Source organism: Gymnoscopelus braueri (genome assembly GCF_963280865.1).
Source record: "Gymnoscopelus braueri genome assembly, chromosome: 17".
Classification (NCBI taxonomy): Eukaryota; Metazoa; Chordata; class Actinopteri; order Myctophiformes; family Myctophidae; genus Gymnoscopelus; species Gymnoscopelus braueri.
Window position 1 is genome coordinate 13145046 of NC_137617.1, and position 72089 is coordinate 13217134.

General features: G+C 40.8%; 4 protein-coding genes across 4 annotated transcripts in view; 3 read left to right on the forward strand and 1 right to left on the reverse strand.

The window, feature by feature from the left end:
• The first annotated feature begins 11430 nt into the window (after positions 1 to 11430).
• On the forward strand, positions 11431 to 24970 carry LOC308104966 (uncharacterized protein). The gene is given in 5 exon segments (XM_080455603.1): positions 11431 to 11531; positions 13767 to 15125; positions 15128 to 15431; positions 22125 to 22131; positions 22850 to 24970. Coding segments are annotated over 4 exon segments (3312 nt in total). The 5' UTR covers positions 11431 to 11531; positions 13767 to 13777; the 3' UTR covers positions 24503 to 24970.
• Positions 24971 to 30651: 5681 nt separating this feature from the next.
• LOC308105339 (E3 ubiquitin-protein ligase TRIM21-like) lies at positions 30652 to 33449 on the forward strand. The gene is made up of 2 exons (XM_080455998.1): positions 30652 to 30739; positions 31749 to 33449. The coding sequence occupies exon 2, from the start codon at positions 31758 to 31760 to the stop codon at positions 33429 to 33431; it is 1674 nt and encodes a 557-aa protein (XP_080312124.1). The 5' UTR covers positions 30652 to 30739; positions 31749 to 31757; the 3' UTR covers positions 33432 to 33449.
• A 3603-nt stretch (positions 33450 to 37052) lies between these two features.
• On the forward strand, positions 37053 to 40870 carry LOC308105340 (E3 ubiquitin-protein ligase TRIM21-like). Its single transcript, XM_080455999.1, has 2 exons — positions 37053 to 37158; positions 38863 to 40870. The coding sequence occupies exon 2, from the start codon at positions 38872 to 38874 to the stop codon at positions 40507 to 40509; it is 1638 nt and encodes a 545-aa protein (XP_080312125.1). The 5' UTR covers positions 37053 to 37158; positions 38863 to 38871; the 3' UTR covers positions 40510 to 40870.
• A 28522-nt stretch (positions 40871 to 69392) lies between these two features.
• Positions 69393 to 72089, reverse strand: part of med1 (mediator complex subunit 1) — an 18380-nt gene continuing 15683 nt past the window's right edge. Inside the window, exon 16 of the mRNA XM_080454417.1 lies at positions 69393 to 72089. This exon is cut by the window's right edge and continues 1950 nt beyond it. Coding sequence (XP_080310543.1) covers positions 70043 to 72089 — 2047 coding nt within the window. The 3' untranslated portion in view covers positions 69393 to 70042.

The window sequence follows — 72089 nt, forward strand, 5'->3', positions numbered from 1 at the left end:
GTATAGCCTTCACATACTGTACTTGTATACAGTCCATCAGAATAGACTTGTTCATAAGCGAGGATGATGATTTTGCACTCCGACCTTGGGGGGAGTGCGGTGGCTTTTTCCAAAGTGCTCGTCTTGGATCAGATTGCGCCGCGCTGATCCCTAAAAACGTTACCCATTAGTGACTAGAACCAAGACCGGCTCAGGATCAAGTAACCCACCCAGGTGTATTCCAGTCCACACCTTAAAAACGCACACGACTGCACTCTGTTTTCTGCATGGCTAACTGCCCTGGCTGTGACCCTCACTTCTTTCAATAAAACATGGATGAACTGAACTATCCGTCTGTGGTCTGCCCCTTTATTTGATGTAGGTTATAGCTCTCTGTTTTAGTTGAAGTTTAAAAGAACGCCAGAAATGTTTCTTTTAAAAGGAGCATGATTTTTTAGTTTGTTTTCTGGTTCAGGCCAGCTGCAGCTGCAGCTAAATTAATATTGGGTGTGTTAAGATTTAGTTGTGCCAATGTGCAGTGGGCACACATAAATCTAACACACCCATTAATTGTATTAGCTGCAGCATTGCTTTCTTACTTCCCGTGTTTTTATCCACATGCAGTTTTTATCATGTACAGGAAATGTACAAAATCAGCCTAGGGTTTCATGACCATTTAAAGGACACCTCTGCTGATTTTTCCCCCCTGAATCCTATCATTCTGTTCGTGAAAATCTGACCAAAGATTTCCCACTGCTGTCTTTGTCGAGGGCTTGCTCTAAATTGTGCTGGAAAATCTCGACCAGCCTACATTAAATGGCGCTTCTATGCGAATGTTTTTATGTCAGATTCTCACCGCCTCACAACAGAAGAGCAAGTGGGTTAAATAAATAAGAAAATAACAATTATCCTTCAAATGATTGCATGTCTTTTTCTGGAGTGGAGAGTGTTAGTCTACACAGTGTCTGATGTGCACTGATCCAAGGCCATCTAATGGCACATGTCGTTGACGCACACAGACGTTCCACTAGACAACACTGACAGGCACGTCTGCACCTTCTCATATCCACGACAGGTTTTAACCCATTAAGACCGGGGACGCATCTGTGTGTCATTTTTAGATTTCTTTGGCTATTCAAAAATAGCAGATATACAAGCTCATAGCGCGGCACCGAGTGCCGTGCTTGTAGATCTATTTTTGAAAATGTGTGCAAATCTTTGAATATATATATTTTTAAAGTGAACATTTCTAACTCAAATCTTTGCTTCTGGGGATTCTACAAATGTCTTCTAAATCCTAACAGTTTTCTTTTTGAAAGAATGTTGCTATAATATCAGTGGTTCTCAAACCTTTTCATGTCAAGGTCCACCCAAAATGATATGTATTTGGCTGCAGACCCCCATCTCAACATATTATGTTCCAGGGACCCCCCCAGAAGCAAAGGTTTGAGTTAAAAATGTTCGCTTTAATATATATTCAAAGATTTGCACAAATGTTCACGATTTTTCAAAAATAGCAGAATGTGACCTCCCTGATGACCATGTGTGAACATAGTTGACTTTCTGCCGAGCATAAGGCTTGGACAGCATCATAGAGTATGACGTTTGCCTGTGCTCCTCATGTGGCCATGCTAAGGTGCTCTATAATGTAAAAGACACCTATTGATTCCTAGTTCAGGACTGACTGGATGATGAATAAAGTGACAATTTGATTTTTAATTCACCCTGAGGTACATATCATTGTGTTCTATGGTAGAGAGGCTTTAAAAGTAGGATAAGCTTTTTGGAATTCGTTTTTTTGCTTATTTTACACAATATATGCTGTATTATGTCATGGGGACACAAATGGCACCGAATACTAAGAATGACCCCTATTTACCTATAGCTTTTGTATTGAATGTGAACAGGGTTAGAGAGAAATCGTGGTTCTGCAAGAGAGAAATTAATGAGTCATCAGGGCATGTATTTCATTTGGACATGAACATGCTAAAACCCGCAGTAATTAGTCCATAGTGCCTTTTGCACTGCATTAATTAGTAGAGTATTATGTAGTGTGTATGTATACTGGGTGCACTTTACTACATTAGCAAGAATTTCTATGCATGATGCCGCCACTGTTGCTACGTGGAGATACTACGATGCCCTACAATGTATTGCTGTTAATGAATGTTTCGACCCTTTTGGTCTTTTTCAAGTATACTGTGGCATACTTGAAAAAGACCAAAAGGGTCGAAACGTTATATCTGCTGTTTCTCAAGTATGCTATACTTGAAAAAGACTGAAAGGGTCGAAACATCGTATCTGCTGTTTTTCAAGTATGCTATACTTGAAAAAGACAGAACGGGTCGAAACATCGTATCTGCTGTTTATCGCAAATAAAAGCCTTGGAGCATTTAAAAGTGAGTTGCGTGCCCCTGCTTTGTTTTCATGATTCTGTTCTTACAGTTTGGCTCAGCACCAAGAAACGGAGGATGTGCGTTATTTTTTCTTTGAGAGTTTTGAGACCACCCACAACTGAAAAAACACAACGTGAGTATATAAATATGTAATTATGTTCCAATTCAGGGGTACGTGCAATACGAAGTCACCGTCCTAAAAAGGGTGCTGGAACAGAGCCTTGTGTCTTTGCACGTCACCGTGACGTAAACGGGATCCAAATGCAGCCTTTGAAGAACGTGGAGCCTGAATTGGGACACAGCTTATCCGGTCTAAAAGCCTTCTTAGGAGCCCCCGGAGGAAGTGCTGCTCCTTTACAACCAACCAACTGGAAATCTTGGGCTACAGGCGGTGTTAGAGAAAAATCCATGACGTTATCAAAATCTGTAGACTTTATCCTACAATCTGCAATTGGACTATGGTATACCTTGTGTGTGAAGTTGATATTTTAGCCAGAGGAAAATGTATGGACCACTCAAAAGTTTAGGATTCATCCTCCAGGCAGTGTTGCCAGATTCTGTGACAGAGACAAGCAACCAGGTCTGGGAAAACAAACAAGCCCAAAAGAACCGACTATGGGCCACATGAGCACTTTAAAAATACATCAGTTATTTGAAAATAGCAGATCTACAAGCTCACAACGAGTCGCATCGCGTTGTAAGCTTGTAGATCGGCTATTTTCACATCTTGGAGGAAAATTATAATAAGCAGACCTGGCAACACTGCCTCCAGGGAGCATGATTGTGCTCAGCAAGTGTCACGGTGATCTGCAAGATCGATCTTGAGGAGCAATTGGAAATTTGGCCTCCGGGTGGCACTACCCAAAAGGCCAGTGGAGGAGCGTCCGGGGAGGCCAGTGTGTGTGTGTGTGTGTGTGTGTGTGTGTGTGTGTGTGACCCTGGAGGGCCCGGGCCGTCAGATAATAAATCGGTAAAATCAGGCAAAAATAAGAATTAAACAACATAACCCTAACATAACCCTACCCTAACCCTAAAACCGAAATAAAGTGACAAAAATCCGCCCAAAACCCGCAAGATTTTGGGCGCGCACGGGATGTGCACGCACGCGCGCGCATGCGCAGGGGGGGCCTGATCACTGTGCTGTGCCTCCCGGCCTGGCTTTGAGTTGTTCCGCCTCTGCAAAAGGCCATGAGGGTCAATACAACAAAACAGTAGGGTTCACCGTCCAGGGAGCATGGAGTTTCCACAGTAAATGCCATGGCAATGTGGCCAGCGGTTTTCAAGATATACTCTATCATGTGGAACCAAAGTGGTGGAGCGGACGGCATCACCATCATTAGAGCCCCGCTGCAAGCAGAGCTAATAACGATGCAGAGCCAGTGATGAGAGATTTCTCTTTTTTTCTTTTTCCTCTCTCTCTCTCTCTCTCTCTCTCTCTCTCTCTCTCTGACGAGCCATCCGGCGGTGTTTCCAGTCATATCAGTCCTCCATACTATTAGAGATTTGCCTGCTCTTAATAACCCCAAATAACGCGATTACGTCCCAATTTAATTAATTGGCAACAGAAGGGCCTAGGCAGTAAGCTGGCAGAGGCAGCAGCGTGTGTGTGTGTGTGTGTGTGTGTGTGTGTGTGTGTGTGTGTGTGTGTGTGTGTGTGTGTGTGTGTGTGTGTGTGCTCCTCGTCGCTGTTTGGCCAGAAACCATGTATCTCCATATTACTTTCTATGTTTTTTTCCTGTAAATTAATGCTCTACTCCGTCATACTGGTGTCACACAAATGTAGCAAAAAATAGCTGATCTACAAGCTCACAACACACTGCGGTGCGACTGCAAGCGTTGTGAGCTGGTAGATCTGCTATTTTTGAAAAATGCTGAAAGTAAAAGTGGTTTAGTGTGTCTGTGGGTTATATAAATATTGAACAAATGAAAAGCATTAACAAGAGCTTGTGACTAAATAATATATATTTTTAAGTGACAGTTTTGGACATACAAGGTTTCCACCCGACAATGTGTAAACGTGTACACGTATGTGCGTGCTGGGGTGTTGGTATGAGAAGCACTTCTCACATCATGACCCACTTCTGCTCTCTAATCCAATATAAATCAAAAAAAAATTTCTTGGCCTCTGCGTCAGAGAGAGAGAGAGAGAGAGAGAGAGAGAGAGAGACAGGAATGTGTGCAGTTGGCTGAGCATCAACTTGCAGCCAGTATATGCCTCAATTTGACCAAATCGCTGACTGGGTTATTTCAGATTGTATACAGGGCTCCTCCAGACTAACATTACGCTGGTGGCAGTTGCTGCCACTACATTTTCAGTCAGTGGCAGTAGCACCTAATTTGACCACACACTGAGATTGCTTTTTTGGGGGGGAAGTGTTTTATATTAAAGCAATTGTACATACAAGAAATGTTAAAACCGTAATAAGGTGCAACAATAAATTATTATTAACCTATTAAGTCTGGGAAAGCATCTGTCATTTTAGATTTCAAACAGTTTAACCATTATCTTATACTTGGGCTATTCAAAAATAGCAGATCTACAAGCTCGTAGCGAGCTACGAGCTTGTAGATCAGCTATTTATTTATTTTTAATCGTGAGAATTTGTGCAAGTCGTTGAATGTAAATGTTTTTTAAAGCAAACATCAAATCTTTGCTTCTGGGGGAATTTTTTTTTTTAATAAAAATAACTTATGTTGCTATAATATCGATAATAATAAGTTTGAGTGGTTCTCAAACCTTTTTCATGTCAAGGACCACCCAATATGATATGTATTTGTCCGTGGACCCCCCATCTCAAAATATTTTGTTCCAGGGACCCCCAGAATCAAAGATTTGAATGAATGAATATATACATTCAAAGAATTGCACACATTTTCACTTTTTTTTTTTTTTTAAATAGCAGATCTACAAGCTTGTATCGCAGCACTCTATGAGCTTGTATTTCTGCTATTTTTGAATAGCCAAAGAAATTCAAAGTGACACAGATACGTTCCCGGTCTTAATGGGTTAACATACCAGATTCTCATTGAAGTCCTCCAAACTATAGGCCCGTCAATTCTGATTTCAATAAGGTTCTCCGTTGTGTTTGTGTGGAGAGATGCTCAGACATCTGATTGGATCCTCCTCTCTCAAACACAGCGGAGGACACTGAAGACATGTATTATGTGGATCATAGGTGACAGGATGTTCTAAAAGATATAATAGTATATATTATATTATAATAAGGAAAGATTACACTCAATCAGGGTTGCCAGATCTGCTTATTATAATTTCCCCACAAGATTTTATTTGAAAATAGCCGATCTACAAGCTTACAACGCGTCTCATCGCGACGCGTTGTAAGCTTGTAGATCTGCTATTTTCAAATAGCTGATGTATGTTAAAGTGCTCATGTGGCCCATAGTCGCTTCTTTTGGGCTGGTTTTCCTAGTCCTGGTTGCTTGTTTCTCTCACCGAATATGGCAACACTGCACTCAATACACTGTGGTTTGGGCTTCATTGACATTGATAAACTGATGACGTTTGTGGCTGGCACCATTTCTGAAATTGAAACTGTACTTTACTTTATGTAACTTTCCTGTTCTTCCCTGGATTTTGAACCTGGGTGTCTTGTGCAAGTGTTGACATTTCATACCATGAGCTAATAGAGCATGCCTGCTTGCTTTGGGGAGAAATTGGATTTTGACCTTCAAGTCAAACTTTGTCAAACCAGGAACAGGGTTGTGTTAAAGGTTGTGTCCAACCTACACAAATGATCTAAATGTCTCAATAGAAGAGCAGGGAGACCAAATACAATCACCCCTATTATATAAGTTATATTGTATTAACATATGCTACCATACAGATAGGACAAAATTAAATTTGATTCACTAAAATAAATTACATAATAGAGCTTTAAGGCGATGGAAAGCTTTTTCTTTTATTTATTTTATTATAACAGTTCATGCATTGTCACCAGTAACATGACATTACTACTTTCAATGACAGCTCTGAGGCCAAATCAGTCTGCACTACGTCACACAGTTCCAAGCTAGACTCAAGTGAATTATTGTTTGTGTCCACTAGTGGACCTGGGTTCAGGAGCAGGAACTCCCTAAGAAAAGCTACAGTGACGTTTCCTGTTTCCAGTGACGTGGCAGCCTACTTGGAAAGAAGGTGGGGTGTACCACAGTGTGTGGGGGCCATCGATGGCTCCCACATACCTGTAATTGCTCCAAGTACATTAACGATCACTTCAATCGGAAAGGTTGGCAAGCCATTATCGTTTAGGAAGTTGTTGGTGGCAAGGGACAATTTGAGTTGAACAGTGTTGATTTCGTCGACTAAAACTATGACGAAAAATGTTCGTTGACTACCTTTTTTCACTGACCAAAACTAAATAAAAACTAAGCTATGATGACTAAAACTAGGACTAAATATATTGATAATTTTGTCAACAAATAAAAACTAGACTAAAATGTTAGGGAGGGACTAGTGGAGAAGAGATCCAGTAGAACTAAAAGACAAGTCATTTTATGTTTGGTTGCGCTCGGGTGTTGCACTCTGAAAATAGCCGATCTGCAAGCTCACAACGCGTCGCGCTGCGGCGCGTTGTGAGCTCGTAGACCTGCTATTTTCAGCATGCAACCAAGTGTAAAATCAGCCATTAGGACGCCATCAAGGCACCGCCAAAATACATTTTAGTCGACTAAATCAACTGCAGATTTAGTCGACTAAAATCTACGATATTTAGTCGACTAAAATCTACGATATTTAGTCGACTAAAATCTACGATATTTAGTCGACTAAAACTAGACCAAAACTAAAACATTTCAGATGACTAAAATATGACTAAAACTAAATGGAATGTTATTCAAAAGACTATGACTAAAACTAAATCAAGATTTTGCTGTCAAAATCAACACTAAAGTTGAAAGACCAGGGAGCCTCTTGTGCAGTGGCACCCCCCCCCCTTTCCCCACACACACCATGATGGGTGATGGTTGAAAGCAACAGCATTCGGGCAGACTGAAGGGAGGGAAGGCGGCACTGCCTTATGAAGTGTAATGACAGACAGCGACATAGAATTCGCCAGACAAATGGTCATTGCGTCACACAGATGGGCCCACAGATGTGCGAGCAAAACAATGAAGTATACAAAGGACATCGGCTGAACGCCCCAGATGAACCCAGCACCAACACAGCCTGCATGGCTACTTCCACAGAGACAGACCAGATGGAAACAGAGTGATGAACTGATGCAACACTTGACGAACAGCAACTGGGTATCAGGGTGAAATACTGAAAATGTTGCTGAAACTGAGTTATACTTGATTCTCTTTGTTGTAGATTACTACCGATGCAGTGTTTTTAAGTAAGCTGTCTAATAACAGTAGCCCCTTTCTCCTCTAATCAGATATGTGCTGCACACATAGGAACCAACCAGTAACTGAGCACCTGCAGGATGGCCCTCATATGGGAAAGTGCCCTTTTCATGACCAACTTCTTATTCATCACTTTAACAGGAATGAATTGACCAATGACAATATTGTTTTCCAATAAAGTTCATTGCAAGTAACAAGAAACTAGGCCCTTCGTGTTTTTGCTCTACGCTAAATATTTTCACATAAACTAGCTGATCTAAGCTTGTAGATCTGATATTTCTTTTTAAAATAGAGACGCTAGGGTTCATGTGGTTAAATATAAAAGAATAAGTACTCATAGAGGTTTTAAGTTCAACATTATTTCTGAATGAAGTGTCCATGTGTCGATCCTAACAATATAAAGGTGACTTGCTATCGTTACCTTTAGATTACACCTTTTGCCATAATCATCTTTAAAGGGGTAGTTCACCCCCAAAATAACTTTTTTTCTATTGATTACTGACCATCTGGAGCCTTGAATTCATAGATATTTTTTTGTTTTTGTCACATTCCTAAGCCAATAATTTGATTATAATAAATGTGTCCCCATTGATTCCGGTAGGAGACACAAATGCATTTGTGTCTCCTACCGGAATCAATGGGGCTAAATTTATTATAATCAAATAATAAAGGAAGGAATGCGACAAAAACAAAAAAATATCCATGAATTCAAGGCTCCATGGGGTGAGTAATCAATAGAAAAAAAGTTATTTGGGGGTGAACTACCCCTTTAAGCAATTTATAGTTGAAAGGAAGTCTTGCATTCACTATATTAGAATATATTTAATTGAATGAATTCTGTGTGTATATATATATATATATATATATATATACACATACATACATACACACACACACACACACACACACACACACACACACACACACACACACACACACACACACACACACACACACACACACACACACACACACACACACACACACACACACACACAATTTTATTTATTTATTTTTGTTAGCACAGTCTGTGCAGAGCATGTCACGCCACCTTTCACTGCATATACTTGTACTGTATGAGTGACTGACAAATAATAACACGCTCAAATATATATATATATATATATATATATATATATATATATATATATATATATATATATATATATATATATATTAACGCTGTCAAACTTATCGCGTTAACAGCGGTAATTGAAAATTAATCACCACCGTTAACGCGATAATTTTGACAGCATTAATAAAATATATATTTTTAAATATATATAAATGATATACCCTCTGGGGCCCCCAGGCTTAAGTTTGCAAACTGTTACCGCGTCTTCAAAATGTTAACCTAAATCTGACTGTACTGCTGCTTGTGACAATGTCTCTCTAAGGACATCAACTAATTGGACAAACACAGCTTTAATAATGTTATTGTTGAACGCCATACAATTATTATTGAACACTGTGGCCACAGCTGCTGTCCTTTTGATTGCTTTACACTCCCGAAACTGTCTGCACTCACTTTCCAATAGAGTGAGACTCCCCGAGGTACAGTAGTCAATGCATTCACTGTGGACACTGCATGGTGTCTTCTCATTCCTGTGAAAATATGGAGTGACAAAGGCATTAGGGCTACACAAGTTAACAAGGCAGTTAATTAACTGAAAAGTTGAGTTTGTGGAATGACAACATAATACTAAGAGATCATAGACACTAGCAGTAATGGCCTGTATCACACTGGAATGTGGGTGCTTTGCCTTTGTGTGCATGACAATTTCTGCGCTTTGCACAAAACCTGATTGTCAGAACCAATGGTATTTACCAGAGTCTACCTCAGTCAATGTGCTTACAAAACAAACCGAGTGACAGGTGATGACAGTCTTCTATATAAATAGCTGTGGATTTGAAAATGTATTGTCTTATGTCTGGCAGAAAGTACTCAGACATGCTTGTGTGGAGCAAACTCTTGAGCAGACTTTTGAGTTTACCTGCCAAGAATATGTCGCCTGGGGGTGCTGGACACTAGCCGCATAGGGACAATGGAATCTGGGGTGGTAGGAGGGGCGTCACTGGAGACAGCAGAGAGTCTGGGGTTAGGGTGCTGGGAACATCCTAAATGACAGCACTCAAGCGAGTTAGGGCTAGGTTTATACTGGGCTCCTAAAGTGTGGTTGTATTGGCCATTCCCCAGTTGAAACGATCTCTGAAAAGTAAAAGCAGCTGTTGTTAATGTGGCTGCTCAGATGAGATTACCTCAAACTCTACTGGGAACACAGAGTAATAGGCTCTATGCACAGCAGCCGTATTGGAAAGAAGTTGGGCCACTGCTTATCTCCTTCACAGGTGATGCTGATTAAGGTTGTGTTCCATTCTGGTCAAACAGAGTCAGGGTGCTGATGTTGTGCATGTTGGCTCACTGGAAACACTCTGCTACACAATTGGGTCTCAAAGTGTGGTCCAGGCAGGGACCCTCATGGTTCCTTGAGGGGGTTCCAGAAGGCTCCCATACATGTGTGAAACTCTGAGAGTTAAGGGGGTCCTTGAAAATGTTAAACGTTTGAGAACCACTGTGCTAAACTAAATGGAACAGAGCCTTCGTTAGAATCATTGATAACACCTGTGATGGAAGTAAGGCCCAATTAATCTCCAAAATGGCTGCTGTGCATAGAGCCTTAAGTTACAATGCATACCTCAGGGTCAAATAATGTTGCAACATTTATAAAAAACTATATATTACCTTAATGCATCATCGCTTGTACTGGATCCCATATGCCGGACGGACAACCTGCGCCCAATTGGCTAATTCCAACCCATAGACACGTGGATGTGTCTCCCATAGCCTGGAGGGACGGTTGGCATGAAATAATTAATTCAGACAGAGACACACTTGAAAACAGTAATCTCCATCCACCTGGAGATGATAACAGTGACTGAAACAAGGGAACAAGGGTTGCTTAACCAAATGCATGTTGAGAAATAGTTTGCAAGTATGAGCAATGACAAAAGTAATTGTCAGAGTACAACTTATATTTCTCTTATCAGACATTGTATTAGGTGGCAAAGTGTCTCAGTAGCTAGAACATCTGTCTGAGAATCAGAAAGTCGACAGTTTGATCCTTTTGACTGCCAGAATTATTTCAGATTTTTTGCAGTTTATTGCCAGAGATTTTTCATTGAAAAAAAAAAAAGTACTCAGGAGCCGAGATACAGAATTTTTAAGTTTTAAGTTAACAAGGAAGTGGATGGGAGTCTAGATCTTCAAAAAATCATATCACCTTGGTCTTTGGGTCAAATTTTTAAAAAAAATCCTAAAAACGAGTTAACTCGTTCTTGGCAATCAAGTGATGGATTCTAAGAACTAGTAAAAACGAGTTAACTCGATCTAGGCAATCAATGTGTTAATCTCCAGGCTTGATGTCAAAGTTTCCCTTATTAGACACTTAACCCCTATTACTGCTCCCCTGCTTACCTGAGCAGCACACTGCGTGCTGGGTCAAATACAGAAGAATAAGTAAATACCCTTTATTACTGTATCTACTATGGTAACTATGGTACGTACACATATAAAACAAATATTCTGCGCTTATTAACCTTACCACACAATCGCACAAAAGATGCCAGTGAAGGGTTAATATTTACAAAATGTGGCGCAATCTCATGACGTATCAAAAACGAAAGTGAAACAAGCAAGCAGCAGTGAGAGAACAACAGAGCACGTTCTCTATAAAGTGCTCCTCAAATCAACAGTATTATCACATAAACAGAGAAGACTTAAGACATTGACATGTGAGTACGGTATAGATAAGAGTTTCTAAACGCTGGGAAACAAAAATGTACCATTTTAATTTGCCTTGAAGTTCTACATTTCTACATATTTGTCTCCATAAGTGTAGCCCTGAAACATGACTGTCATATCATGACAGTCATGGCGCAACTTGTTCCTGGTTTTTGAATTTTCTCCATTTACAGCCCGTACATCTACATAAACGTTCAGATTTCAAATATAAAGTGCTGATCCCACGGCCAAGGATGTAACAAGCTAAAACGCCCGGTTTCATTACCTGTATCTTCCATATTGTTCAATAATAAGCATTTTAATCCGATCAGTGGCCATTCTCAAAATGTTCTTCATTTGCTTTCAACTACGCGACCCTATTGGTTGAGAGGTGTATTGCACTCTGATACACTATAACTCTATGAGAAAATGGCCGCCGATCGGATTAAAATGCTTTTTATTGAACAATACGGAAGATACGGGTACTGAAACCCAGGTGTTTTAACTTGTTAAATCCGTGACCTTGGGGTAAGCACTTTATATTTTAAATCTGAACGTTTATGTAGATATACGGGTTGTAAATGGAGAAAATTCAAAAACCAGGAACAAGTTGCGCCATGACGCTTGTGACAGACGAGCGTCATGTGAACCATGGCTACATTAAGTGTTACTTTGAGGTGAAGTCTGCGTCTCTGAATTATGTTTCCCAATATAATACATGATATATACATTATATTAGCCTTGGATCAAGACTATCATAGATGTATTTTATCGATTCTGACTTTTGTAGATATAAAAATGTCAAAATCAATAATATACATATATGATAGTCTTGATCGAAGGCTACTGTATGGTATAATTATTTTTGGTGTAAATTAAGAGAAATGTCCTTCAAGTACTACATTTGATTCTTTCATCCACTATGAGCCTACTATGTTGAAAATACTTCCTGGTGACCTTTGATCTGCTATAACTGAGTCATCTATCTGGCTTAACCATTTAAACCCTACTTAGTTGATCGGAGTCCTCCACGGCTCTGTACCAGTCCTGCTCCTTTTTTTCCCTCAACACTAAATCTCTTCACCAAAAACAGCCGATCTACAAGCTCGCAACCCTTCGCGTTGCGACGCACTATCGCCAAATGTTCACCTCAGAATAAGGACACTAGGGTTCATGCCTAGGCCTGTCACAATTATTACATAATCGTCTAATCGCAATTATTTTAGATAATCGCAATTATTTTTGCATAATCGTCATTTCAATTCCATGTAAAAAAAATCATATTATTTTTAAAAATGTCAAAAATAGTAGAAATAGCAGATCTATAAGCTCAAAACGCGTCCCACTGCGACGTGTTTATTTCCACTATTGATGTTTATTTTTAAGTATAAAGTAATTAAATATGTGTTATTTGTCATATCTGCATATCTACAACTTTTGTTTACGAAAGCCAAAAGCCAAACAAAAATTTGTCCATAATGTCCCATTCATTTTCAACGACAGAGACACAATTAAATCGTTAATCGCAATTATTTGAGTGATAATTAATCGTCAACTTAAAGGACGACTTCACCGCTTTTCAACCTATCTTCATATAATTGGTCCTCACTAATACTCATGATAAAACAGTACCATTTTTTTCTACTCAGTCTGTGTCTCATAGGAGGGCTGTGGACAGTCCAGAAACCCGTCTACCAGTGACATCATCGTTAGGCATGATTTCTTTTTTCCAACAAGATTTCAGATTTTTTATTTAGATTTTTATTAACACGAGAACTATGGCTTCTATTATTGCATTGCAACTTTCCAGGAATAGAAAGCCTGCAGTTTCTATTAGCTTTGATTCCCCATTGATGATGTCACTGGTAGACGGGACTCTGAACTGTCCACAGCCCTCCTCTGAGACACAGACCAAGTAAAAAATTTTTTTACCATTTTATCATGAGTATTAGTGAGGACCAATTATATGAAGATAGGTTGAAAAGCGGTGAAGTCGTCCTTTAAATTTGTAATCGTGACAGCCCTATTCATGCCATTATTTCCCCAGATTAGTTAAGTGTGTGTGTGTGTGTGTGTGTGTGTGTGTGTGTGTGTGTGTGTGTGTGTGTGTGTGTGTGTGTGTGTGTGTGTGTGTGTGTGTGTGTTTGTGTGTGTGTAAACTCACTTAATATTAAGTGAGTTTACCTGGTATGACATGTGCTACTGTATACAGATTAAATTGACTTGACTTTCACTTTTGTTCTCAGTGTGTGGATCAATGGCATCTGCCAGCCTTCTCCTGTCTGAACAACAGTTCCTGTGTTCTATCTGTCTGGATGTGTTCACCGATCCAATCACCACTCCATGTGGACACAACTACTGCAAAACCTGTATCACACATTACTGGGACACTAGTGATGTGTGTCAGTGTCCACTATGTAACAAACAATTCTATAAGAGACCTGAAGTCTTTGTCAATACATTCATGTCTGAGATGGCTGATCAGTTCAGGAAGTCACAGCAGCTCAAAGAAACTTCCAGCACAAACCAAGAACCTGCTAAACCAGATGAAGTTCCCTGTGACGTCTGTTCTGAGATCAAACTCAAGGCCCTGAAGTCCTGCTTGGTGTGTCTGGCCTCCTACTGTGAGACTCACCTGGAGCCTCATCAGAGAGCCACAGCGTTAAAACGACACAAACTCATCGACCCTGTGAAGAACCTGGAAGACGTTATGTGTAAGAAACATGACAGACCTCTGGAGCTGTTCTGTAAGACTGACCACATGTGTGTGTGTCAGTTCTGCACTGAGTCAGACCACAAGTTACATCAAATTGTATCTCTGACAGAGGAATGTGAAGGAAAGAAGGCTGAGCTGGGAAAGACAGAGACTCAAGTTCAACAGATGATCCAGGAGAGACAAGTGAAGATTCAGGAGGTGAAACGCTCTGTGGAGCTCAGTAAGACAGATGCAGACAAAGAGATAGCACATAGTGTACAGATCTTCACTGCCTTGATGAGCTGTATTGAGAGAAGCCAGGCTGAGCTCAATGATGGGATTGAACAGAAGCAGAAATCAACAGAGAAACAGGCTGAAGGCTTCATTAAAGAGCTGCAACAGGAAATATCTGCATTGAAGAAGAGAAGCTCTGAGCTGAAGCAGCTCTCAAACACTGAAGACCACCTCCAGCTCCTCCAGAACTTCACATCCATCAAGAACACCCCTCCACCCACCAAGGACTGGACAGAGGTGATTGTCCATCAGACTTCCTATTCTGGGACTGTGAGGACAGCTATGGCTCAGCTGCAGAAGACACTCAAATCAGTGAGACTAAATCATGAAATGGACAAGCTGTGTGATGCTGAGCTGAGGAGCATCCAGCAATATGCAGTGGATGTAACTCTGGACCCTGATACAGCATATTGCTCTCTCGTCCTGTCTGAAGATGGAAAACAAGTGAATGATGGAGACATAGTGAATGATGTCCCAGATAATGCAGAGAGATTCTCAGAAAGTCTTTCTGTCTTAGGCAAACAAAGCTTCTCCTCAGGAAGGTTTTACTATGAGGTTGAGGTTAAAGGGAAGACTGACTGGACTTTAGGAGTGGCCAGAGAGTCTATCGACAGGAAAGTAGAGGTCATCTGAGCCCTGACGATGGCGTTTGGACTATATGGTTGGATAAAGGAACTGAGTATGAGGCTAATGATTGCTCTCCTGTCCTCCTCCCTGTAAGAAAGAAGCCCCAGAAAGTGGGAGTGTTTGTGGATGTTGAGGAGGGTCTGGTCTCCTTTTATGATGTGGAGCACAGAGCTCATCTCTACTCTTACACTGGTTGCACCTTCACTGAGAATCTCTATCCATACTTCTGTCCAAATAACAATGACAGTGGTAAAAACTCTGCTCCTCTGATCATTTCTCCTGTCAATCACACAGAGTAGACTAAGCCTACGTATATGCAAGGTTCTTGTTTTCTACATCAAACTGTCAAAGCCATTTAATTTATTTAACGTTCTACTTTTAGTTAAACAATTATTCCATAATTAAATGAGCTCATAACTGCTGAAATTCCATCTCCATTTCTTGACTTGTAAATTGTTTTAATAATGAGAAGGAAAAATGTAGGCGGGACATAGAATATTTCATTGTTAGTCTTGTACTATAAAGAATACATTTCATGGATGCACCTGGGATGTATCATCTGTGTTGTAGCCTGGGGTCATAGGGATTTTCGGGTCTCGCAACATACACCCTCGCCCAGGTGACCCAGCCGGGGTTGATCAAGCCCCAACTTACATCCCAGGTAGCTACCCACGGTCAGTCCTATAGGGAAAGACAGGGCCACTCAGTCCGCTTCTCCGGAAGTACTCTGCCTGAACACGGGGAGGCTCTGGCACGTGGAGGGACTAGGCTCTGTGGGTTGTCTCCTGGCCGGGCTCCTCCTTCGTCTCACCAGGACAGTACATGCAGTTGCTATAGAGCAGTTAAAAAAAGAGAAATGCAATCATTCTGATGTTAAAGGGACACTTCACCCAAAAAAACCTTTGTTTCAATGGATTAGTCACCCCATGGAGACTTGAATTCATGGATATTGTTTTTGTTTTTTGTCTCATTCCTAAGACAATAATTTGATGACCGGCAGCGGTTCCGGTAGGAGACACAACGAGTCTACCGCTGCCTACCGGTCCGCTGGTCATCAAATGACAAAAACGAAAAAATATCCATGAATTCAAGTCTCCATGGGGTGACTAATCCATTGAAACAAAGTTTTTTTGGGGTGAAGTGTCCCTTTAAAAATTGACTCTTATGTAGCTGCACAATAGACCGCCGAAGTCTGACGTCATTTACACATCCTTTGTTTGTCTACCTGGTTCGCAGTTTTCCACCCCCGTTCTGAATCCCATAGACGTATTTAATATCGCGTCAAATAAGAACTGTGTTCCAAAAATAAACTACTGACCCCGGCGTGTTGACTCTTATGGATATGAAGCATCAACTGACGGTGAGAAAACGCTAATGTTACTTCCGCCGAATTAGTTACATTTTCGCCAGAAACAGACTGTATCAAATATAAGTGACTGACTATCATAAACGATAAAGAACCTCCTCCCTGACAATAACGCCGACACGCGGTGTTTATTTTTGGACCACAATTCTTATATGAGACGATTCTAAGATGACCCAATGTTATTCTCCATAGAGAAATTACTTCCGCAAACCTGGGGATGAACGAGTCACGTCAGGACTTCGGTGCTCTATGTCATTTACAGAAGCTGGGGAAACGTATTCAAAATGTGCAAATGCCTGTGCACCACTTACATTCTTATTCATTTTGTTGTGCCTAAATCATTATTTCAGATTAGTTTGTTTTTCTCTTCTATTGACTCATGTAGATGTACAAAAAAATTTCTAACGTTTAAAAAATAAATGTAATCCTATACACACACTTTGTTTAATCTAGTCAATTTCCTCACTGCAGATTATTTGTTCAATATCACACCATATGTTAGCTGAGTTTCATAAATATAATAAGCACTCGTTCGAGACACACTGCATTTTATACTTTGCATGAATGGTAGATGAGCTGCAGAGTCAGTGTAGTACCGAAAACAGAGGCAGAAAATGCAACAAAAGTCAAGAAATATGACACTTGATCGGACTAGTAAATTGCAAGATTATCTGTGAACAAGAGACACAGACAGACAAACACACCTGAAAACTAAAATGTCTGCCCTCCCAGTGGAGATAGCAACTACGATAAACACTTAAAAAATTATATTTTGTTAAAATTAGTGTTAAATAGCTCCATATTCTGATAGTACTCATTGATATAGAATGTTTGTTCAGTAACAGGAGTCTCTCTGTCTCTCCAGCTCTGTAGTAAGCATAAAATGTATTTTCAGTTCGGGATACCCATTAATCCAATCAGGAAAGAGAACTCACACAGGATACAGATTAAACAAGTGCATTTGGAAGTGATGACGCAAAGAAATGAGGAGACAAAATTGGACCTGAAACACTATAAAAATGAAGCTGATAAATGGGTACTCTTTCCTGATTGGCTGATGATTGGCCACCCACCTCAAAATGTATTTTTGGTTTATTAAAGAGTTGGAGAGACGGGAAGACTCCTGTTACTGTTAGCTGTTCTTATCAATGATGAAAACCTCCTAACTCCACTTTTTGTTTTGATTTAGTCATTTCCTGAAAAAAACAACACTTTGGAGTTAGCTGGTTTCTATCGGGCAGCGCGCGCGCATATATATATATATATATATATATATATATATATATATATATACACACACACACAATTTTATTTATTTATTTTTGTTAGCACAGTCTGTGCAGAGCATGTCACACCACCTTTCACTGCATATACTTGTACTGTATGAGTGACTGACAAATAATAACACGCTCATATATATATATATATATATATATATATATATATATATACATACATATATTAATGCTGTCAAACTTATCGCGTTAACGACGGTAATTGAAAATTAATCACCACCGTTAACGCGATAATTTTGACAGCATTGATAAAATATATTTTTTAAATATATATAAATGATATACCCTCTGGGGCCCCCAGGCTTAAGTTTGCAAACTGCTACCGCGTCTTCAAAATGTTAACCTAAATCTGACTGTACTGCTGCTTGTGACAATGTCTCTCTAAGGACATCAACTAATTGGACAAACACAGCTTTAATAATGTTATTGTTGAACGCCATACAATTATTATTGAACACTGTGGCCACAGCTGCTGTCCTTTTGATTGCTTTACACTCCCGAAACTGTCTGCACTCACTTTCCAATAGAGTGAGACTCCCCGAGGTACAGTAGTCAATGCATTCACTGTGGACACTGCATGGTGTCTTCTCATTCCTGTGAAAATATGGAGTGACAAAGGCATTAGGGCTACACAAGTTAACAAGGCAGTCAATTAACTGAAAAGTTGAGTTTGTGGAATGACAACATAATACTAAGAGACCATAGACACTAGCAGTAATGACCTGTATCACACTGGAATGTGGGTGCTTTGCCTTTGAGTGCATGACAATTTCTGTGCTTTGCACAAAACCTGATTGTCAGAACCAATGGTATTTACCAGAGTCTACCTCAGTCAATGTGCTTACAAAACAAACCGAGTGACAGGTGATGACAGTCTTCTATATAAATAGCTGTGGATTTGAAAATGTATTGTCTTATGTCTGGCAGAAAGTACTCAGACATGCTTGTGGAGCAAACTCCTGAGCAGACTTTTGAGTTTATCTGCCAAGAATATGTCGCCTGGGGGTGCTGGACACTAGCCGCATAGGGACAATGGAATCTGGGGTGGTAGGAGCGTCACTGGAGACAGCAGAGAGTCTGGGGTTAGGGTGCTGGGAACATCCTAAATGACAGCACTCGAGCGAGTTAGGGCTAGGTTTATACTGGGCTCCTAAAGTGTGGTTGTATTGGCCATTCCTCAGTTGAAACGATCTCTGAAAAGTAAAAGCAGCAGTTGTTAATGTGGCTGCTGGGAGATGAGATTACCTCAAACTCTACTGGGAACACAGAGTAATTAAGCGTGCCAACGTGTCGTCACCAGCAGAAGGGGCAAATCAGGCTGCGGGGGCGAGGCATTGGGTGTGGCATTGGGCAATGTTAAGTCAACCTGGTTTTTACCCCTCAAAGATGTCCGCAGCTACCAAAAGACACTTGTTGACGCCCCCTTCAGGATTTTTGGCACGCTCTATAGGCTCTATGGACAGCAGCCGTATTGGAAAGAACGAAGTTGGGCCACTTCTTATATCCTTCACAGGTGATGCTGATTAAGGTTGTGTTCCATTCTGGTCAAACAGAGTCAGGGTGCTGATGTTGTGCATGTTGGCTCACTGGAAACACTCTGCTACACAATTGGGTCTCAAAGTGTGGTCCAGGCAGGGACCCTCATGGTTCCTTGAGGTGGTTCCAAAAGGCTCCCATACGGTTGTGTAACTCTGAGAGTGAACAAATGGAACCAAATGGACCCTTACGGGTTAAAGGGATCCTTGAAATTTTAAAACGTTTGAGAACCACTGTGCTAAACTAAACGGAACAGAGCCTTCGTTAGAATCATTGATAACAAGGAAGTAAGGAAGAGGCCCAATTTCTCTCCAAAATGGCTGCTGTGCATACCATAGAGCCTATTGGCAGCTAAGTCACAATGCATACCTCAGGGTAACATAATGTTGAAAAATAGTTTGCAAGTATGACCAGCAATGACAAAAGTAATTGTCAGAGTACAACTTATATTTCTCTCATCAGACATTGTATTAGGTGGCAGAGTGGCTCAGTAGCTAGAACATCTGTCTGAGAATCAGAAAGTCGCCGGTTTGATCCTTATTCTCCAGGCTTGATGTCAAAGTGTCCCTCACACACTTAACCCCTATTACTGCTCCCAGTGGTGGCTTATCCAACAGGCTTGAGGTGCTGAAGCACAGGGCACCAACCTTTGGGGGGGCACCAAACACCAAACGCCACGCAGCAGTTTAAAATATTCTGCACTTATTAACCTTACCACACAATCGCACTAAAGATGCCAGTGAAGGGTTAATGTTTAAGTGTGGAGCAATCTCATGACGTATCAAAAACGAAAGTGAAACGAGCAGCAGTGAGAGAACAACAGAGCACGTTCTCTATAAAGTGCTCTTCAAATCAACAGTATTTTCACAAACGGAGAAGACTTAAAGACATTGACATGTGAGTACCGTACGGTATAGATAAGAGTTTCTAAACACTGGGAAACAAAAATGTACCATTTTAATTTGCCTTGAAGTTCTACATTTCTACATATTTGTCTCCATAAGTGTAGCCCTGAAACATGACTGTCATATCATGACAGTCATGGCGCAACTTGTTCCTGATTTTTGAATTTTCTCCATTTACAACCCGTACATCTACATAAACGTTCAGATTTCAAATATAAAGTGCTGACCCCACGGCCAAGGATGTAACAAGTTAAAACGCCCGGTTTCATTACCCGTATCTTCCGTATTGTTCAATAATAAGCATTTTAATCCGATCGGTGGCCATTTTCTCAAAATGTCCTTCATATGCTTTCAACTACGCGACCCTATCGGTTGAGAGGTGTATTGCACTCTGATACATTATAACTCTGTGAGAAAATGGCTGCCGATCGGATTAAAATGCTTTTTATTGAACAATACGGAAGATACGGGTACTGAGACCCGGGCGTTTTAACTTGTTACATCCGTGACCTTGGGTTAAGCACTTTATATTTGAAATGTGAACGTTTATGTAGATGTACGGGTTGTAAATGGAGAAAATTCAAAAACCAGGAACAAGTTGCGCCATGACGCTTGTGACAGACGAGCGTCATGTGAACCATGGCTACATTAAAGGGATATTTCACTTTCAAAATTGAAAAAACACGGCCCCCTCGCGTATTAGGGGGCCGGTATGAGTCACCAGAACCAAGGACGGGTGTTTTTGATGAATCTAACATTGTTAAAATGTAGTTTGAAGTTACAATGGGTTTGTATAGGAAGGGGGCGTGTCTGATAAAATGAATATTAAATATCAAAATAATGAATCAAGCAACTTAAAAACTGTCTGGGGGTTCACAAAGGCCTGAGTAGATGATAAAATGACCAAAAGTTTTTTTGAAAGTGAAATATCCCTTTAAGTGTTACTTTGAGGTGAAGTCTGCGTCTCTGCATTTTCCCAATATAATACATGATACATACATTATATTAGCCTTGGATCAAGACTCGGACTTGGATCATAGATGTATTTTATCGATTCTGACTTTTGTAGATGTAAAAATGTCAAAATCAAAAAAAAATATATATGATAGTCTTGATCCAAGGCTACTGTATATGGTATAATTACTGTTGGTGTAAATTAGGAGAAATGTCCTTCAAGTAGCCTACATTTGATTCTTTCATCCACTATGAGCCTACTATGTTGAAAATACTTCCTGGTGACCTTTGATCTGCTATAACTGAGTCATCTATCTGGCTTAACCATTTAAACCCTACTTAGTTGATCGGAGTCCTCCACGGCTCTGTACCAGGCCTGCTCCTTTTTTTTCCTCAACACTAAATCTCTTCACCAAAAACAGACGATCTACAAGCTCGCAACCCTTCGCGTTGCGACGCACACTCGCCAAATGTTCACCTCAGAATAAGGACACTAGGGTTTCATGCCTAGGCCTGTCACAATTATTACATAATCGTCTAATCGCAATTATTTTATATTATCGCAATTATTTTTGCATAATCGTCATAATCAATTCCATGTTAAAAAATGTCATATATATTTTTTAAATTGTGGAAATAGCAGATCTATAAGCTCAAAACGCGTCCCGCCGCGACGCGTTTATTTCCACTATTAATGTTTTTTTTAAAGTATAAAGTCATTAAATATGTGTTATTTATCATATCTGCCCTGTGCAACTTTTGTTTACGAAAGCTAAAAGACAAACAGAAATGTAATTTTTATTCATAGTGTTCCAGTAATTTTCAACGACAGAAACACAATCAAATCGTTCATCGCAATTATTTGAGTGATAATTAATCGTCAACCTAAATTTGTAATCGTGACAGCCCTATTCATGCCATTATTTCCCCAGGCCTTTGGTTAGTTGTGTGTGTGTGTGTGTGTGTGTGTGTGTGTGTGTGTGTGTGTGTGTGTGTGTGTGTGTGTGTGTGTGTGTGTGTGTGTGTGCGTGTGTGTGTGTACGTACAGTGTGGGGCATGAGGTGGCTGTACTTTATAAACATAATTCTTATTATATTCTTTGTTTGTTTAAAGGTAGGGTAAGTGATTTTCTTTGGTTAAAATAAGTGTTAAATATCTCATAGTGTTTGTTCAGTAAAAGGAGTCTCCTTGTCTCTCCAGCTCTTCATAAAACAGAAAATGCATTTTCGTTTCAGTTTCAGTTTCATTTCCAATTTTATCCAATCAGGATAGAGAACTCAATCAGGATACAGATTAAACAAGTGAAATTGGAAGTGATGACACTAAGAAATGAGCAGGCAAAATTGGAACTGTAACACTAAAAATGAAGCTTAAAAATGGGTACTTTCTCCTGATTGGCTGAGATTTGACACATACCGGAAAATGTATTTTCTGTTTTTTAAAGAGCTGGAGAGACGGGGAGACTCCTGTTACTGAACAAACACTCTATAGCGATGATTACTATCAGAATATAGTGCTTTAACCTTTTAACAAAATACTTTTTGTTTTAACCAAAAAATATCACTTACCCTACCTTTAATATTAAGAGAGTTTAGCTGGTATGACATGTGCTATTGTATACAGATTAAATTGACTTGATTTTCACTTTTGTTCTCAGTGTGTGGAAATGGCGTCTGCCAGCCTTCTCCTGTCTGAACAACAGTTCCTGTGTTCTATCTGTCTGGATGTGTTCACCGATCCAATCACCACTCAATGTGGACACAACTACTGCAAAACCTGTATCACACATTACTGGAACACTAGTGATGTGTGTCAGTGTCCACTATGTAACAAACGATTCTACAAGAGACCTGAAGTCTTTGTCAATACATTTATGTCTGAGATGGCTGATCAGTTCAGGAAGTCACAGCAGCTCAAAGAAACTTCCAGCACAAACCAAGAAGCTGCTAAACCAGATGAAGTTCCCTGTGACGTCTGCTCTAAGATCAAGCTCAAGGCCCTGAAGTCCTGCTTGGTGTGTCTGGCCTCCTACTGTGAGACTCACCTGGAGCCTCATCAGAGAGCCGCAGCGTTAAAACGACACAAACTAATCGACCCTGTGAAGAACCTGGAAGACGTTATGTGTAAGAAACATGACAGACCTCTGGAGCTGTTCTGCAAGACTGACCACATGTGTGTGTGTCGGTTCTGCACTGAGTCAGACCACAAGTTACATCAAATTGTATCTCTGACAGAGGAATGTGAAGGAAAGAAGGCTGAGCTGGGAAAGACAGAGACTCTAGTTCAAAAGATGGTCCAGGAGAGACGAGTGAAGATTCAGGAGGTGAAACGCTCAGTCAAGCTCAGTAAGACAGATGCAGACAAAGAGATAGCACATAGTGTACAGATCTTCACTGCTTTGATGAGCTGTATTCAGAGAAGCCAGGCTGAGCTCAATGATGTGATTGAACAGAAGCAGAAATCAACAGAGAAACAGGCTGAAGGCTTCATTAAAGAGCTGCAGCAGGAAATCTCTGCATTAAAGAAGAGAAGCGCTGAGCTGAAGCAGCTCTCACACACTGAAGACCACCTCCACCTCCTGCAGAACTTCACATCAATCAACACCCCTCCACCCACCAAGGACTGGACAAAGGTGATTGTCCATCAGACATTCTATGTGGGGACTGTGAGAACAGCTGTGGCTCAGCTGGAGAAGACACTCAGTCAAGAGATGGAGAAGCTGTGTGATGCTGAGCTGAGGAGGATCCAGAAATATGCAGTAGATGTAACTCTAGACCCTGATACAGCATATTGCTATCTCATCCTGTCTGAAGATGGAAGACAAGTGAATGATGGAGACATAGAGAATGATGTCCCAGATAATGCAGAGAGATTCTCAGAAAGTTTTTCTGTCTTAGGCAAACAAAGCTTCTCCTCAGGAAGGTTTTACTATGAGGTTGAGGTTAAAGGGAAGACTGACTGGGGTTTAGGAGTGGCCAGAGAGTCCGTCAACAGGAAAGAAGAAATCACACTGAGCCTGGCCCCTGACTATGGCTTTTGGACTATATCGTTGTATAATGGAATGTACGAGGCTAATGATTGCTCTCCTGTCCTCCTCCCTGTAAGAAAGAAGCCCCAGAAAGTGGGAGTGTTTGTGGACTATGAGGAGGGTCTGGTCTCCTTTTATGATGTGGAGCACAGAGCTCATCTCTACTCTTTCAGTGGTTTCACCTTCACTGAGAATCTCTATCCATACTTCAATCCATGTGCCAATGACAGTGGTAAAAACTCTGCTCCTCTGATCATTTCTCCTGTCAATCACACAGAGTAGACTAAACTTAAATATGCAAGGTATTGTTTTCTTCAAACTGTCAAAGCCATTTAATTTATTTAAATTTCTACTTTAAGCTTTTAGTTGAAAACAATTATTCCATAATTAAATGAGCTCATAACTGCTGAAATTCCATTTGTTTTGGTGAAACAAGTTTAACACTTGTAAATTGTTTCAATAATGAGAAGGAAAATGTAGGAGGGACATACAATAGTTCATTGTTAGTCGTGTACTTGCAGTTGCTGTAGAACAGTTAAAAAAATAGATTCTGTGTTAAAAATTTACTCTTATGTAGCTGCATGATGTCATTTACAGAAGATGGGGAAACGTATTCAAAATGTGCAAATGCCTGTGCACCACTTAAATTCGTATTCATTTTGTTGTGCCTAAATCATTATTTCAGATTTGTTTTTCTCTTCTATTGATTCATGTAGATGTACATTTCAAAAATAAACGTAATCTTATATACTTTGTTTAATCTGGTCAATTTCCTCACTGCAGATTATTTGTTCAATATCACACCATATGTTAGCTGAGTTTCATAAATATAATAAGCACTCGCTCGAGACACACTGCATTTTCTATTTTGCATGAATGGTAGATGAGCTTGCTATACTGCTGGGTCAAATGCAGAAGAAAAAGTAAATACCCTTTATTACTGTATCTACCCCATAGAACAGTGGTTCTCAAACTTTTTCATGTCAAGGACCCCAAATTCACACTTATTAGCCCGCGGACCCCCATTTCAAAAGATATGCCAGGGACCCCCATAAGAGAAGATTTTTTACGGCTCTAGCAGTGATTCTCAACCATTTTAATTTCAAGGACCCCCAGTTTGACATGCATTAGGGCTACAGACCCCCATTTAATGGCATTTCTATCACTTGGACCGCAATTTATATTGTAAAATCTATGTCAATTTAACTCTGAGAGTGTACAAATTGTGGAACCAAATGGACCCTAACGGGTCCATTTGGTTCCATTTGTACACTCTCAGAGTTACAGACCCATAAGGGTCCATTTGGTGCCTAATCTATCATTTAGCTGGGGACCCCCTGGAACTCCCTCAAGGATCCCTGGGGGTCCCCGGACCCCACTTTGAGAACCAATGCCATAGAATACAAAGGTAACTATGCCTGGTACATATAAAAAAATGTATTCTGCACTTTTTAACCTTATCACACAATCGCACAAAAGATGCCAGTGAAGGGTTAATGTTTACAAAGTGTGGCGCAATCTCATGACGTATCAAAAACAAAATTAAAGAACGCAGCAGTCAGTGTGACAACAACAGAGCACATTCTCTATAAAGTGCTCTTCAAATCAACAGTATTTTCACATAAACAGAGAAGACTTAAAGACATTGACATGCGAGTACGGTATAGATTAGAGTTTCTAAACACTGGGAAACAAAAATGTACCATTTTAATTTGCCTTGAAGTTCTACATTTCTACATATTTGTCTCCATGAAGTGTTACTTTGAGGTGAAGTCTGAGAGTCTCTGCATTGTTTCTCAATATAATACATAATACTGTATACTATATGGTATAATGTTTTTGGTGTAAATTAGGAAAAATATAAATAGTACTACATTTGATTCTTTCATTCACTATATATGAGCCTAGCCTGGTAAACCCCCCCCCCTCCCCCCCTCCTTCCGGAAATCTCATTTGCATTTGATGGAAATGATATATCCGGAGCGGCGTTCCCAGAAATTATATTTAGGGCAGGCGAGATCCAGGGGGGGGTACTCGGGGGAAAATCTCGGGGGAAACAAGTTAACAACACAACAACACTACCTGACTACAAAACTGAAAAACGTTAATAAAAACAATAAGTATAATCAATGTATGTATTTTTATTCTAAAAAAAGCAGCATTACAGAAAAAGCGAACATGATGTCCTGCACAAATTATTGACTCATTTCAACATTGCGATTACAACAGCAACAATAACAGCCAAATCAAATAGTTTTCAAGCATGTAGTGATGTCTCAAAACATGAGACGACAGGCTTGCTGCACTTGAAAATATCTATAACTGAATCGTAGTTCAGACCTTCAGTTAAATCTCTCTCAAACGCTAGGAGACACAGACTAGGCGAGAGGTTGTCATTGTACTTCTGCGTGTACTTCTTATGACAGGTGAGTACAGGTGATGGCCCAGACCCCCCACTCCTGGCACTCCTAGTACCCCATGAAGACAATGGCATACATGATTTGCATCACTATAGGCGAGGGTCGCTCTGCTGAATGGATACGGTAGTGATTGGCTGCCTGCCCGCGTGAATGACGGCCGCTGTCTGTCAGTCTTTTACTTTATTTTCTAGGGGTGGCGAGATTTTAGTTGGGCAGGCGGCCGCCTGCCTTGCCTCTATGGTGGGTACGACACTGATCCGGAGTAGGGGTTTACCAGGCTAATATGATCCTACTATGTTGAATATACTTCCTGGTGACCTTTGATCTGCTATAACTGGGTCATCTATCTGGCTTAACCATTTAAACCCTACTTAGTTGACCGGAGTCCTCGGCGGCTCTCTACCAGGCCTGCTCCTTTTTTTCCTCAACACTAAATCTCTTCACCAAAAACAGCCGATCTACAAGCTCGCAACCCTTCGTGTTGCGACGCACACTCTGCAAATGTTCACCCTAGAATAAGGACACTAGGGTTCATGCCTAGGCCTGTCACAATTATTACATAATCGTCTAATCGCAATTATTTTATATAATCGCAATTATTTTATATAATCACAATTATTTTATATAATCACAATATTTTTTGCATAATCGTCATAATCAATTCCATGTTAAAAAATGTCATATATATTTTTATTTTAAGTGGAAATAGCAGATCTATAAGCTCAAAACGCGTCCCACCGCGACGCGTTTATTTCCACTATTAATGTTTATTTTTAAGTATAAAGTAATTAAATATGTGTTATTTATCATATCTGCCCTGTGCAACTTTTGTTTACGAAAGCTAAAAGCCAAACAGAAATGTAATTTTTATTCATAATGTTCCATTAATTTTCAACGACAGAAACACTCTTTTTCATCATTGTTCTTGCACAAGTAGGAGTGAGATGCTAGCTAATTTGTCCATGGAAATGTGAGCTCTGTGGACTACCTTAAATTGCAAAAAGCAAAGAACATTTCAACAAGGAAATTTGTTCATATAGTATTGACATTGCACCTTTGGATAATGGGTCAAATAAAAGCAATGTGGTATTTAAGGTTTTTGTTAGCCTTTTTCTTTATCAAACGGTTGAAGTCATCTAATTGTTTAATGGTTATAACAGTTGCATTTTATTGAAACAAAGCAAATGGCGTTCTATTTTGAAGCTTTTAATCTATGAAATGAGCTCAGAACTGCTGAAATTTCATCTCAATTGATTTTTGTCTTGGTGAAAGAACATTTGTAAATGTTATGGTTTTTAAGTTTAACAATAAATTGTGAAGGAAAAAAAACTATGCAGGAAAAATGTCTAGGAGGGATATATTTGAAATATTTGTGATTTTCTTGTACTTAAATGCAGTCGCTATAGCATAGTTTAAATAAAGAGAAATTTAATGAGTCTGACGTTTTATGACTATTTTATATAGACTGCATGTTATCATTTACAGATGATAACAGATGATACAGATGATAGCAAAACGTATTCAAAAGAAAATGCATGTGCACCCCTTTCATTCTTACTAATTTTGTTGTGCTAAATCATTATTCCACATTTCATTGGGTGTTTGTTTTACCAGTAATAACGTATGTAAAAGTACAAAAATCAAACAAATTGAGATTGACATTGAAATTGCTCATACCAACGAAAAATCAACAGCTTTCTGATCAAGAAATAAGACACTGATCAGCCTAGTGTTTTGCTAAATTAGCTGTGGACAGAAACACGTGAAAACAATCATCTCTGCCCTCTTGGTAGACATAACAACTCAGATAAGAAATACTATAATAATATATGATTAGAACAGTGAACTGACCTTTTTGGCTCCTCTTACAACCTCCCGCAAGGTGGCCCATATGGTAGTACACTGCTGTAAACTGCCCAGTATCTGTAATCAGATATGTGCTGCACACATGGAAACCAACCAGTCTCTGAGCACCTGCAGGATGGCCCTCATAGGGGAAAGTGCCCTTTTCATGACCAACTTATTATCAATCACTTACTATTAATCACACCGGTTGCTGAATTGACCAATGTCAATATTGTTTTCCAAAAATTTTTTTTGCCAGTAACAAGATATTGTGTTGAGTGCACTATGGGAGTCCTCTTTGCTAACTTGAATGTCTTATAAAAACAGGCAGTACTGTAAAATAATGTATACAGTATTCATAGATTAATTCAGTTTAAAGAGCTATAGCTGTATATATTTAAACTTGATGACTTACTGCAAACATCATTATGTGCAATTTTAACCACTTAAAGTCTACAATCTTAGTGGACTGGAGTCCCCCAGGCCTTTAAACTAGGCCCTTCGTGCTTTCGCCCTACGCTAAATAGTTTTCGCATAAACTAGCTGATCTAAGCTTGTAGATCTGATATTTCTTTTTAGAATAGAGACGCTGGGGTTCATGTGGTTAAATATGAAAGAATAAGTAATAATAATAATAATAATACATTTTATTTGTAATGCACTTTTCATTCACAAGGAATCTCAGAGTGCCACATGGTAAAACATCACCAATCATATAAAGTTAAAAGCAGGATTTAAAAACAGATGTGACTAAACAACAATTCAACACGAAAATGCCCTCTGAAACAAAAACGTTTTCAGGCCTATTTTAAAAGAGTCCAGGGTCTGTGGTGCTCTCAGGTCAATAGGAAGGCTGTTCCACAGGCGCGGCGCTGCCGAGCAGAAGGCCCGGTCACCCATAGTACGTAGGTTTGTACCAGGGACATCGAGGAGGAATCTGCTTGTAGATCTGAGGGTGCGGGTGGAATTTTGTGGGGGGCTAATTAATTTCTGTAGGTAGGGAGGGGCATGTCCATTTATGCAGTTGTGGGTGATCAGCAGGACCTTGTAGTCGATCCTAGCTGAAACGGGGAGCCAGTGCAGTGAAAATAGGATCGGTGTTATGTGATCATGCTTACGCACTCTCATTAGGACCCTGGCAGCGCTGTTTTGGATGTATTGCAGCTTCTGAATACTTTTGCCAGGAATCCCAATGAAGAGTGCGTTGCAGTAGTCCAGTCTAGAGGAGATAAAGGCATGGACAAGTTTCTCTGCATCTGACAGGGTTAGAAGGGGGCGGAGTTTGGAGATGTTTTTGAGATGATAGAATGCAGTTCTGCACAGATATTTTATGTGGTCATTGAAAGTCAGGTGAGGGTCGAATTTAACACCTAAAGTACTCATAGAGGTTTTAAGTTCAACATTATTTCTGAATGAAGTGTCCAAGTGTCGATCTTAACAATTTAAAGGTGACTTGTTCTTGTTAACTTTAGATTGCACCTGTTGACATAATCATCTTTAAGCAATTTATAGTTGAAAAGAAGTCTTGCATTCACTATAAATATATTATATAATATTATATAATAATTTAATATATTTAATTGAGTGAATTCTGTATACCGGTTGCTAAATTATACTCTTTTGCGTATTACTGCTAAAGTTTTTACTTTTAACTTGGCTGGCTTAAAAAACAGCTAATCAACGGCTAGGCTAAGAATAGATGTTTGAAAAAACTTTCACTGTTAGACCAGTTATAACCCGGTTTTAGCCCTGCCGTTAGACAATTAACCCCTAACTGCTCCCCTGTGTGCTTATACCTGAGCAGCCCACTGCTGGGTCAAATGCAGAAGAATAGTAGGCTAAATACCCTTTATTACTGTATCTACCCCATAGAATGCAAATGTAACTATGGTACATATTTAAAAAAAAAAAAAAAAATATATATATATATATATATATATATATATATATATATATATATATATATATATATATATATATATATATATATATATATATATATATATATATATTCTGCACTTTTTAACCTTACCACACAATCGCACAAAAGATGCCAGTGAAGGTTTAATGTTTACAAAGTGTGGCGCAATCTCATGACGTATCAAAAACGAAAGTAAAGAACGCAGCAGTGTGTAGCCTTGGTCCCAGCCTCACTCATCAGTGTGACAACAACAGAGGAGCACATTCTCTACAAAGTGCTCTTCAAATCAACAGTATTTTCACATAAACAGAGAAGACTTAAAGACATTGACATGTGAGTACGGTATAGATAAGAGTTTCTAAACACTGGGAAACAAAAATTTAACATTTTAATTTGCCTTGAAGTTCTACATTTCTACATATTTGTCTCCATGAAGTGTTACTTTGAGGTGAAGTCTGAGCGTCTTTCTGCAATATATGTTTCTCAATATAAGACATAATACTGTGTATACTATATGGTATAATGTTTTTTGGTGTATATTAGGATAAATGTCCTTTAAGTACTACATTTGATTCTTTCATTCACTATATATGAGCCTAGCCTGGTAAACACCCTCCCCCCTTTTCCGGAAATCTCATTTGCATTTGATGGAAATGAGATAGCCGGAGGGAGGGGTTACCAGGCTAATATGAGCCTACTCTGTTGAATATACTTCCTGGTGACCTTTGATCTGCTATAACTGAGTCATCTGGCTTAACCATTTAAACCCTACTTAGTTGACCGGAGTCCTCCACGGCTCTGTACCAGGCCTGCTCCTTTTTTTGTTAAATCGCAATTATTTGAGTGATAATTAATCGTCAACTTAAATTTGTAATCGTGACCAGTGGCGTAGCGCAAAATCGCGGGCCCCGACGCAAGGACGGGGACGGGGGGGGTTTTTCGCAAACGGCGATGGAGATGGTGCTGGGTACGATGCGGTAAATACCCCGCCCCCCCGCGGTGGGCCCCCCCCGTGGTGCGTCGCTTGCTACCCCTCCGCTACGCCACTGATCGTGACAGCCCTATTCATGCCATTATTTCACCAGGCCTTTGGTTAGTTAGGTGTGTGTGTGTGTGTGTGTGTGTGTGTGTGTGTGTGTGTGTGTGTGTGTGTGTGTGTGTGTGTGTGTGTGTGTGTGTGTGTGTGTGTGTGTGTGTACAGTGTGGCGCATGAGGTGGCTGTACTTTATAAATATAATTCTTACTATGTTCTTTGTTTGTTTAATATTAAGTGAGTTTACCTGGTATGACATGTGCTACTGTATACAGATTAATTTGACTTGACTTTCACTTTTGTTCTCAGTGTGTGGAAATGGCGTCTGCCAGCCTTCTCCTGTCTGAACAACAGTTCCTGTGTTCTATCTGTCTGGACGTGTTCACCGATCCAATCACCACTCCATGTGGACACAACTACTGCAAAATCTGTATCACACATTACTGGGACACTAGTGATGTGTGTCAGTGTCCACTATGTAACAAACAATTCTACAAGAGACCTGAAGTCTTTGTCAATACATTTATGTCTGAGATGGCTGATCAGTTCAGGAAGTCACAGCAGCTCAAAGAAACTTCCAGCACAAACCAAGAAGCTGCTAAACCAGATGAAGTTCCCTGTGACGTCTGCTCTGAGATCAAGCTCAAGGCCCTGAAGTCCTGCTTGGTGTGTCTGGCCTCCTACTGTGAGACTCACCTGGAGCCTCATCAGAGAGCCGCAGCGTTAAAACGACACAAACTAATCGACCCTGTGAAGAACCTGGAAGACGTTATGTGTAAGAAACATGACAGACCTCTGGAGCTGTTCTGTAAGACTGACCACATGTGTGTGTGTCAGTTCTGCACTGAGTCAGACCACAGGTTACATCAAATTGTATCTCTGACAGAGGAATGTGAAGGAAAGAAGGCTGAGCTGGGAAAGACAGAGACTCAAGTTCAACAGATGATCCAGGAGAGACAAGTGAAGATTCAGAAGGTGAAACGCTCAGTCGAGCTCAGTAAGACAGATGCAGACAAAGAGATTGCACATAGTGTACAGATCTTCACTGCTTTGATGAGCTGTATTGAGAGATGCCAGGCTGAGCTCAATGATGGGATTGAACAGAAGCAGAAATCAACAGAGAAACAGGCTGAAGGCTTCATTAAAGAGCTGCAACAGGAAATATCTGCATTAAAAAAGAGAAGCTCTGAGCTGAAGCAGCTCTCAAACACTGAAGACCAACTCCAGCTCCTCCAGAACTTCACATCAATCAACACCCCTCCACCCACCAAGGACTGGACAACGGTGATTGTCCATCAGACATGCTATGTGGGGACTGTGAGAACAGCTATGGCTCAGCTGGAGAAGACACTCAGTCAAGAGATGGAGAAGCTGTGTGATGCTGAGTTGAGGAGGATCCAGCAATATGCAGTGGATGTAACTCTAGACCCTGATACAGCACATCGCTGTCTCATCCTGTCTGAAGATGGAAAACAAGTGCATGGTGAAGACATAGAGAATGATGTCCCAGATAATGCAGAGAGATTCTCAGGAAGTTGGTCTGTCTTAGGCAAGCAAAGCTTCTCCTCAGGAAGGTTTTACTATGAGGTTGAGGTTAAAGGGAAGACTGACTGGGGTTTAGGAGTGGCCAGAGAGTCCATCGACAGGAAAGGAGTCACATGGAGCCCTGACGATGGCTTTTGGTCTATATGGTTGGAAGAAGGAATTGAGTATGAGGCCTATGATTGCCCTCCTGTCCTCCTCCCTGTAAGAAATACGCCCCAGAAAGTGGGAGTGTTTGTGAATGTTGAGGAGGGTCTGGTCTCCTTTTATGATGTGGAGCACAGAGCTCATCTCCACTCTTTCACTGGTTGCACCTTCACTGAGAATCTCTATCCATACTTCAATCCATGTGTCAATGACAGTGGTAAAAACTCTGCTCCTCTGATCATTTCTCCTGTCAATCACACAGAGAAGACTAAGCCTACGTATATGCAAGGTTCTTGTTTTTAAACTGTCAAAGCCATTTAATTTATTTAATGTTCTACTTTTAATTAAACAATTATTTCATAATTAAATGAGCTCATAACTGCTGAAATTCCATCTCCATTTCTTGACTTGTAAATTGTTTCAATAATGAGAAGGAAAAATGTAGGCGGGACATAGAATATTTCATTGTTAGTCTTGTACATGCAGTTGCTATAGAGCAGTTAAAAAAGATAAATGCAATAATTCTGATGTTAAAAATGGACCCCTATGTAGCTGCACAGTCATTTACAGAAGCTGGGGAAACTTGCCTGTGCACCACTTACATTCTTATTCATTTTGTTGTGCCTAAATCATTATTTCAGATTTGTTTTTGGTTTTCTCTTCTATTGACTCATGTAGAAGTACAAAAATGTCTAACATTTAAAAAATAAATGTAATCCTATACACACACTTTGTTTAATCTGGTCAATTTCCTCACTGCAGATTATTTGTTCAATATCACACCATATGTTAGCTGAGTTTCATAAATATAATAAGCACTCGTTCGAGACACACTGCATTTTCTACTTTGCATGAATGGTAGATGAGCTGCAGAGTCAGTGTAGTACCGAAAACAGAGGCAGAAAATGCAACAAAAGTCAAGAAATATGACACTTGGTCGGACTAGTAAATTGCAAGATTATCTGTGAACAAGGGACACAGACAGACAAACACACCTGAAAACTAAAATGTCTGCCCTCCCGGTGGAGATAGCAACTACGATAAACACTTAAGGTAGGGAAAGTGATATTGTGTTAAAATTAGTGTTAAATAGCTCCATATTCTGATAGTACTCATTGATATAGAATGTTTGTTCAGTAACAGGAGTCTCTCTGTCTCTCCAGCTCTGTAGTAAGCAGAAAATGTATTTTCAGTTCGGGATACCCATTAATCCAATCAGGAAAAAGAACTCACACAGGATACAGATTAAACAAGTGCATTTGGAAGTGATGACGCAAAGAAATGAGGAGACAAAATTGGACCTGAAACACTATAAAATGAAGCTGATAAATGGGTACACTTTCCTGATTGGCTGATGATTGGCCACCCACCTCAAAATGTATTTTTGGTTTATTAAAGAGTTGGAGAGACGGGAAGACTCCTGTTACTGTTAGCTGTTCTTATCAATGATGAAAACCTCCTAACTCCACTTTTTGTTTTGATTTAGTCATTTCCTGAAAAAAACAACACTTTGGAGTTAGCTGGTTTCTGCCGGGCAGCGCGCGCATATATATATATATATATATATATATATATACACACACACACACACACACACACACACACACACACACACACAATTTTATTTATTTATTTTTGTTAGCCTGTGCAGAGCATGTCACACCACCTTTCACTGCATATACTTGTACTGTATGAGTGACTGACAAATAATAACACGCTCATATATATATATATATATATATATATATATATATATATACATACATATATTAATGCTGTCAAACTTATCGTGTTAACGACGGTAATTGAAAATTAATCACCACCGTTAACGCGATAATTTTGACAGCATTAATAAAATATATTTTTAAAATATATATAAATGATATGTTCTCTGGGGCCCCCAGGCTTAAGTTTGCAAACTGCTACCGCGTCTTCAAAATGTTAACCTAAATCTGACTGTACTGCTGCTTGTGACAATGTCTCTCTAAGGACATCAACTAATTGGACAAACACAGCTTTAATAATGTTATTGTTGAACGCCATACAATTATTATTGAACACTGTGGCCACAGCTGCTGTCCTTTTGATTGCTTTACACTCCCGAAACTGTCTGCACTCACTTTCCAATAGAGTGAGACTCCCCGAGGTACAGTAGTCAATGCATTCACTGTGGACACTGCATGGTGTCTTCTCATTCCTGTGAAAATATGGAGTGACAAAGGCATTAGGGCTACACAAGTAAACAAGGCAGTCAATTAACTGAAAAGTTGAGTTTGTGGAATGACAACATAATACTAAGAGACACTAGCAGTAATGGCCTGTATCACACTGGAATGTGGGTGCTTTGCCTTTGTGTGCATGACAATTTCTGTGCTTTGCACAAAACCTGATTGTCAGAACCAATGGTATTTACCAGAGTCTACCTCAGTCAATGTGCTTACAAAACAAACCTAGTGACCGGTGATGACAGTCTTCTATATAAATAGCTGTGGATTTGAAAATGTATTGTCTTATGTCTGGCAGAAAGCACTCAGACATGCTTGTGTGGAGCAAACTCTTGAGCAGACTTTTGAGTTTACCTGCCAAGAATATGTCGCCTGGTGACACTAGCCGCATTGGGACAATGGAATCTGGGGTGGTAGGAGCATCACTGGAGACAGTAGAGGCAGCACTCAAGCGAGTTAGGGCTAGGTTTACACTGGGCTCCTAAAGTGTGGTTGTATTGGCCATTCCCCAGCTGAAACGATCTCTGAAAAGTAAAAGCAGCAGTTGTTAATGTGGCTGCTGGGAGATGAGATTACCTCAAACTCTACTGGGAACACAGTAATAGGCTCTATGGACAGCAGCCATATTGGAAAGAAGTTGGGCCACTTCTTATCTCCTTCACAGGTGATGCTGATTAAGGTTGTGTTCCATTCTGGTCAAACAGAGTCAGGGTGCTGTTGCGCATGTTGGCTCACTGGAAACACTCTGCTACACAATTGGGTCTCAAAGTGTGGTCCAGGCAGGGACCCTCATGGTTCCTTGAGGGGGTTCCAGAAGGCTCCCATACAGGTGTGAAACTCTGAGAGTGTACAAATGGAACCAAATGGACCCTTACGGGTCCATTTGGTTCCATTTGTACACTCTCAGAGTTAAGGGGGTCCTTGAAATTTTAAAACGTTTGAGAACCACTGTGCTAAACTAAATGGAACAGAGCCTTCGTTAGAATCATTGATAACACCTGTGAAGGAAGTAAGGCCCAATTAATCTCCAAAATGGCTGCTGTTCATAGAGCCTTAAGTTACAATGCATACCTCAGGGTCAAATAATGTTGCAACATTTATAAAAAACTATATATTACCGTAATGCATCATCGCTTGTACTGGATCCCATATGCCGGGCGGACAACCTGCGCCCAATTGGCTAATTCCAACCCATAGACACGTGGACGTGTCTCCCATAGCCTGGAGGGACGGTTGGCATGAAATAATTAATTCAGACAGAGAGACACACTTGAAAACAGTAATCTCCATCCACCTGGAGATGATAACAGTGACTGAAACAAGGGAACAAGGGTTGCTTAACCAAATGCATGTTGAGAAATAGTTTGCAAGTATGAGCAATGACAAAAGTAATTGTCAGAGTACAACTTATATTTCTCTTATCAGACATTGTATTAGGTGGCAAAGTGGCTCAGTTGCTAGAACATCTGTCTGAGCAGCACACTGCGTGCTGGGTCAAATACAGAAGAATAAGTAAATACCCTTTATTACTGTATCTACCCCATAGAATACTATGGTATCTATGGTACACCTACATATAAAACGAATAAAAAAAATATTCTGCACTTATTAACCTTACCACACAATCACACAAAAGATGCCATTGAAGGGTTAATATTTACAAAGTGTGGCGCAATCTCATGACGTATCAAAAACGAAAGTGAAACAAGCAGCAGTGAGAGAACAACAGAGCACGTTCTCTATAAAGTGCTCTTCAAATCAACAGTATTTTCACATAAACAGAGAAGACCTAAAGACATTGACATGTGAGTACGGTATAGATAAGAGTTTCTAAACACTGGGAAACAAAGATTTACCATTTTAATTTGCCTTGAAGTTCTACATTTCTACATATTTGTCTCTGAAGTGTTACTTTGAAGTGTTACTTTGAGGTGAAGTCTGAGCATCTATCTGCATTATGTTTCTCAATATAATACATATACCAGTGGCGTACCCACCATAGAGGCAGGGCAGGCGGCCGCCTGCCCAACTAAAATCTACGCTCCCCTAGAAAATAAAGTAAAAGACTGAAAAACAGGCAGTGAAAAAAATCCAAAGAGAATAGTGGCCGTTGGACCTCCTCGTCCATTCACGCGGGCAGGCAGCCAATCACTACCGTATCCATTCAGCAGAGCGACGTCGCCTATAGTGATGCAAATGTATGCCTTTATCTTCATGGGGTGCCAGGAGTGCCAGGTGTGGGGGTCTGGGCCATCACCTGTCCTCACATGGCATAAAAGGGGCTCTGAGTCTGAGAGCAGCTTGAGCCATTAAACTACAACATGAAGAGACCACCGCTGGATAATTGATTGATTGATTATACTTGCATATTGTTTTTATTAATGCTTTTCAGTTTTGTAGTCAGTGTAGTGTTGTTGTTAACTTGTTTCCCCCAACATTTCCCCCCGACATTTTCCCCCGAGTACACCCCCCCGTGCAACTTTTGTTTACGAAAGCTAAAAGCCAAACAGAAATGTAATTTTTATTCATAGTGTTCCATTCATTTTCAACGACAGAAACACAATTAAATCGTTCATCGCAATTATTTGAGTGATAATTAATCGTCAACTTAAATTTGTAATCGTGACAGCCCTATTCATGCCATTATTTCCCCAGGCCTTTGGTTAGTTATGTGTGTGTGTGTGTGTGTGTGTGTGTGTGTGTGTGTGTGTACGTACTAGAGATGCGCGGATCGCGGTTTTAGCCGCAGTTGCCGCAGTTAACCGCGGTTTGGGTGGATTCGGGTCAATCAAATATAATTATTAATTAATATCGGATAAACCGCGGGTGAAAAATTGCGGTAAATAAATTAATGACATCTAATGTATCTATCCATAAAATAGCTAAATCTCTGCGTGCTTGTGTCTGTGTGAGTGTGTGGTTTAGAGCAGCCTCTGTGCGATGTGATCACAAAATGCATTGATTTAGCCTATGGAATGTCGGTGCGTCTTTTTTCTTTTTTTTTAAACCAGTGCTGCTCTGCTGCGCTGAACATACAGACTCTGTATGTTCAATGCATTTTGTGATCGCATCGCACAACTAATACTAAAACTAACGGGGAATACCAGAAAATAATAATATTTTGACATACGGGAAAAACGGTTGGTGCGGATGCGGATATTTAAATTGGATAATCAAGGTCAAGGAGCTTTATTGTCATTCCATACAGAACGAAATTTGTTACTCAGGTCCTGGTCATGGCAGAGTAAATAAATAAGATAAATAAGACAGAATATAATTATTGCGGTTGGATAAAGGGCGGATAATTAATTTGTACATGCGGATTCGGGTGACGTGAGAGGCCATCCGCGCATCTCTAGTACGTACAGTGTGGGGCATGAGGTGGCTGTACTTTATAAATATAATTCTTATTGTATTCTTTGTTTGTTTAATATTAAGAGAGTTTACCTGGTATGACATGTGCTACTGTATACAGATTAATTTGACTTGACTTTCACTTTTGTTCTCAGTGTGTGCAAATGGCGTCTGCCAGCCTTCTCCTGTCTGAACAACAGTTCCTGTGTTCTATCTGTCTGGATGTGTTCACCGATCCAATCACCACTCCATGTGGACACAACTACTGCAAAACCTGTATCACACATTACTGGGACACTAGTAATGTGTGTCAGTGTCCACTATGTAACAAACGATTCCGTAAGAGACCGGAAGTCTTTGTCAATACATTTATGTCTGAGATGGCTGATCAGTTCAGGAAGTCACAGCAGCTCAAAGAAACTTCCAGCACAAACCAAGAAGCTGCTAAACCAGATGAAGTTCCCTGTGACGTCTGTTCTAAGATCAAGCTCAAGGCCCTGAAGTCCTGCTTGGTGTGTCTGGCCTCCTACTGTGAGACTCACCTGGAGCCTCATCAGAGAGCCAAAGCGTTAAAACGACACAAACTCATCGACCCTGTGAAGAACCTTGAAGACGTTATGTGTAAGAAACATGACAGACCTCTGGAGCTGTTCTGTAAGACTGACCACGTGTGTGTGTGTCAGTTCTGCACTGAGTCAGACCACAAGTTACATCAAATTGTATCTCTGACAGAGGAATGTGAAGGAAAGAAGGCTGAGCTGGGAAAGACAGAGACTCAAGTTCAACAGATGATCCAGGAGAGACGAGTGAAGATTCAGGAGGTGAAACGCTCAGTCAAGCTCAGTAAGACAGATGCAGACAAAGAGATTGCACATAGTGTACAGATCTTCACTGCCTTGATGAGCTGTATTGAGAGAAGCCAGGCTGAGCTCATTGATGTGATTGAACAGAAGCAGAAATCAACAGAGAAACAGGCTGAAGGCTTCATTAAAGAGCTGCAGCAGGAAATCTCTGCATTAAAGATGAGAAGCTCTGAGCTGAAGCAGCTCTCACACACTGAAGACCACCTCCACCTCCTGCAGAACTTCACATCAATCAACACCCCTCCACCCACCAAGGACTGGACAAAGGTGATTGTCAATCAGACATTCTATGTGGGGACTGTGAGAACAGCTGTAGCTCAGCTGGAGAAGACTCTCAGTCAAGAGATGGAGAAGCTGTGTGATGCTGAGCTGAGGAGGATCCAGAAATATGCAGTGGATGTAACTCTGGACCCTGATACAGCATTTCGCTATCTCATCCTGTCTGAAGATGGAAAACAAGTGCATGATGAAGACATAGAGAATGATGTCCCAGATAATGCAGAGAGATTCTCAGAAAGTGCTTCTGTCTTAGGCAAACAAAGCTTCTCCTCAGGAAGGTTTTACTATGAGGTTGAGGTTAAAGGGAAGACTGACTGGGGTTTAGGAGTGGCCAGAGAGTCCATCGACAGGAAAGAAGTCATACTGAGCCCTGACGATGGCATTTGGTCTATATGGTTGGAAGAAGGAATTGGGTATGAGACCCGTGATTGCCCTCCTGTCCACCTCCCTGTAAGAAATACGCCCCAGAAAGTGGGAGTGTTTGTGAATGTTGAGGAGGGTCTGGTCTCCTTTTATGATGTGGAGCACAGAGCTCATCTCCACTCTTTCACTGGTTGCACCTTCACTGAGAATCTCTATCCATACTTCAATCCATGTTCCAATGACAGTGGTAATAACTCTGCTCCTCTGATCATTTCTCCTGTCAATCACACAGAGTAGACTAAGCCTACGTATATGCAAGGTTCTTGTTTTCTACATCAAACTGTCAAAGCCATTTAATTTATTTAATGTTCTACTTTTAGTTAAACAACTATTTCATAATTAAATGAGCTCATAACTGCTGAGATTCTATCTCCATTTCTTGACTTGTAAATTGTTTAAATAATTAGAAGGAAAAATGTAGGCGGGACATAGAATATTTCATTGTTAGTCTTGTACATGCAGTTGCTATAGAGCAGTTAAAAAAAGAGAAATGCAATAATTCTGATTTTATAAATTGACTCTTATGTAGCTGCACAATGTAATTTACAGAAGCTGGGGAAACTTGCCTGTGCACCACTTACATTCTTATTCATTTTGTTGTGCCTAAATCATTATTTCAGATTTGTTTTAGTTTTTCTCGTCTATTGACTCATGTAGATGTACAAAAAAAAGTCTAACATTTAAAAAATAAATGTAATCCTATACACACACTTTGTTTAATCTAGTCAATTTCCTCACTGCAGATTATTTGTTCAATATCACACCATATGTTAGCTGAGTTTCATAAATATAATAAGCACTCGCTCGAGACACACTGCATTTTCTACTTTGCATGAATGTAAATGTTCGGTACTACACTGACTGCAGAGTCAGTGTAGTACCGAAAATAGAGGCAGAAAATGTCAGACCAACAAAAATCAAGAAATATGACACTTGATCGGACTTGTAATTTGCAAGATTATCTGTGAACAAGAGACACAGACAGACAAACACACCTGAAAACTATAATATCTGCCCTCCCGGTGGAGATAGCAACTAAGATAAACACTTAGGGTAGGGAAAGTGATTTTTTGGGGGGTTAAAATTAGTGTTAAATAGCTCCATATTCTGATAGTACTCATTGATATAGAATGTTTGTTCAGTAACAGGAGTCTCTCTGTCTCTCCAGCTCTGTATTAAGCAGAAAATGCATTTTCAGGTCGGGATACCCATTAATCCAATCAGGAAAGAGAACTCACACAGGATACAGATTAAACAAGTGCATTTGGAAGTGATGACACAAAAAAATGAGGAGACAAAATTGGACCTCAAACACTATAAAAATGAAGCTGATAAATGGGTACTCTTTCCTGATTGGCTGATGATTGGCCACCCACCTCAAAATGTATTTTCGGTTTATTAAAGAGTTGGAGAGACGGGAAGACTCCTGTTACTGAACAAACACGCTATAGAAATTAGTACCGAAATAATAGTACTTTAAACAAAAAAAACGTTCTGTTTCAGCCAAAAAATATCACTTACCCTACCTTTTATTATCTAATAATATATGATTCCCAGTTAGAGCAGTGAACTGACCTTTTTGGCTCTGCCTACGACCTCCTGCAAGGTGGTCCATATGGTAGTACTCTGCTGTGAACTGCCTAGTATCCGGTAGGGAAAGGTCCTTCCCAGGTCTCAGGAAGGTGTCCAGGACCCTGGAGGAATGAGGAAGCCATCTGGTCCCCTTCACCACATTGGGGACGTTGACATTTACGCCCAGCTCAATTCCAAAGTCCTTCAAATTCCTCATGGATTGTGTACATCATAAATCTGGCCAATAATCGTATTGTTCTTCTGGACAGACAGAAAGCCCAGTTGCAATCTGTAGAGATTAAACTAACAAATAAGAAATAATGCAAAATAAGCAAATTGAACTATATAAATCCTCTCCCCTTCCTATTTGATAAAAAAAAAAGATGCATGACAAACATACCTGTCTATGCCTATATACTTTGTGCATTGTCATGTTGTTTCACCTCAGCATGTCTGATCACTCAGGTTGATGGGTCTTCCATTGGCTGTGATATGTGCATACACAGTCCTTATGGAATTCTCCAAGTGAATTATTCTCACGGCATGATTGCAAACAGTCCATGGAAAGAAGCAAATAGATGTGAATTTGCACCGGGCGACATGTATGATATGAACTTTGTGTCATTCGTGTATTCGCTAAATCTTTTCAACTTCTGAAACATCTATGCAAGTATGAAGCCTAAATGATCCGTCGGTCAAACTAGCATGGGTAACAGGTGACTTTCATTATTTTCTTTTACATCTGTGAACACCATTAGTCTTTAGCAATATTGCACACTGTGTTTAGCTTAGTCAGCTCTGCCTCCTCTTGTGATCGTTCGGACACTTGGCGTTGGAAAGCCGCGGGGAGGGGGGCAGCTGTGCCAGTGATGCACCTGGCTTTTGGCATGGATAGTGAGGCTGTTGTGTTTAAAATGGGTTGCTGCAGAGCAGATGCAAGATTGGCACTGCCAGCAATAATCATCCCACCCTTTTTGCGATAAACACGTGTTTTCATGTTGTGTTATTATAGCGTAGTCATGTAAACTCGCTACCTGTGCCTGTTGTTCGTCCAAGTCAGAACACGTTTCCGCTGGGTCTGGTCTATAACCTCAGGTGCTGGGGCATTTTTCTGAATGAAAGATGTGTCGATATGCTTCATTATTCTTAATGTTTTGTGACAGGCAGTGATGACCTACAACCTGAATGGTCTAGGTTGCTACTTCGTGCAGGAGAAGGCCATCACTGTATACCAGTGGTGGAAAAAGTACTCAAATTGTTTACCTAAGTAGAAGTATCAATACTGCAATGTAGAAGTACTCTGTTACAAGTAAAAGTCCGGAATTAAAAATGTACTTGAGTAATAGTACAAAAGTATTGGTATCAAAATGTACTTAAAGTACCAAAAGTAGAAAGCACTCATTATGCAGAATGTCCCAATTTTTTTCAAATGTATGAAATGTATTAAAAATCTTTTGAAAATAGCAGATCTACAAGCTCACAATGTGTCGCATCGCGACGCATTGTGAGCTTGTTGATCGGCTATTTTCAAATGGCCGAAATGTATACAGGGCTGAAGGGGTTTTGTAATAATAATGTAAATCTACAAAGTAACTAGTAATCTCTCAAGAACAGATTCTGCTCTGCGTTGGAATCTGTCATGAAGGTTCGTCATAACGTGTACGCACTGTGTGGGCGTGGGCGTGCCTTCAGATCAGGAAGCAAGCCGCGCTTTACCCAATCAAATGTAGTGGGCGGGATTTTCGTGTCCGCCGTTCCTTCCCTACTCGAAACAAGCCGAAACTAATTTAACAATAGCGTCCGCGGAGCAGACAAAACCACGGAAAGATATTCACATTTTAACTTGCTCTTTCATCATAGAAACAAGTGGGCTTATAACCAAAACGATCCATGTTCTCTGGGAGAAGTGGTGTTAGTGTTCCGTGTAGAAATATTGTTAGTGGGAATGAAAACATAGTCGCACCACCCGGAAGTGGAGCGGTGAAGGCAGACCAAAACCCCGGTTTCCTTGCGCACGGGTGCTGCGTCGTCATTGTCCCAGAGCCAGATAGAGATAGTACAAACAGCAGAGGGCGCTGTTTTTCCTTCTCATTTAGCTCGGGGTTCCCAGATTGAGTAACTAAAGTTCTCAAATAATTGTAGTGGAGTAAAAGTACAATATTTGCCTCTGAGATGTAGTGGAGTAGAAGTAAATGTACTGAAAATTGGAAATACTCCAGTAAAGTAAAAAACACCTCAAAAGTGTACTTAAGCACAGTACTTGATTAAATGTACTTAGTTACTTCACACTACTGTATACTGTACCAGAGACAGAGAAAGAAACACCACCAGTAGGTAGTAAATAATCAAACAAAACTGTTTAATCAAATTATGACTTAAGTATTTCATTAACAAAAATAAATAATAATAATGATAATAATTATAATATAACAATACACCAGAAAGTCAAGTGGCAGTTATGGCCCTGGATAGATTTAGGGTCACAAAGTGTGTGACTGACTTGACACAGTTCCTTTGCATTCTCTCCCTGAACGTGTTGGCAAGGACGACCAGAGAGTGGCGGCCTGCATGACTAATTGGCCTCTCTGTCACTTTCCCTCACTCCTGTTGATGGATGTACCACTTTGTACAACTGCCAGCCGCTGAAACCACTGTGTATATCATCTGTAATGCCATATTTCTTATTTCTTATATATTTTTAATTTCATTCCACGGGGCGAGGTAATAAAAAACACGTTCTTATCTACTGCGACAGGTCAGGGGGATATTTATAGCAGTAAGACGGGTTATTTATATACACACACACACTCAGACACTGATCTGAGAGCTGTCTAGTGCTGGTTATATGGACTGCATTCATATAGCACTTTTCTTGTCTGCCAACTACCCAAAGCCCTTTATAATGTGTGCGTCATATTCCCACACCGAAGGTGGGGGCAGTTACATGCAAGGCACCAACCTGCTCGTGGGGAGCAGTTATAGGGGCTCAGTGTAGAACCCGACCAAGGCTAGATTTTTGGGTCTGATGACGATTCCGATTTTGGAGAGTCCTAGAGCACCGATTACCAATGTTTTATTTAGTTACAAATCAATTTGAAAACTTAAGATTTTTGATTAAGGTTTGTATTTGAGGTCATATAACTTAAATAAAATACATAAAAATCAACACAAATATGTTTTGATAAATAGTATTTATTTTAAACTTCTATAAATTAAAAGAAAATTCAACTTGACTTAGGGCCTATACAATGAACAAGCAAACAAGTAAATATAAAATACTAATTAACTGAATTTTATTTTATTTAACCACTTGAGCCCTATCCAAAAAAAATCCAAAATAGCAGATCTACAAACTCACGTGTCGTGAAGTGGCAGGTTGTGAGCTTGTAGATTGGTTATTTTGGAAATCTTTTGAAAACTTTTGATTTGCTCATCGTTCACCCACAATGACATGGCCAAAATAGGGACTCCATGTTTGAAGTGGTCACAAATGTGGATTCATTGACTGCATAAAATAGTCAAATAATGGCAGTTGGACTCTAGTTCAGCATCATGCTCAAGGACACGTCGACATGGTGCCAGGAAGAGCCGGGGATCGAACCGGGAACCTTCTGACTCTCAGACAACACTGTCACCCCATCCTGTTCAGGAAAAAACTATAGTGTTCAATGAAGAGTAAAAATGCAAGCTACAGTGCATACAACTAGGCCAGGTTCTACCAAAACTATCTGGCACAACTGTTTCTTTACCAGATCATCAACCTACTCAATGAGCCCTTTGAGATACACAAACGCACGCATGCACCGTACACGCACGCACCCAGACAGACAGACTATTCCCAGACTGACTTAACCTCAGGAGTACAACGCTTGGAGGGATCTACAATAATCACATAGGTAATTCCTCCCTTACCCTAGGACTAGGTGATATTTGAACAACCTCTCACATTTCATCCCTGAAGGCGGCCTTTCCAGGTCGAAACGTTGGTATTCTTTAACCACTTAAACCCCATACGGGTAACCGGAGTCCCTCAGGGCTCAATACTGGTGTCTTTTGCGTTTTCTGCTATTGTGGGGAAAGCTTTCGCTGAAAATAGCCGATCGACAAGCTTGTCGATCGGCTATTTTCAATACGGATGCTGTGGTTTAAGTGGTCAAATAAATCCTGCATGGTGGCTATGAGTGTGCAGCCTTTTCTTTACTTTTAGACTTATTTACCAAGGTCAGCAGCACCTCATCAATACTGGTGTGCGCCCTTCTCCTGTTCGTTTAACAACCTCTCACATTTAAAACATATTCTGTCAAAAGAATTTGGGTTATAAATCTGTACAGCACATACTGTACAGTATTATAATAAGATTCTGCACAGACTAGGAGTGATGCAGCTTCAGACATGATAACGCTCCAAAAGGACCATTTAGGAGGTTATCCATATTAGCCAAACTCTATTATGCAATAATCCCATATGCATTTTGCTACAGTGTAAATTGGTAGAAATTCTTCACACAAATTCAATTGAATTTACTTTAACAAACGTATTAACCTACAGATGGATTTTCAGACTACTGTGTTCTACTGTTGCAGCCAACAGCGTTTCAACAATTTTTCGTTTAAATTGCCCAAGACCTCCAGAAAGAAAAAAAGGTTTTAAGGCTCTTTTTAAAGTGTACTGTATGACTTACTCGACTTAAACCGCTTTACCCCATTTAAGGCCATAGGGTCCACCAGAGCTCAACATCTCACTCTATTCTGGGCGCTGGCTTTTGCTGCCTGTCAACGTACTTTCGATTTCTTCGCCCTCACCTCAACTCTTGAAGCGAGGAAGGTCTCTAAGTGTTCCTCGGCCTACCCCATGGGCTTGTCTAGTGATGTTGTTTGTATGCTTCCTCCTAAGAGTTTGACCTTATCCATTTTCACGTTCTTCTTCTGATCGTGGTACATGTAGCTACCTAAATTGCACAGCCTCCCTTTACACTTGCCTCGAGACCAACCCCTCGCTAGTGACCTTTTCCAATGTCTCTCTCTAGGGATGCTGGGAAAGCGTTTTGAGTATGAGGGTGCTGAAACTGTCAGCATCATGCACTCAATGATGTCATACGAGATGCTGTGTGAAGTTCATCTCTTTTTCATTAAACTGAACAAATTGTGTTATTTTAAATAACAACCCAGAATGTGTACAGACTATGTAACGATTTATCGTAAATCGATTAAAATCGATTCAAACAGGTGACAATTTAAACCGAATTGATAAAACATTTATTGTGATGCAAACGGCAGGGGGAAAAAAAAGAAAATACAGGATCTTTGAAAGAGAATTGAAAAATAGTTTTCAGTCATTTGCTACTGTATTGAAAAGAGGATAAGAGAAAACACAGTATTGTAAAAAAAATGAAAATAAAGTGGAAACTAATTTTATGTTTCAAAAATGGTATTGTGAACCTAGTATCGTGATTCGAATCGTTTCGTGAGTTGAGTGAAGCGTTACATGCCTAGTACAGACACATGTGGGTAAAGCATAGCTTGCATCATTGCTAATGCAATACGGCCTATATTTTGTTCATTGTATGTATGTATGTATGTATTAAGATTAATTTAATTTATTAAGAAAGCCACATAAAAGTATTTGTATTTTTATTGTGCCATATCACAGTGCACAGCCACCCTCTCCTAATACACACTCTTGCTTGCGACTGCTAATCTGTCAAATTACTATCAAATATTGCCATGTATAAGGCCAGTATATTATGTTGGTCAGGAATGGTCTAACTGAATGAACGGGCAGTGAGTTCCAGTGGGAACGGTTCTCTCCTCACATATACTGCCTATACTGTTCATATTACCCACGGAATACGAAGGAGCTGATTATTGACATTGTAACATGGAGCTATAAGAGGCAATAAGCAATAAATCAGTAGTCCAAACTTACAGAATTATTCAAGTAGTGTCTGTGGAATTCCTGTTGACATTTCAACAGACAACTCGACAGACCAATTAGAGGATGTCCAGTGGGTGTTATTAGCAATAGCTCCCCTCATTTCGACAGGATAATCAAGCACGTGCCGGGCATTGGGATTTGGGAATGAGGGTCAAAGAGGGAGGTTGGCCTTTGATTACATTTAAAATTCCAGTGTCCAGTATACTCAATTCATCCCTCATCTCTTTCTCCATCTGTAGCTGAGAGGGTAAAGAGGCTGTCTTTACCCCCCCCCCCCCTGAGCATTCATCATAACCACCTGAGCAGCCATCAACTGAGTGAAGCTGAAACTGAATTTCCCCCTCGGGACTACAGTAGCAAAGGTCTCCCTTTCCCTTTATCTTTTTAATCTATCTTTCTCTTGGGTAGAATATGATTCCTCCACAACACTGGAGCGTTAGCACACTGTGACTCCAATAATGTTCACTCTTATCACCATGCCAGAGTACAGTGGAAAAATATGGAAGGAAATCTGTGCTGGAAATAGTTCTTGATTAGAGCAGAGGAGAGGAAGATGAATAAAGCTTACGGCTGATCAAATATAAACACAGTCAACCTCCCGAAACTGTCAAACACATGCAAATGAAAATATAGGCTCATTCTCAATCCCTTTATCTATTTTATTTTAAGATAATGTGTGCAGCCGTCTTTTCACTGTAGCAGATGACACTGGTACTGGCGTGTACTATTTAGGGAAACTGAGGACCTGCAAGGCGTCTGCTTCCATTACTACAGACTCTGATGTTAACACATTTTCATGCTCTACTTCGTCATATCATTATTCACCCCATGGTCATGTGCCTTTGGCGTCTGATGCCGACGCTGAGGATCTCTGTTTGCATACTATGTTGATAATAACGCAATGATCATAAAACAGATTCCCACCTTATTGGTGTGCAACTCGGACGGCGCTTGTGACACAGCACCTGCCTTGTTGTCAGTGTGTTTGTCTTGAAATGGCTGATTTATAATTATTAAACCAGTCATTTCCAGCAGTAATGACATTTGCAACACTTTAATGCCACCTTCGTGTGGGTCAGGACACCAAGGCTCCACTATAAAGCCTCTTTTCAAAATTTCTAATCTGACAATCAGTAAAAAAAAAAAAGAAAATCCATTCTCAATGTCAGCCTTGCCAGGAAATAGTTTTTCAGATGAATTAATTAAACCACCACTTGCCAAAGATAAATGAACTACACGTACATGTACAGAAAAGTGTCTTGTCCTTGTACCTTGCTTCTTTTTTTCTTTTGGTTGTTCTTTTCTTTTTCTCTCCATTTTGACTTTCATTTTTTATTTGTTGCCAGACCCAAGGGGTCGGGCTTACATGAGGCTTTGTATCTGTTTTCTCCATACATGGGCATGGTCACTTTGTCCCCCGGCCCCAGCCAAAAAAGTCTGTCCCCCTTTCGTCCCCTTTCGTCACGAACTATTCATGACATCATTATTATGTCACAAGTATGTAATTAAGTAAAGCTCATCAACCAATTTACTCTCCATTCTGGAACCTCATGGGCATAGACACAGGCTGACACGTAGACACAGGCTGACACGTCATGTGAAGTCTGGGTCTGGCAGAACCAGGTCTCCTGGTCTTGTTTTGTAAAAGGGTAGGCGTAATAAGCAATGGCTTCAGCCTATACTTTTGGGTCAGAAATGTGGTTATCTTTTCTTGATATATATATATATTTTTTGTATTACCTATTACCGTAATGTTACCACTAAATTGACTGAAATAAAAAAAACGAAACTAAACTAAACTACATCCAACCTTGGAGTGCCCCACCCCACCTCGGTCACGTCACTCTTTATCAAAGGCAAATATTAGCAGAAAGGACCGGACAAAGAGGAAATGGAATAAGCGTGAAAAAAAAAGACGCTCCACCGACGCGTTTCACTGTTTTAGCGCTCCTTCAGCAGCCAATCCTCGCCAGCAGGGGGCCCCCTTACAGTGAAATCCCGCGTATGGGTTCTCATAACCCAGCAACCCTATGTACGACACTGGGCCCTCCGTTGGCTTGTTACGCCACTGCACAACGCGAGTGTTTTCCCTTGTGTGTGGTGTCGTTTGTTCTCTTTAGCCCATGGTGTTCCTGTTCCATGATGAGATTTCAACTGTTAGTCCTCTGTATTTCAAAGCAGTTTCTCATGGTGTTACAGTTGGCATCTAAGATCAAATAGTAGTAGCGCACATCCAACCTCTTGAAGGCAGGTGAATGGCCCCGAACTGAACTGAGATCAAAGAATAAAAAGGCCATGGCCCCACACTGTAGCTCCCTTTGCCAAAGTTTTATTGTTCGATTAATGAGAGCGATGTTTCGAGCCCATGCTCTTCTTCAGACTTTGAAGCAGAGCATGGGCTCGAAACATTACTCTCGTTAACTGAACGATAAAAATACTTTTTGAGTGGTGCCAACCACTCCTACATTTGACCGTGTGTGTCTGTCCATCCATCCGTCCGTCCGTATGTTTGCGGACGGCCTCAACATGTCTGTGTCTGGCCTCAACAGCTGCAGCTGATTGCAACACAAAGATGCACCCAGTTACACTAATTAAACACAAACAGGAGTGCAACACATGCGCATAATGAACTCATCAAAGACAACCACTCAGTTCACACTGGGTGTGATTTTTATTCTTTGATTACATTTAACATCTACCCATTTGTACAGTTCAATTATAATCACATGTGGATGCCATTACATGATTTTTGTGTGTTTCACCAAAGTAAGAGACAATTAAAAAATGTTGGTAAAGAATATAGCATAACAGCTAATCCCTGACATATTGTTGTTTGTGGCAAGCTAGAGAGTATTGATAAGAGTATGTTCTTTGGACGGTGCTTCCGCCAAATTCCGGTAGCTTCCATTTAAACACTCAACCAGGTCTTGCCCAGCGTGTTTAGCCTCTAGACTGCCTGAGAATGAGACAATTTTATCGAATTACTTGTTAAAAGGTGAAGTGTGTGTGTGTGTGTGTGTGTGTGTGTGTGTGTGTGTGTGTGTGTGTGTGTGTGTGTGTGTGTGTGTCTAAGTATTTTAGAAGATGCAAGCAAAGCACACCCAGTAATTCATTTCCATAGATTATAGCCTATTGGCAGCCAGTGCGCAGCATCTCAGACAGAGACAGGCAAAGAAAAAAGAAGACATTTACATAATGGCACACATTGGAATATGGTGTCATGAGGCCACCCATACTACTTAGCCAAAGGCAATTACTTAAATCTATATTTTTAGTGATGTGCGCAAATTGTTGGATCTAAACTAATTCAAGCAGGCCTCGGACACCACCAACTTTTGCTGATCAATAGCAATCAAGTGGGTTATAGCACAGCGGTTACCAACCTTTTCAGGGCCCGCTTGAAAATATTGAAAGCGTTACCGCGGCTGCCGTTCTTTCAGTTTATTTTAATGATCAATCAATCGATTGTATTCTGGCTTGGATCAATATCTAACACGGTATACTTCATGTTCCTATTTATTCGTATAACCAATTTTTTAAGAAAAGATACCATGACTTTTTTTTTGAACCCACCGAGTGCCCCGCGCGATGAGCTTGTAGATCTGCTATTTTTGAAAAATCTTGAAAATGTGTGCAAATCTTTGAATATATATAGTTTTAAAGCGAAGATTTGTAACTAAAATCTTTGCTTCTGGGGGGTCTCTGGAACAAAATATTTTGAGATGGGGGTCCGCGGTCAAATACATATCATTTTGGGGGTCCTTGACATGAAAAAGTTTGAGAGCCAGTGACATAGCAACATAAATATTTTCAAAAAACGACATTTTGTAGAATCGGAACCTCAGGCCTCATGGGTTAAATCTTATAGTCTTTTGCCAATTATTTGGCCACTCGCAATATCTCTACGACCCACAGGTTGGGAGTCACTGGGTTGTTGCAGCCACTTATTATGCCACTTCTACTGCCCCACATCTTGATTGTGTATTTCTGAAGCATCCACACACACACTGGCCCTTAGCCGGTCCTTGCTTACAGTCATGTTGACCTCTGGCCAACAGGGCCATTAAAAGTACACAATGTGGCAATGTTTCATGCATGTCCTCATCTCTCTCTCACATGCACATACGCACATACGCACGCGCACACACACACACACACACACACACACACACAGTGATTGGACGGGGAGTGAAGTCCAATTAGACTGATTACTGGATTTGCAGTGGCCAGAATTGGCCTATATAGGAACCAGCAGTCCTCTGTGTGGAGGAGTAATTTACAACATTGTAATCAGCCGAGCAAACAGCTCTGTAGAGGCAATCACGGAATCAACTCTCAACCGCTTGAACCCTAGCAACCCCTATATTCTGGAGGGGAGCGTTCAGACAGAAATAGTCAATCTACAAGTATCTGCACATTTTCCGACGAAGATATTTGGTGTAGATCGATAGATAGATGGGTTTATAAGCAGTGGTGGAAAGTACATATACATTTAAAAACCTGAAATGGGACATTCTGCATAATGATGAGTAATTTTACTTTCAGTACTTTAAGTACATTTTGATGCCAATACTTTTGTACTTTTACTCAAGTACATTTTTTATTCTGGACGTTTACTTGCAACAGTATTTCTATATTGCAGTATTGATACTTTTACTTAAGTAAAGCAATTGAGTACTTTTTCCACTACTGTTTATAAGACACCCTTTTACGCTTACAGCATGTTTAATATATGCTCATATTATTCACATAATACTTATGAAAGTACTCATTAAATTACATCTCAGAATTATACAGAGTGTTCTGTCTTTTCTCCCAAGCTTGACAAATAAAACAAAAGCTCCTTTAACAAAACACATCAAGTTTCTCATAGTCATCTAACTCAAGGAAATCACCACAAATAGAAGAAGGAAACATGAGCAGACCAAGTACAGAGCCAACTCAGGTCTGTTTCGCTAAGTATAGAGGGTTTAAGTGGTTAAAGAACTGCAAGAAGATCAAGACCAGACAAATAAAAGTACAGGGACCATATTCTGCTATACGGGAAGAGACGCCAGAAAGAGAAGTATATCTTAAGGCTCATGTGGGATTTGAACCCCAGACCTCTCTCTCGCACCCAAGGTCAAAATCTTTCCTGTGTCCAAATTTCTGATAGATCTATTTTTATCTCCTTTATCAATGGATAAGGATCTGTATGTGTAACAAGTTGCATAAGCCCAAATTCGGTCAAAATCTTTCCTGTGTCCAAATTTCTGATAGATCTATTTTTATCTCCTTTATCAATGGATAAGGATCTGTATGTGTAACAAGTTGCATAAGCCCAAATTCTATTATAAGGTACTTCTCCTATTTCACTGTCAAGCTTAGGAACCCTATTTTCTCTCTCTATGCAAGGTCAAACTGGCGGCTTCATTTTTGCCACAAAATTTGTCTTTGCAAATCGGCTCCTGGAAATGTAATAACAATAGTAGATAGCGGGTCAATCTCGGAGGACTGTGTCCCTCCAACGCAATAACACCTCCTTCAGTGAAGACTGGATGCCCGGTCAATGCCCGGTCAAGAGCCAGGTCAAAGTGTTGTCTGAGACTTTGGGACGCTGTTTGTCCAAGATAAACTGTGTCAAATCGTCATCACCTTCCTCTTCATCATCATCTTGATCTACCGACCAATGGAAGGAGTCCACATGCCCACCGGAAACTCTTCTGTGTCTCACTCATGATGTCAATGTTTATGTTGCTATGGGTTACCAATGAGATAAAGGGTCCGTTTATAACCCCTTGCATTGACTGTTTAGGAAGGGAGAGCCACTTAGCCTAGTCTCATCTGGGACCGCTCTCTGGACTAAATCTAATTGCTTTTACACAATGGCTACCTGTGTGAGTCTTCTTATTGCTCTGTGAAATTAATCTGAATCTCATTGGGTGATAAGAAAATATCCGTCAGTTTCCATGTCACTTTTCTTTCAAAAGCGTTCACACATTTCTTTATATACAAAGTTGTGTTAATCTGATTGTTTGATAGGTGTGGTATGCTAGCCATTATACCATGGCTATGAAATCTGTACAGTTTTATAGAGTATCGAGCCTGGAGCCTGTTGGCTATTTGGTCCTCTCGTCTATTTAACATACAGTATACTGTCCAACATAAACAGTTTCTGATAACATCTTAGGTGAGAAATAAAACAAAACGCTGAAGGTCTCAGGAAGAGCTATAACAACAATAATACATTTTATTTTAGAAGTGCCTATCGGGTCACCCAAGGACAGTTTATGAAATCGATAACAACGGTTAAAACAACAACATCAGCAGCAGCAAGGAAATATACGGATAAAAGAATACAGTCTAAGATACTAAAAGACATTACGAAGCACCAGGAAAGCAAAAACTGGTGCGTTTTCAGTCATAATGCATCATTCAGGATTCCAAAGTGGGAACGCTCACACCCGGAGCAAAATTCACGTCACTATAGACCTGGGGTCCTTGAGGGGGTTCCAGGGGGTCCCCAGCAAATTTGTTAACCCACTTTAACCCTAAATACATTGGCTATTTTAAAATAGGCGATCTAATAAGCAACATGTTGTGAGTTTGTAGATCGAATATTTTCAAAAAGTCTTGAAATATTTAGAATATTTTTGAAACATTTTAACAACACAAATCCTGTATGGAGGTCCCTGGGAACAAAATATTTTCAGATGGGGGTCCATGGGCCAAATAGATATCAGTTTGGGGGTTCTTGACATGAAAAGGTTTGAGAACCACTGACCTAGACAACAAGGCCGACTCAGTCATCACCTTGCTTCCCCCACTCCATTTGGATGCATTATTGAAGATATTAATATTCACCGAATGTGAAAAACATTAAACTTTCATTGAGACTCACTTATATTTGCTCTTCTCCCAGACCCATATTTAATTTGTCCCTTCCTTTCCCTATGACACCCTGGCCAACACTCCAAGCGTCCTAGACGTAAAAAGAATATGGGTCACCTGAGTCACCTCAATCCAGCGGTGTGCTCAGACACACTTATCACATGCACACACTAAACAATTACTACCGTTTAATTACTGCAGTGTCTCTGGTGGCCGGCTGTGCTACTCTGACACGCACACACATACACATACACACACACGCACACACACACAGTGACAGCTGTCTAGACAAAAACTGTCTGTCACCGGATTGTCCCAGTGTCCTACTCGTGAATCACATTTTATTTATACGGCTTTATCGGTGTTCTTTTTGTATCATTTTAAAAGTTCAATGTCACAGGAAATAGTCAACATGGGAAAAATGGGAACATAAAGAATATTAATATACTGTATTTACTAAACGTAAATGTTTATAAACCAATAAAAAAAGTCATTTTGATAGTGAAGATGACTGGAAGTTGTCTACCATCTACGATTTGTCTTCCTTGTCCTTGAAAAAAACTCGGTCAGCTGCATTCGAAAATAAATTGCAGGACGGGAGTTTTAATGTGCATATAAGCCAGATAAAATATTGTACAGTAATCTAATACGCTGGTAATGGAAACATGAGTATAATATCTCTATATCGACCCGGGGAGATGAAATTGCACACTTTCTGATGATGAAAAGTATCTCTGATAACATTGTAATGGGCTTCAAAACGCGGATGAATTACCCTGTCCAAAAGGTCAAGGCCACAATCAAGATCAACGTCACAATTCAAGATTGTATGGGCGGATGATCATAAAACTTGGTGGGCATGATCAGTGGGCTGCCGTGGCACGATGATTACATTTTGGGTGAAGCCGGTCAGAGGTCAAGGTCGCTATTGAGAGATGTAGAAGAACGTGAGATAACTGGATGCAAGTGATAATCCAAAAATGCATGCAAGGGGTGTCATTTGGGGTCCGAGGGGATGGCAACTGCCACCTCCTAGCATTTGTATTTAACCTCAAATTCAGTTATTTTATGCATATTTTCTTCACCTCTGGAACTTGAGTTTGTAGAACGCTATTTTTTGCTCATTTTGAAACAGAGATTAAGTGGTAACTTTTTTCTGCCACCTCCTAGTTTTTAGTTTGTTTGTTTTACTGCCTCTGAATACGTGGGCTATCCTGCGCTTAAGTATAATTAGTATGTGTCTGGTTGTTATCGGAGAAGGAATCCCATAAGGAAAGCTGGAGCACATGGTCCTTTGATATACCTGAAACTACCACCATTTTCTGCAGATGTAGTGCTTAGTCCAAATTTGTCAGAGTTTGACTATGATGTAGACGCACTTTACATCAAACCTAATGTAAGAAATATAAATATAAAAAAATTAATTAATAAGTATCAAACAACCATGTGCTCCGGTTCCCTTTTGATCCTGATCAAAGAGAAAATAGATGATAGTGCAGGCCGGGTCTGTACCCCCAGGTGTATTTGTTTAATTTGCATATTGTTTTGGAACATCCATAAACTGACACCCTCTGTACAGTCAGTGGTGGAAGAAGTATCCTCAGATTTTTTTACTTAAGTAAAATTACCAATACCACAGTGCAGAAATACTCTGTTATTAAAAAGTGCTGTATTCAAGCATAAGCATTGGCACCAAAATATACTTAAAGTACCAAAAGTAAAAGTACTCATTATTCAGGTCCATTTCATAAGTTATATCAGGTTTGCAAAATGCACCAGAATATTAAAAAAAATAGCCGCTCCACAAGCTTACATTGTGAGCTTGTAGATCGGATATGTTTGAATAGTCTTAATTGGTTAATGTATGTTTTGTAACAATAATCAAAATTGTCCAATTAACTAGAAACTAAAGCTGTCAAATAATAGTGGAGTAAAAAGTACAATATTTGCCTCTGGGGTGTATTGGAGTAGAAGTATAAAGTATAAAAAATGGAAATACTCAAGTAAGGTAGAAGTACCTTAAAATTGTAGCTTTCGCTGAAAATAGCAGACCGACAAGCTCAGTGAGCTTATCAATCGGCTATTTTCAGCGAAAGCTTTCCCCACAATAACAGGAAACTGAAAATACACTAGCATAGAGCCTTGAGGGACTCCGCTCAACCCTATGTGGGTTTAAGTGGTTAGGTACAGTACTCGAGCAAATGTACTTAGTTACTTTCCTCTCAGTACAGTCCATATATTTCCAGATGATATCGACTCCCTTCAGTCAGATACACTGAAACCTGACCTATAGCTTTATGTTTCACCCATAAGAACAAAATGTGAACCCTATGCTATGTGGAGGAAAACTGCCGACATAATCACGAGTGTCGGCTTTTCCAGTCACATACTGTATTTGCTGAGCAATGTAGCTTTAAACCCCAAGTAAGCCCTATCTATATACAGTACACATCTTTCACCTATAATGCCATTTATCTATAATGTGGTTAAGCCATTCAATCTGGGAAAGCATCTGTGTCATTTTGAGATTTCTTTGGCTATTTAAAAATAGCAGATATACAAGCTCATAGCGCGGCAACATTTGTGCAAATCTTTGAATATATATATATATATATATATTTTTTTTTTTATTATTTTTTTAGAAAAAAAACTGTTAGGATTTAGAAGACATTTGTAGAATCCCCAGAAGCAAAGATTTGAGTTAATAATGTTCGCTTTGAAAAATATATATATTCAAAGATTTGCACAAATTTTCACGATTTAAAAAAAAAATAGCAGATCTACAAGCAGTGCCGCGCTATGAGCTTGTAGATCTGCTATTTTCTAATAGCCAAAGAATGACACACAGATGTGTTCCCGGTCTTAACCCAGCTTCATTCAAAGAGTTCACATTCACGTTCAAGGCCAAGTTGTTCAGAGGCTGAAAACAAAGGCTGATATTTGAAGGTCTGTGCTCAGATCCTCGATATAGTACATTAGGACAAGCCAGTCGGCAGCCCCGTCATGCACTATACGCTGCTACAGGTACCATTACTGCCTCCATCCCCCCTCTCTGCCCCGTTAAAGCTTTCTAAATCCAACATGCCCGAAAATCTTGAAAGCACAGTTCCAAAGCCATTAAGTCGGCAAGAATGGGACATGAAATCCGTGAGATTTCCTTTTACTCGCCCTCTCTTTCTCTCCCTCTCCAGCTCATGTCACACTGCATTTGTGGATCACAGGGTATTAATTTTTCAGCTGCACTGCCTCGGCTTCTTCTTGGGCTCTGTGCAACAAAAAAAACACACTACACCATTCCCCCCTCATCTGTTGTTTTCCTTAGAATAGTAACGAGTTACACAGTTCATTGACTCTTCAATATAGTCATATTCCCACGAAGGAATCTTAAGACGAATGCTCTGACTCTGACGCAGTATGGAAGAGACGAGGAATGACACATTTATTCAATTTGAATGCCTCACAGACCTCTGTGTCGGTGCTTTCAAGACGGGAAGGATTATCATATAATTGGAGCAGCTCTCTGGGTAAAAAGATACTTTACTTAACATCAACTGGAGCTACGGTACTTCTTTCCCTTGGTGCCCGTGTCAACGCTTTGAATGTAATCTGAATTGAAAATGGGATAAAGGCAAAACATCCAGCGATATGGAATAATGGATCAGACAGGGGAGAAGACGGTAATATATCTCAAGTCGTCTGATATGCAGGCTACTGAAAAGAAAATCACAAGCCGAGGAGGGACAGCGTTGAGAACTTAAATAATGAGAGAAAAGGCAGCTAGAGACACGCGTCAAGACAAGAGATAATAGTACATACTGGAAAGATGGATGTGATATTTGTATGGAAACACCTGGATAAACAGCATGCAAGCACAATACCTGTAGAACTGTGGCTCTACAATAAAGGACCATACCATCAAGTCAATACATTTTCCTTTGGCCATATATTGTCCATAAACATTGTCCGACAACCTTCCCATTAAAACAGTACAAAAAACAGTACAAAAGTGTCACTGTTGGGATTGGCCAATACTGATATTTAAATTCGTATCTATAAATCATCTTTCCACCAGGGAATACTTTCAGCAACAATTTCTAAATCAATCCACACTTTAAAATGCATCAAAACACTTGAGAACATAACCTCGACAAAGAATAACCACACTATTGTATTCAATGTGCTGGATTACCTAATACACCTGAAAATAGGAGGTGCAAGTTATTTCTGTTATATTTTACAGCTGAGTTTTAATTTGTACATTTGAACAAGGTTCAACCTGTATTGGATGGATTATACATACATCTGTAGGAATTAAATATTGGCACTCTGCTGTTAAGCTGAACAGCAGAGTGCCAGGACTGAGACTGAGATGATGTAATCGAGACAAATCCTGGAGGCTGTTTCATAGACAGTGAATAATGTAACAACTCCCAGGACATTGTGACTGAGATATGACACAACCCATGGTGGTCTGACTGAGATATGACACAACCCATGGTGGTCTGACTGAGATATGACACAACCCATGGTGGTCTGACTGAGATATGACACAACCCATGGTGGTCTGACTGAGATATGACACAACCCATGGTGGTCTGACTGAGATATGACACAACCCATGGTGGTTTGACTGGGATATGACACAACCCATGGTGGTTTGACTGAGATATGACAGAACCCATGGTGGTTTGACTGGGATAGGACAGAACCCATGGTGGTTTGACTGGGATATGACACAACCCATGGTGGTTTGACTGGGATAGGACAGAACCCATGGTGGTTTGACTGGGATAGGACAGAACCCATGGTGGTTTGACTGGGATAGGACAGAACCCATGGTGGTTTGACTGGGATATGACACAACCCATGGTGGTTTGACTGGGATAGGACAGAACCCATGGTGGTTTGACTGGGATAGGACAGAACCCATGGTGGTTTGACTGGGATAGGACAGAACCCATGGTGGTTTGACTGGGATAGGACAGAACCCATGGTGGTTTTACTGGGATAGGACAGAACTCATGTGGTTTTACTGGGATAGGACAGAACTCATGTGGTTTTACTGGGATAGGACAGAACTCATGTGGTTTTACTGGGATAGGACAGAACTCATGGTGGTTTTACTGGGATAGGACAGAATGGTGGCTTTACTGGGATATGACAGAATGGTGGTTTTACTGGTATATGCGTGTGTCTGTTTGTCCCAGGCTAATCGTGCAGACCGATGGACCAATTTTTTTGTGCACACTGCCATTTGTCATGTTCATATATTTTTTTAATATTTAACTTTAATACATTTTTATAATGAAGTCGATATGAGTGAGATTGGACTTAAACTATGCCCAAATTGTCATACATACATAGTTGACCACATGAAGATTATTTTATTTATTTTTATGCTTCATCTCTGATAGGTCACTCTAGAGACAGGAAACCAAGAGAGAGGAGAGACATGCAAGACAGGATGGGAGTCGGACTGGACCCCGGGTCCTTGGACTCACTAGGAAGATATAGTATGTGCCCTAACTGGCTGAACCCCCAGGCACCCTATAGTAACCCACCCACCACACAGATCTACACCCCACGTCATCAAAAGACCCCACCCACCCAGCACACAGCTGTGGGAGCCAGGTGGGAGATTATGAATTTGGTTTATGAGGTAACATAAAACAAAATTGAAAGTATTCCGAAAATGTTGAGTAAGGACTTTGAGCTATAGCACATTAGCATGGGGGACCTGTATTGGATGGATTATACATACATCTGTAGGAATTAAATATTGAGAGTATGTCTGCTTGACAGAGAGACCAATTTTGATCTCTGCACCACAGGAAGTAGCCAAGGCACAGGGACCTAAACTCAAATCTCGCTCTGGGCACAAGTGGCCCTTTTTTTAGATTCTCTCCTTCAATCACTCATGTTCCTTTTTATCTCTCCCTGTCGCTCATCCACCTGCGGCTTTACATGCCCCTGGAGCAAGAGTCTGAGACACACAATCAATAAAGGATGATAATTCTAATGCCTCGGCAGCAGATTGTGATCGACTAAATGGAAAACATTTTCATAGCAGTGGTGGAAAAAGTACTCAAATGTTTCACTTAAGTAAAAGCATCAATACTGCAATGTAGAAGTACTCTGTTACGAGTAAAAGTCCAGAATTAAAAATGTACTTGAGTAAAAGTACAATGTATTGGTATCTAAATGTACTTAAAGTACCAAAATAGCAGATCTACAAGCTGCTATTCTACAAGCTTGTGAGCTTGTAGATCGGCTATTTTCAAATAGCCTTGGTATAAAATAGTGCTAAAGTGGTTAATGTATGTTTTAAAATGTAATCATTTATATCTGCAAAGTAACTATAGTAACCAAAGTTTTCAAATAATTGTAGTGGAGTAAAAGTACAATATTTGCCTCTGAGATGTAGTGGAGTAGAAGTAAAAGTACTGATAATTGGAAATACTCCAGTAAAGTAAAAGTACCTCACAATTGTACAACAACAGTACTTGAGTAAATGTACTTAGTTACTTTACACAACTGTTTCATAGTGTTAGGAATGCTCTACAAACAAAAAAAGGTCACTGCACACGCGTAGCTTCTAATGCTAAGATAATTATTTAGAGAAAACTGAAAGACTGACATTTCGGTAGCAAGACTGCCTTCTGCTGCCGAAAACCTCTGTCTTTTTAGTTCTCTGTGTGCTAAACAAATAGTTTTGCTTTGGAAGCTATACGATTGGACAGAGACTTTCTTGTCTTCACCGCTCACCGTCATTGGCCGGCATTTCAATACGACAGGTACGCATTGTACCTCTTTAAATTAGAAGACACAGCTTAAGCCAAGCCCAGCAAAGCGTATAGTGACATGGCCCCGATGCTTAATAAGGTCTTGTGTACTGTACGTCTGAGCCAATAAAGCTCAAATGAGAACCCACAGGCATTTATTTCAGAACCATGGACAGAACCCAGCCCCATCCAGAGACCAAGCACAATGGCTGGACAGTCATTTTCACTCCATCTGAGTGCAATGTGCCATCCCCATAAACAGGCAATCCTCTCAGATATAATCCCTCTGTCTATCTTAAACAGAATTTAATCCAATCAATCAGGTTAATGAAGTGAGCCAGATGGGGATATGACAAGAGGAGAGAGCAAAGGGATAAAAGGGATCTTTGTGGGGGCGCTGAATCAAAGGGGTTCACAGAGCAGGGTGAGAGACATGCATCGCTCCTATTGTCATCAAACGTCAAGATTTAAAGATTTTAGATGTATTGTTTAAGAGATTAGAGGTGTATTTTAATAGACGGGACAGTCACCAGCCAGTGTTTAAAATCCCCAGAGGACTCCATCTTACAAAACAAAAGACTAGGTAATTGTAAAAGTGCATTATGTGACAGTGTCATGCTGATACCTCATGAAGATTGCAGAAGCAATTATTTTTGATGGAAATATAATTACTGCGCTTACTTATTATACCACCTACTACCTAAATTGCCTTCTTCTACCTTATTATTTTAAGACTGTCAGTAAACTGCAAAAACTTAATCTGCAGTCATCACTTAGTTATATAAAATATTTTCTACTACCAGACCATCTGCTGAACACGGGTATGAAAAACAGCTAAGAGACCAAGACAAGCAGCATTTATGCATCAGAATCAACTCAGACAGACAGCAGTAATGAGATGCAGAGAATACAACCAATTATTGAGGGGGGAAATGTTCATGTTTGCCTGTGACTGAATCTTTCCACAATGTGTGCAAAGTTCATTGTTTTGCAACAGTGTTCATTTAGTTGACTAAGTCTAAAGACTAAGGCTAAACGGTTTCAGAGGACTAAAATAGGACTAAAACTAAATGGTGTGTTATTCAAAAGACTAAGACTAAATCAGAATTTGCTGCAGTGTTAATTTTGTTGACTAAGACAGACTGAAAGACTAAGATTTTGACATTTAGTCGACTAAGACTAAACTATTTCAGATGACTAAAATAGGATTAAAACAAAATGGTTAATAATTCAAAAGACTAAATAAGAATTTTCTGTAAAAAATATTTCCTACAGTAAGTTCAGCATGTGCGCGCGCACACACACACACACACACACACACAGTTTAGCAACAGATTCATAAACACTTCAGTCACAGCTTCTCCAGGGAGCATAAGAGCAAGCATGCTTCACGACCCGGACAATAAGCCAAGATGACTGGACGACTGAAACATCAATGGCCCAGGTCTAATTTGACTGACAGCGGTCGACATTACAGCTGCCCTGTCTGCATGGAGCTGCGATTCAGCCATCACAGCGTCAGTGACTTTATCACTCGCTTTCAGAATAGCTTCAGGGAACGAGCGCCGTCTGGGATGGAAAACTGAAGCATGAAGCAAACAGTGGTGTTAAAGTAACTAAGTACATTTACTCAAGTACTGTACTTAAGTACAATTTTTGACATGTTTTTTACTTTACTTGAGTATTTCCAGTTGTCAGTACTTTTACTTCTACTCCACTACATCTCAGAGGCAAATATTGTATTTTTACTCCACTACAATTATTTGACCATTTTAGTTACTAGTTGCTTTTCAGATATGAATTATATTATGAAACATACATTAACCACTTTAGCCCTATTTTATACCTAGGCTATTTGAAAATAGCAGATCTACAAGCATGCGACGCGTTGTGAACTTGTAGATCTGCTATTTTCAAACATGTTAGTGCTTTTACTTTAGGTACTTAAAGTATATTTTGATGCCAATACTTTTGTACTTTTACTCAAGTAAATTTTGAACACAGGCCTTTTACTTGTAGCAGAGTATTTCTACATTGCAGTATTGATACTTTTACTTAAGTAAAACGTGCGAGTACTTTTTCCACCACTGGAAGCAAACAACCTTCATGAAGCAGCCGCTGACAGGCTGTGAACATACAGTACGTACACATGTCTGTCTGTTGCAGCAGAAGCTGGCAGAGACGCCTCGAGGGCTACACACTACTTTTTTTGTGCAGAAAAAGTAGGAGAGATGGGGAGACTATGCAAAGAATACTGGCCACAGGCCATCAGCCTGTTAAATAACAGTGAAAAGTGACTGTGCAATAACTCTCTGTACTTTGCACTATATGCACTTTCTTTGACTGATATTCTTGCCTTGCGTTTATTGTTTATTGAGTGCTTCATCATGTTTTTATTATCATATTGTTATTGTATTGGAGCTTCTTGTATTTTCACATGAATGTACCTAAACGGTGCATTTAAGTGACAATTAAGTGAATCTGAATCTGACATTCCTCAAGCCCACCCAATCGCCTAAATTATTTTCAATGAGGTCCTGCTTGGTGAAACAAAAGTCTGAGTTGGTTGAAATGAGTTCAGCAAATGTTTCAGAAAAATATCAACACTGTGCATAAACTCTAAATAAAATATTGGTCGTTATAAATCCTCTGAAGAACTATCTTCCTGTTTTAATGTTAGTTTGTAGCTGCTTCCTTCTTCTTTTTCAGGCGCCATAGCCGAATTGGTGGAGAGGCCGCCTTGTAATCAGAGGGTCATTGGTTCACCCCCCCCTCCCCCTTAGCGCTCATCATGGCCATCTGAGCAGCCATCAGCTGGGTTTAACTTAAACTGAATTTCCCCCAACATGATTAACAAAAGCAGAAGCACCCCCCTTAGATACCTTTCTAGTTTTTGATCGATATATCATTCATAACATGTCTAGCTCAGCAGAGCCTGACACAGCTGGTGGGGGTTGTCTGTCAAAAACTCAAACGTATGACTCATACTGTAGTTGCGTGCGTGTGGTGTGGGTGTGTCACTCGATTTGCATTGACAGTGACACTGTATCATCGTCAAATCACAACACAAGGCCGGGAGACATCTATTGATCTCCAACTCTGATATATGGTGCCATATGGGGGTCAAAGGTCAAGGTCGGTGATGTGGTTCAACTCTGCACGCCTCTAGAGTGCCCTCATGTGATTTAATCTCGGTTGTGTTCTGGTGGCAGGACTGGAGAAATGGATGTTGTCGTTCTTTCTGAAATTTATCCAATGTTACATTTCTATTTGACTGCATTTGCCTTGCCAACTACGCAGTAAAATCTGGAGTGTTCATTTATGAGTGTAGAAATGGACCTTAGGGTCCACTTGTACCGCTTTTATTATCTTGCCAACTTGTTGTAATGGACCATAGTGTTCATTTAACTCTCAGAGTAAAATGAACACTCTAGATTTTACTGTGTATGAACTAACAAAAGAATGTATTGCTAGATTTAACACCATCTGTGCAATTACCTGGACAGCTTGGACCGTGGACACGGGCATCGATCAGGAGGGCGTCCCGTCCCACACCAACGTACATGGAGGTACCAAACAAAGCTGCACAGAAGAAAGTTCTGGCGAGCTGGCCAGATGCATGGAGGATTGAGATGACTCCAAACGCCACTGGAGGGCTCGCCCGAGGACAACCTAGACAGATGAAGTGTGCGTTACTTTTTGTTCTCAGATTCATCACACGCACACAATAGAGCCTACAAAATCATACAGTCTCTTTTTTTTGTAATAATAAAAAAAGTTCAACTTCAACTTCAACTCAACTTTATTGTCACATCACAGGTTAAGGTTGTAGGTGTAAGGAAATGGATGAAATTCTTTGGCGTAAAATCTCCCATCATTAGCAGTTTTCAGTAAAGGGGAAAAGAATAGATTGAAAGAAAACAAGTAGAACAGGACATAATGTCAAATATTCCTAGTCTGAGTGGGAATATATTTACATACAGTGCACTGTTAGAAGAGATAAATGGCAATAGATTGAGACAATTAAAATAGCCGCAGATGGTCGATAGCTTAAAAAACAATAGCAATAGCCTAATGTTTTGTCTATGAGCTCAGGACAATACGGAAGAGACAATTTTCAAACAATGTTACCCTTTTCACAGTAGCCATTTTGAATGGTAAACAACAGTAATAATATTAAATTGTGGATGTGTTTCATTTACTGAGCCAGCATGGACAGCTCGGTTAGCTTCATGCTGGCACACAGAAACACGTAATGACATACCCACAATTAATGTTATGACCTTCAGCTATGAAAATGACAATATCCAAAGGGTCCATTGTCTGCATTTACATAATGTCTGAGCACAAATGACTGCTCTGTTGCTTAGTTCGTCCTACATAAACCTAACTGAATGGACGTTTCAACAATAGGCTATATGATGCTGCTTCAGTTCCGTTTCTGAGATCCAGGATCTGCAATGTTTGCCAGCTGAGGCGTGGATTGGGGGCCTATATCATGAGTTATCAAACCCCCACACTGCAAGAGATTAATTCAAATTGACAGCTACCAGGCCAAACAATTACTTACCCAGCCTGGCGAATAAATTGATAAGTCACAGATGAGATGCAGCAACAGATACATATTAAACAAAACTTACAAGACAGGGTACTATACAGGGCAGTCCATGCCTCCCACCAGACTAGACGGTGATCGTGATTGGGTTTTTAACTTTTTAGTCTCAAAGACAAAGTGACCAATGACATGTTTGGTAGGCACCACCATCCCTAGATGTAACCATATATTAAACTTGGTCATCCCAGTTCTCTGTCCACACAGACAGAATAAGCAACAGACATTTCAGACAGAAGGACTAGCAAAGCTATGTGTGTGACATAACAAGCAGATTCATGAATAGATGAACTACACAACTTCTTCTTTTCCTTTCGGCTGTTCCCTTCAGGGGTCGCCACAGTGAATCATCTACCTCCATCTCACCGTGACCTCTGCCTCCTCTTCTCTCACACCAACTAACTTCATGTCCTCTTTCACTACATCAATAAATCTCCTCTTTGGTATTCCTCTAGGCCTCCTGCCTGGCAGTTCCAACCTCAGCATTCTTCTACCGATATACTCACCATCCCTCCCTCCTCTGTACATGTCCAAACTATCTCAGTCTGGCCTCTCTGGCTTTATCTCCAAAACATCTAACATGCGCTGCCTGTCCCTCTGATGCACTCGTTCCTGATCCTGTCCATCCTTGTCACTCCCAGAGAGAACCTCAACATTTTAGTCTCTGCTACCTCCAGCTCTGCTTCCTGTCTTTTCCTCAGTGCGACTGTCTCTAAAAAGAATACAACATTCATTCTGGCTGATACTTTCCTATCACACATCACGCCTGACACTTTTCACCCGTTCCAACCTGCTTGCACAACAATACACATAATTAAAAGCATAGGCCTACAAGCCAGCCCAAGGTTTGTTGGGGCGTCAAACAAAAAGTCTGTTCTCTATAGCTAATAAAAACGTTTTACAGTACTACTAGATACCATGAAGGCCAGCATTTTGCCTCCTAGACCTTTTATATTTAAGACTGCCTTTTTTCTTTTTCTTAAATACGAAAGTTTTTAACAACACTCAAATCTCCCCATACCCTCCCTCCCTCATGGGTCTTTAGTCACCGTTCACGTCACCACATGGACAAAAAAAGATCCTAAAAAAAGAAAAGAATTAGAATAGACCTAGATTAGCATATGTCCTTGACATGGTACTCACAGCTTCATCATCACCATTGGCATCCTCACGTTTGGTGTGGTCCCCCCAAAAATGTCAGCAGGGATCCTGAGAAGTTGGTCTACATCACAGAACACTCAAGTCATCAAACCTTGGACAACAAACCTCTGTTCTTTCTGTATATTCCCCATTTCCCTCACGTATCTTTCAGCTTGTCAGTCGGGAAAAAATACATTCTCAATCACTCTGAAAGTAAATAGGTTGCCTAAAAAACCAATGGCAATTATGGCACCACTAAAGCGTTTGCTGTGTCCTAGCAAATTGTCACTTAGTAAAATCTTTGTTGCACAAAACAAGCAAAGACTTATTTTCCTTCTCTCTTGTCCAGACCCATTTTATTTTGGACATTATGCAAACATCACGCACCCCAGAAGCGCACGGGAATGACTCAACAAATCATTGTTCATGTGCATTGTTCAATTGTTTACACAATACACAGTTTCTATTTTGGTGATAGGCTACATGGACACCATAATTGCCGTGTTCCTATGTCGTGCTATCCTCAAAAAAATCAGATAGAATAGGCTAAGAATAGGCCTAGTTTACAGCAATGCAAAAAGTTGTAGACTGCAATAGAAAAGAAAAAGAAAAGACATGGGGGTCGGGGCTCGTTGAGGCTTCTGTCTTGTGGGACCCCGAAACCACTGGGTGTTTCCATTTCAAGGGAACTTATTTTAGCTCGTGGAAATGAATTAGGAGAGCACAAAATATTACCTTGAAGGAAGGTTTCCTAATCTGAGGGAGCAGATTATAATTTGAGTAAAAACTAATAATACTGATCCCTGGAGATCCGTGGTATCAGCCTTTTTCAAATTAGTTTATATAAATGTGACCTTTCTGACTCATTGTTTTTCTTTTGTTTGGTTTCTATTGAATTCCCTTGCCCTTATTTGTGCTGCTGTATTGCTGTTAATGAAATAAAGAAACAGGCTTAACCATTATCAGTACCCCTGGGGTCCCTACCCACTCCACAAGGAGAGTCGCTGCAAATAACCCATCAATGACAAATAGCAGGTTAGTCAATGCACTGCTGCCATCTGTTGTTTAAATTCTGCAACTGCGGACTAACATGATTCTTATCCATACATGGATAGTTCTGGCAACTTTTTGATTGTGGGAGCATTTTTAGGGTAAATTATGTAAATTGTGTAATCTTTGGAAACTTAATATCATATCACATCAAGTGCTACAAAAACCAACCCTGGTTTCAAGTGAATTGGGACAGCTGCAGAACCACACCATAAATTGTTATGAAAGTACAGTGGTTGATTGTAAAATTGGTCACTATGAAAAGTCCCCTAATGTAGTCACCAAGGAGATTTTGTGGAAAATTAGCAATATTACAGTCAGGTATCCATTAATTTCCTTATTTTTGGGCGGTGAAACCGCCCCTATAAGTGAGATTTGGAAAAATGTACATTTTCCTGCGCTGTGATCTGGGCCCAGGAAATTAGTAGAATTATCCTGCGCTGTGATTGGCCAATCACAGCCTATTCAGGACTGTGATTGGCCAGTGTCACATGACACATGTGCATAGCCCTATATAAGCAACCATAACTTGAAAAAAACCAAAATTTGGTTTTTTTCAAGTAATGTTTTTTTCCATCATAAAGAGTGTTTCAATAAATGTATTTATCCTTTGTACATGATTGATCGACTCCATTCAGTATTGTGAGACACCGCCCACTTCACACAGGGTGTGATTTTTTAATTATATTAAATATTTCTATTTCTATTCTTAATTTTCTTACCTGTATCCATCCTGCATTTCATGCTTTACTGTAGTACACTATCTGAATTTCCTCACAGGGATCAATATAAGTCTATCATCATATTCAGCTGACCACTGGTACTGTTGTGGGCATTTAAAAGTCACTCATTTACCATTTCCCCAAAAAAAAAAATTTGAAGCTCCTGAGCCAATAATGTTGTATCCAATTTCTGTATCATTTGAGGGGGAAAAATACATATATATATTTCTTTTTTTCTCAATTCACAAAGGAACCTTAATTGTCAACCCTAGTAATGTCAAAGTAGCATCTTTAAATTAGAAAGTCTGAAATTAACGTTTTTTTTAATTCTATTTTTGTAATTTAATCTGTAAACAACAAATTAAGACTGTTGAAAGCGGTCAGCTCAGCCAGATGCATCTCTGCCTACTTACACAAAAAAAAGATGGCACAACAATCTTCCAGCATTGAAATATTTTATTTCAAGCTTCCAAATCCTCTACAGTTAAGAAAAAATAAGGGTAACGTGTTTTCCCCTCAAACAGAATCCTCCACTTGCATTTTTTATCTACATTAACCGGCACAATGACAGTTCAAAAGGTATCAAAATCTAAAAAGTTCCAGTTGTCTGAAAAACAAGGCAATTTAAACACTGTACACTTCCTTATTTTGAAATACTTTGTTTTTTTAAGTCAGGTGTCATGGGTCTTTCTTTTAAAAACATAATGGCATTCTTTAAAACATACTGTGTGACAACAATGACAGCTTGAGAACACCAAAGTGTAAATGTATTAAAAGTGAAAAGAAACATAAAATGAGTAACACCGCTGATCATATAACGACATTTTGATATCACAGGCGACTAAAACATATATTTTTAAATAAACTAAAATGACGTTAAGAAAATGGGGATGATACTGAATGATACTGATACCATTTTAAAATACAGCATTGACTTAACATGTCAGTGTTCGTCGGATGTTCCACAGCCAAGTGGCTTGAAATGAATAAATATTCAGCGTCCCAGTTCAATGTGAAATGGCATGCATCTTAAAAACAAAAACGATGGGGGGGAAAAAAAGATTCAAACGAGAGTCTGTGTCAAAGCGTTAAATGTTCCCCGTGAGGGCCGAGTCCATGAGGTCATCGTCCTCGTTCCTCATGTAGACCGGACTGGGCCGCGAGGGGCGCTCCGAACCCATCATGGACAGGGACGAATCCGAGGCCGAGATGGGGGACCGCGACCAGCTGTCCGTCTTCATGGGATGGGAGGACGGCCCCATGGACATGGACGACTTCTTCTTCTCCTTGTCCCTGTCCCGCTCTCTGTCCCTGTCCCTCTCTCGTTCCCTTTCCTTCTGCTTCTTCTTCTCCTTCTTGTGTTTCTTGTGCTTCTCCCCCGAGCTGAGGGGGAGGGAGCTCATGTAGTCCTGCGGGGGGAGGGGCCTCATGCTCTGGTCGTCGTCCGAGCTCGGGCTGTTCTGGTGGGACTTCTCGGCCACCGAGCTGCTGCCCGACTCGCTCTCGCTGTCGTGGTTGAGCGGCATGTAGCCCGGCGAGCGGCTGTGGCTGGGAGACGAGCGGTCGTGCTTGGGGGTGGAGCCGCTGAAGAGCGGCGAGGCCTTGAGGCTGGAGATCTGGGGCCGCATGGAGTCGCCGGAACCGTCTCCGGCTTTCTGAAGGGTCACTTTGGCCTTGATGGTGGGCGAGCCGCCGTCCGGCTTGCTTATGATGATCTTGGCCAGTCCGGTCCCGCTCGCCCCCCCTGCTTTGGGGTCCATGAGTTTCTTGTCGCCGCTGTTGCCCCCCGAAACAGACACTTTGGCTTTGGCCTCTTTGTCTGGCTTTTCCCTCTTGTAGTCCCCGCCCTGGGAAGACATGCCGTGTTTCGACGGACCCATATTGGAGGGCCCGCTGCCAGGTGCGTTTCCAGGACCGGGACCGGGTCCGGGTCCGGGCCCTCCTCCACTGGGGCCGCCTGCGGGAGGGCCGACCTCGCAGCCGTCCTCCCCGACCCCTCCGCCTCCCACGCTCTTCAGCTTGTCTATGACCGCCGTCAGAGAGGGCTTCTTGTTGCGGCTAGGAGACTTCCCTTTGGCATTGGGATTGTTTGCGTTGTTCTGACCACCGGCTCCACTGCTTCCACCTCCTCCTCCACCTCCTCCTCCGCTGCTTCCTCCACCACCACCACCACCTCCTCCTCCTCCTCCTCCTCCCCCCCCGCCACTGCTCCCACCGCCTCCACCTCCTCCCCCTCCCCCGTACTGAGACTGGGAGCCTCCTCCTCCTCCGGAGAAGCTCATGGAGCCCGAGGAAGACGTGGACGACGAGGAGCCGGATGAGGAACCGCCTCCCATCGGCTTCTGAGGGCCCATCCCTCCTCCGCCGGACTTGGAGCCTCCTCCCGAGGAGCTCCCGCCTCCTCCCGACCCCATGGGAGACTTGGCCTTGGAGGAGGGCGGCGTTCCCGGAACCTGGGACTGCTGCATCTTCATGGGGGAGGAGAGCTTGTCGCCGGAGGAGCTGCCCGGTCCGCGGGAGTGTGAGGGGGAGATGTTGGGCTTCATGTTGGGGTTCATGAGAGAGCCGGGAGGCTTACCACCCTGAGGCTTCATCTTGCTCCCGCCTCCTCCCGAGCCCGAGCCGCCTCCTCCTCCTCCTCCTCCTCCTCCTCCTCCTCCCGGCCCCGACATCCCGTGTTTGGTGATGGGGGAGGAGCCCGGTTTACCCACGCCCATTCCCTGAGAAGAGGAGCCTTTAGACTGGGAGGAGGGTCCGCCTCCTACTCCCACGCTCCCCGGCTTGGAGCTGTTGCTGCCCTGGGCCATGGAAGAGCCCTCCTTGGTCTTGATCTTCCCCGAGGAAGAGGAGGAGTGCGAGTGGTGGCTCTTGCTGCCGCTGGTGCTTCCCGAGCTTCCCGTGCCGCTGGTGGCGGAGCTGCTGGAGGTGTAGCCGCCGTGGGACGAGGTTTTCCCCCCGGAGATGCCTTTGGGGATCTGGATGGTGATCTTGGGGATGGGAGGCGTGGCGCCGCCTCCCGGAGGGGTCTGGGAGTGTCCCGAGCTGCCGGGCGACTTGGAGCCTCCGCCGCTCATGCTTCCTCCGGACCCCGAGCCGCCGCTGGGAGGGGTGTACGGTCTTCCCCCTGAGCTGTGA

Excerpts from the sequence above, each read along its gene's own strand:
- LOC308105339 (XM_080455998.1), top strand. The coding sequence starts at position 31,758 with ATGGCGTCTGCCAGCCTTCTCCTGTCTGAACAACAGTTCCTGTGTTCT.
- LOC308105340 (XM_080455999.1), top strand. The coding sequence starts at position 38,872 with ATGGCGTCTGCCAGCCTTCTCCTGTCTGAACAACAGTTCCTGTGTTCT.